The sequence below is a fragment of the Dama dama genome, chromosome 5, assembly GCF_033118175.1.
Source record: "Dama dama isolate Ldn47 chromosome 5, ASM3311817v1, whole genome shotgun sequence".
Taxonomy (NCBI): domain Eukaryota; kingdom Metazoa; phylum Chordata; class Mammalia; order Artiodactyla; family Cervidae; genus Dama; species Dama dama.
Window position 1 is genome coordinate 127,814,134 of NC_083685.1, and position 70,991 is coordinate 127,885,124.

Below are 70,991 nucleotides of genomic sequence, written 5' to 3' on the forward strand. Positions count from 1 at the left end.
AAAAGAAATTAACTAGTAACTATGGTAACTGACTTTCAACCCATGCATGTAGGACTTTGCATAACCCTTCCTCCTCATGGCTGGCTCCCCACTTTGGACTTCTTCTTGTGTCCATAGCCTCAGAGGGATTCTAGTTTGACACTGAAGGAATCTTGCTAAGCCTTCCTTAATATAAAGGAGTTTGGACATGAACTTGAATAGCCGTTGAGCTGATTTTCCAGCTGACAGGAGGTGGTTAATTGTCTGCTGTCTATAGGAGTCTTAAAAATCTGTCTGGCCATGTTAACAGTGACTTGAAATTTATGGCTTGAGACCACTGGGGGTGATAAGGAACTCAGAGCCCCGGCAACTCAGCACAATCATCCCTTAGGTGGAAAAGAAAAACAAGTGGGCACTTCTCAGAGTCCTGTAAACAGAGAAGATCTAATGTAAACATGGTCCAAATTCAGCATCCCTGCGGGGTATTATTTTCTTCAGTTCAGGGGTAGCATCTGCTTGTTCAAAAATATGTACAGCCAGTGGAGAGTGGGTGTAAGATGTGGAGGTTATGGAATGGTCTGTTCGTACGCTATATTGGTGAGAACGCTGCATCATTTTCAATAATCACCTTTTCTCTGATACGGTGTTTTATTCTAACGACTGACAGATAAGATGAAAGGAAGATATCCAACCCAAGGGGATCGCGCCTTGGGGCCTGCCAGCTCTTCCACCTCGTCCAACGCCCTCCCCGTGTGGCCTCTCACAGGCGTGTCCTCTGATAATGTCCTTACACGTAAACCCATCTCGGCATCTGTGTCTCGGAAGACTCAGGCTCACACACCTTGGGTTTTTGGTTATTTGCTTCTGTTTTCCTATCTGCAACCTCCAGGGTGCCGACCTGGGGACAGTTCTGTGAGACGGCTCTGGTTTTCACCCTCCAGGTCCGCTTCTCGCTTCAGCTCCACACGCACGTGCCTTGTAAGAGGTGCGGCCCGTGTGTGTCCGTTTCAGTGGCTCGGTTTTCAGGTGTCTTCGTGTCTCCTTTATCTTCACCGCTGACCCACCTTCACAGGCGACCTGGAGGTTCTTCCGAGTTTATACTGATGAGACCCAAGGCCTGGACCACACTCGCTGCAGTAGCTGCTAAGTGCCCTCACTGATGGAAAAACAAAACAAGCTACACATGCTATTGCTTTTGGTTTAAGATGGTTGCTTTTTGGGAGGTTTCAAATCAGATGTTATCAGAAAGCGGGACTACTGATTTTTTCATCCAAGCCCAAAGTCAGGGCTACCTAGACTTCAGCTTTCTTTTTTTTTTTTTATTTATTTTTATTAGTTGGAGGCTAATTACTTTACAATATTGTAGTGGTTTTTGTCATACATTGACATGAATTAGCCATGGATTTACATGTATTCCCCATCCCGATCCCCCCTCCCACCTCCCTCTCCACCTGCTCCCTCTGGGTCTTCCCAGTGCACCAGGCCCGAGCACTTTAGACTTCAGCTTTCTAATGAGGATTTCAGTGATTTTGGGAAGCAGGTACTAGTGAGAGGATAAAGGAATCTCCGCAAAGACAAAATAATTAGGAAATACTCTTCATTCTCTCATTCTACCCGAAGGCGCGAAGTATTCTTCCTCCCTCTCCTTTCCCCTCCTTGCTCCTGCCCTCCCTCTCTCCTATCCTTCCTTCTTTCTTTCTTTCATTCCTTTCTTCCTTCTTTCCTTTCACGGTTATTTATTGAGGGCTTACTGTGTGCCATGTACTTTGTGGTGAGTGGAACAATTTATTAATTGCTAAATGCCACAGGTGATTACCAAAAAAAAAGGCACAACTCTCATCTATGCTTGAAAACAATTGCTGTAAAAAAGACAAATCACATAAAACAGTTGGAAAGAAAGAAACGACAAAGTAAAATGCAATCAAATAACTTGGGTGCTATCTAGGTAGACTGGGAAAGGCATAGGCTATACCAGCTCAACGTCTTTGGAGCACATGATTCAGGTCTTCAAAGACTTAAATAAGGGGAAGTGGTAGGAGTATGTTCGAGACCAAGAACCACAGGGACATAGATCCACAGCAATGGCTCCAGACCAAGGCAACTGTTCTCCCACCCCAGGGGATATTTGCCAATACCTAGTGACTATTGGTGAACGACAAAACTATGACGCACCTTGATAGTGTATTCAAAAGCAAAGACATCACTTTGCTGACAAAGGTCCATACAGTCAAAGCTATTTCCAGTAGTCATGTGTGGATGTGAGTGCTGGACCATAAAGCAGGCTGGGCATGAAGAATTGATGCCTTCAGATTGTGGTGCTGGAGAAGACTCTTGAGAGTCCCTTGGACAGCAAGGAGATTAAACCAGTCCATCCTGAAGGAGATCAGCCCTGAATATTCACTGGAAAGACTGATGCTGAAGCTGAAGCTCCAATACTTTGGCCACCTGATGCAAAAAGCCAAATCACTGGAAAAGACGCTGATGCTGGGAAAGATTGAAAGTGGGAGAAGGGGACAACAGAGGATGAGATGGTTGGATGGCATCACCGATTCAATGGACATGAATTTGGGCAAAATCTGGGAAATAATGATGGACAGGGGAGCCTGGTGTGCCGCAGTCCATGGGGTTGCAAAGAATGGACATGACTGAGCGACTGAAGAGCAATAAAGGGGATCTGGGCTTCCGTGGTGGCAAAGCTTCGGAGAGAAATGTTGGTCCTCCCGCCACAGAGTGAAGAGAAAATAGTCCAAAAAGCCCCGTCTGGGACATCCCTGGTGGCTAAGGTTAAGAATCTGACTGCCAGTGCAGGAGACAGGTTTGATCCCCAATCCGGGAAGATCCCACATGCTGTGGAGCAACGAAGCCCATGCACCGCAACCATCGAGTGTGCATTCTCGAGCCCAGGAGCCGCAACCCCTGAGTCCAGGAGAAGCAGCTACTGAGCCCGCGGGCCCCAGAGCCCGTGCTCTGCACCAAGAGAAGCCACTGCAGTGAGACGCCCCGGCACCGCAACCAGAGAGGAGCCCCACTTGCTGTAACTAGAAAAAGCCGGAGCAGTAGCACAGACCCAGCACAGCCAGATGTTTTTAAAATATCAAGTCTCGTTTGGGTGCTTCAACGTGACCACATCCTCAAAGCCCTAGCTTTCTCCTCGGGACCTTGGGGACACTGGCTGGCTTGCATGGTGTCCTCCTTTGCAGGAACGACACCACTTCTTTCTCTCTTAAGGAGCAGGTTGGTCTTTCAATTCATTTCTAACTCTTCGTAAACCTGCTGGTGCCATTCCTCTTAGACTTTTCCGGAATTTGAGTGAATCTGCACTTTGGGCTTAAAGCACGAGGCCTGGTTTTGTTTGTCTCTTTCTGTTTTTGATGGAAAAGTTAAAAACAAAACTGCAAGTCTTCCTAGGAAGAAAAAGCAGTGGTTTTCAGGGGAAGATTTTGTTCCTATATCCAAGGCTGCTGTCATCCTTTTAAAAAAAATTATTTTAATTGGAGGATAATTACTTTGCAACATTGCAATGGTTTTTACCATATAGCAACACGAACTGGCCACAGGTATGCACGAGTGCCTCCCTCCTGAACCCCGCTCCGCCTCCCTCCTCACCCCATCACGCCAGGTTGTCAGAGCACCGGCTTTGAGTGCCCTGCGTCATATGTCAGCCCAACGGCTGTCTAGTTTACAGAAGGTGACGTGTGTGTCTCACTGTTCTCTTAAAGCCGTCTGCGGACACCTCCTCCTGTCCCACGGCTGCCTGTCATCTCAGGACCCCAGGGGGTGGTCGGTGGGGCCTGTGCACCGCTGGTTCCGGTTCCTCGTGGGCCGAGCGGGCTTTGTGGGGCCAGGCATGCTCTGTGTGTATATGCATGTGTGTCTGTCTCTGCTTCGCTTCTGGGAATGGGAAAACACACAAGAGAAAAACAGATGGGCCCCTGAGCTTCTCCTTGGCCTGGAAAAATGAAAGGCGGAGAAAATCGTCATAAAAAACGGAAACAGCTGTGGCGGGACCGCAGCAGCTTGGGGGGCGGGTCCTGGCCTGAGGGGCTCGCAGTCTGTTAAGACTCTGCTCCCAGGAGGGGCGGGCATCACCCCAAATCGCTGCCCACCCAGCGTCATCAGATGGTGGGACCCTCTGCCCCTTCTTCCAAGCCAGCCGGGAAGACAGAGCTGTAATAAGCTTTCAGTGTATCAGAGGAGAAGGTCTGCAAAGAAGCTCCTCACCCAGGCTGGTAGTTCCCTGGGCAGGGTGGCTGCTCCTTCTTCCATCTTGTATACATTCTCTTGATTTTGTGGAAACCTGTCTTTTGTCCGGGTCTTGGCATATCGGGTCAACCGCAGGTTGGCACACCGTCTCATTTTTGTCCAGGATTGATCAGGAGATGCACTGGATAAGCAGAAAAGACATTTAGTCATAATCACTGGCTGCTTGTCAAAAGCTACTGGATTCTTTCTCCAGAGGGACTTTCGGGCAGAAATCAGGAGGGAAAAAGTGGCACCGTGGTGGGGAGAGGGTAGCTATCATATCAGCCCAGACAGAGTTTCTGGGAAAGTGAGGAATTTGCCACCCTCACCGGCCCCCACCGTGGGTCATGAATGGGAATTATATTTTCAGTTAAGTCACTAAAGTTGTGACACATACAATATGTGTTACCACGTTGGCCACGTTGGATGATCGAAATGGAAGATGGTACTACCAATCAGGCTACTGATTTCATTTTTCTGGTAATCAATTTATTTATTAAAGAATCTTTTATTTTTTGTTTGGTATTTAAAGGCAATACATGTTCGGACGAAGACTTTAGAAGTTAGAGAACTCCTGACTCTAGCTCTCCCTGTCTCTTTTTTTTTCCTTCACTGAATTCCCAGGACTAAATTTAATCCAGGAATGTAACTCGCCATCATTTATTAAATTTACTTGTTGAATGGGGAGCTCTCCCTACCAGGTGTGGGGTCCCTTTGTGCAACTGGCTTCAGCAGCGAGCCTGTCAGGTGGTTAAGTGAGCAGGAGACATTTGTTGTCTCAGTGATTATGACCTCTTGAGCAGCGTGGCTGCGGAGACCAGAGAAAGACAGTGCTTTCCACACTCTGTGCCCAGGAGGACCGCTCAGATTAATCACTCTGGGTGCTGGCCCCCGGCTGGACAGCTGAGTTTCCTCTGGTTCCTTGATCCACAACAGCTCATGGCTGGTTTCTGATGCTGTGTTGAGTCAGTTTTCTCTCCTGCCACCTTCATTCTGCTGTCTGGCATGAGGGGGCAAGCTTGGTTTCAAGGGTTAGACATGTGCACTGAGGTTGAATTGAAATGACCAGATAACACAGTTAAAAAACCGGAGTCGAAAGAGTCTTGGTGGGAATAGGAGATCAAGGAGCAGGGCCACTGGGGAGACTTTAAAAATGCCATATCATTTTTTCTTTTTTTTTCAAATCCCAGAAAACAGCTGCAGGTGGAGAATAGGATAGATTTCAAGAATTCTCCATGGAGGCAGGGGTTCAGACAGGGGCCAGCTGGGTGATGAAATCAACTCAGAGGTCAGCTGTGTGTTCATGTTCAGTGATGGCTTCAGAAATTTCAGGGACTTTCAAAATTGGCTCTGCAGAGAGGCGGGTCTGTTGACTGGGAGATGGGGATAGAGACCTGACCATTCTGGGACTCAGGGGCCCCATAGCTTAAGGGGAAATGAGGTTCCAGGCTCCTTCCTCGCTCTCTGTTTCAGAGAACCCTAAGAAAGGAGTGTCTCTTGCTTCATGAATTTACAGAGACTAAGGATTTTCAGAAAAAGAGCAAACCTCACCCTTTCTATGCGCTTTAAGCTATAAAGAACGAAAGCCCCATAAACACGGCCTTGCTGTAAGATCCCTTATCTGCATCAGTGTGCATCAACTCTCCCCAGGCCAGAGAATTTGGGGTAATCTGAATAAGCACCACCTACAGGTTCAGATGTTTATTTGGGTTTTCACATTTCCCTCCCTTATCCCGAATTCATCCACCTCCCAAGTTGCCTGTAAGGGAGCTGAGAGTCTCAAACAGATGCTCCTGGATTCTCAGCCCCATTTGTCTCCAGCCAGACCTGGAAACTCAGGACAATCGGTCCCCTACCCTCCCCCTCCAGCGCTTGGCACGCCCTATATGGGTCTAGCTGAATTCATACGGTGCCGAGGCAGCTGCAAAAGTGAAAAGTCATAAGAAAAATGGATATTCAAACTCTTCCCATCCAGAGAAAGGAAATAAACATCTGGGTTCCAAAAGAGTGTAGGGGGTCATCAGATTTGATGTCACATGAATCCTGTAATGCAAAACACCGTGCAAGGGAATTACAGGGCGTGCAGGAAGAAAGGTCACTGGGAACGCACATTAAAAGCTTGAGATACCATTTCACACTCCCAAAAAGAGTCGTCAAAAATTTAAAATCTGACAACAAATGTTAGTGTTAGTGCAGAGGAACAGGACTGCTCATACACTGTTGTGGGAGTGTAAAATGATTTATGCATTTTGGAAAATGGTTTGGAAGTCTCTTATAAAGCTGAGCATTTATCTATCCTATGATCCAGCAGTGACATTTCTGGGAATTTGCCCAAGAGAGATTTATGTCAGTTTTATTCACAATAGTCCCAAACTTAAAAAAAAAAAAATCCAAATGTCCATCAGCAGAAAAATGGCTAAACACACAGTTGTGTATTTATACAGTGGAATACTACTCAGCAAGATAAAAGAATGAATTACTGACTACATGCAGAAAACATCGATGAAATTCACAGAAATTTTGGTGAGTCAAAGAAGCCAGATATAAATGGGTACATACCATATAATTCCATTTATATGAAGTTCAAGACCAGGCAAATCTAGTGTGTGGTGATAGAAATCAGACCAGTTGTTGCCTATGGGACATGAGGATTGACTGAAAGAGAAAATGGAAGAAATTTCTGGGGTGATGGTTATGTTGCATAATTTGATCAGGGTGGTCACTGTCCTACATTTATCAAACATTGTTGAGCTATATACCTACAATCCATGGCTTTGATAGCATGTAATTTAATTTTTTTTTTATTTTTTTTGCATACTCATAAGTGAGGTAAGGGGTGAAAGCTGCCAGTTGGAATAGCAGTGTAACTTTCTGAGTTAAGACAACTGCATGAATAAGGAGTCATAAAAGTGACCCAGGAGATAAAGAACCAGCTCTTACTGAGTGCATGGTCCACCAAGGGTAGCGGCTTTAACCATTGACAAGGACCCAAGACTGTGATGTCACCCAGAGAAAAGTCCCCTTTCTTTTCCTCTCCTCCTCTGCTGGTCCAATCCCCTTCGAACCTGCTGGGCAGATGGCCTGTGCAGAGAAGGGGAGGATGGGTAGGACCCATGTCCCTACTCCAGGTTTCCATCCTGAAACAATCATGAGTTGAGGAGGCAAGAAGATTGAGTATTAAGCCAGTTTAGGTATTTTTCAGGATGTAACATTTCAATGACTGTAATGAGACTATTTTTTCACTGCACAACCAGAGGACTTTTTATGTTCTGAGAATACTGGGAAAAGTCCTGCTCTCATCTCCCCAATTCCATCCACAGGGATTACTCAGGGCCACGGAAAGATCCCTGCTCCGGAGTGAAGTCCAAAGAGACAGTAGAGGCAAAAAAAAAAAAAAAAAAAGTTGCAGGTAGATCCACAACCCACACACAGTGGTTGCTCAGTATTATAGATGGCGTGTCTGTCCGAGTGCCCAGTGGGTATCTCTGAGCCTGTTACTGTATTCTGAGGTTGGTTAAATGGTACCATCTCTTACCTTGTCCCTGGAGACACAGTGCAGAGGTTATCCTTGAACACGACATAATATCCAGTAATAAGGAATTTGGATTTTATTCCAAGCGAATAGGTAGCTATCAGAAGGTTTTGAACTAGGGGTGGGGTGGGTCATAGGTCAGATTTTGCTTTAAAGGTATTCCCAGGGACTTCCCTGGTGGTCCAGTGGATGAGACTCTGCCTGCTAATGCAGGGGATATGGCTTCAATCCCTGGTCTGGGAAGCTTCCACGTGTCTCGGCGCAACTGAGCCCGTGCACCACATGCACGGGGCCCGCAAGCCTAGAGCCCCAGCTCCGCAATGAGAGAAGCTTGCAGTAAGCGCAGTGTGATAAGAAGCCTGCACAGGGCAACGGAGAACAGCCCGTCACTGCAACTAAAGAAAAAAATTAATAAGTAGAAGTTTAAAAAAAAGACATTCCCTGTAACATAATGTACAACAAAAGAATGCACTCTCCCTTCCTCGTTAAAAACTCTAGTTCAAATTCTGTTTTGAAAGCTGAAGTCTTGGTTGGGGGGCAGGGAAGGCAGGCTGTGGGGTGGGGGGAGTCAACAGTCATTGTCGATAATGTTTACTAGTTATGTGACCTTAGGTTAATTGATTAATCTCTCTGAGCCTCAGTTTCCTTGTTAATAAAACAGTAATAATAACACCTGTCTCTCAGGGTTATTAAGCGGATTAAATGAGATCATGTTTATAAAACATCTGTCACAGTGCCTGGCAAAGTCGGGGCTCAATGATGTAAATTCCTTTTCCTCTTTTTCCAACCATTGAATCTGTATATGTCACACTCCTGTCCAAATAGAGGTAAATGCAAAACCTGGCAACTAAGTTCAAAAAATCAATTGCATGACAGCAGGACAGGTGTCCTCCATAAACAACGGAGCGGCTTGGCTGCCACAATAACACATACGACTTTAAATTAATAGAAGCACAATTTCTAATGACAAGAGGGGTGAATCTATTTGTGGTCCGTATTAGTCAAACCATATTTGGAGTCCTGGAAATCATTCTGGGAGTGCTAAGTTGAGAGAAATGTTAGTAAGTGAAGTACATTCAAAGAAAAATGGCATGATATGAAAAGGCTTGGGAACCACATTGCATATAAAAGTTTTGGAAAATTTAACATGGTTAAAAAAAAATGAAAAGAAAGCTTGAAAGCTGTACAAATAGTTAAAGGTCTGTCATTTGGAAGAAAGACAAGATTTGCATCACGTTGGTGTAGAGGTGGGTCACCCTGGACCACTGAATGGAAAGTGAAGAGATAAGATTTTCCAGCTTGAAAGAGCTCCCTGATAGGAGAAATGAGCTGTCAATCAATGCAAGCCTTCTGGGAAAGATGGAGGAGTCAGTTCCTTGGCTGAGATGCTGATAAAGGACTTTGCAATCAGAGTCCAGCCAAACCAAGAAGCTTCTTATCATGCTTTCCAAATTTCCAATTCCATAAACCTGAGGGGTGCAGTAACCGTTTCTGGAGGGCAATAGACCCTCTTGGATTCCAGACACCATATTCTTCTCTTGACGTTTCTGGTGAAAAAGAGGATTGTGAGATACATGAATCTGTGTTTCATCCAGTAGAGAGATGAATACAGGGTTATTCTTGTTGGGCAGGAGGGGGTGGCTAAGATAGAGTGGGTCACCTCTATGCAAACTGTGTCAGAGTAAATTTCACACCACTGAAAAGTGGATGGAGATCAAGGGGCGGGGGGGAAGAGTTCAGGAAGTTCTCACCAAAATCCTTCCCAAATCTATCACCTATCTATACCTTGACCTTCTGCCATCCTAGACTAGGCGTCCTTCATCTCTCCCCCAACGGCTACAGTCACCTCCCAACTGGCCTAGTCAGTTGCATTTTTTAAAATCATAGCCCTCCAGGAGATGCTCCAAAAATGTTTATGGGAAGAATGATGAGTATAAATCTCCCTAAAGTAGAATACGGCAGCATGAAATTACGGTAACTGGATTACGTTCGGTATGTACGCTCAGTCGTGTCTGACTCTTGACAACCCCATAGTCTGCAGCCCTCCAGGCTCCTCTGTCCATGGGATACTCCAGGCAAGAATACTGGAGTGCGTTGCCATGCCCTTCTTCAGCAGATCTTCCCGACCCAGGGATTGAACCTATGTCTCCTGCATTGCAGGCAGATTCTTTACCACTGAGCCACCAGGGAAGCCCCAGGATGTTAGGGTAGAGATTCCCAATAACAAGTTCTGTGATATTGCCATCAGTTTATGGATAGGATTAAAGGCTGGTATTTTATTAAGCACCTACTGTGTATCAGGCGCTGCCAAGAACAGAAAGAAAAGCCTCTTGTTTGTAGCCTTCAATGTCATGGTTTATTGTCAACAGCTTTAGTCACAGGAAGACCTAGTTTTTATAAGGCCTTAAGCTTTTACAGTTTTTTTTTTTTTTTTTTTTTGAGGGGAGAGCTCTTTAAGAAAAGACTATAGGGACTTCCCTGGTGGTTCAGTGGTTAAAACTCTGTGCTTCCGCTGTAGGGGCAAAGAGTTCAATCCCTAGTCTAGGAACAAGGATCCCAATATGCCAAGGAGTGAGACCAGAAAAAAAAAAAAAGAATATAAACTTTAAAAATACAAGTTTAAGTATAGGGCCTTCAAAGGAGCCTGTGCAAGTGATGAGCCCTGAGGTTTAAGTTTCTTTAGTATAGTAGGAAGCCTGCCTCTGGTTACAGCAATTGTTCATCAGTTAATTTAATTTAAAAAGTGCCACTGGGGTGCCTCAAAAATGTTCACTTTGGAAATCAAGGGAAGAGGGGGATGGGATGGCAGTGAGGTGAGAAAGTAAACACACAGCTGAAACTAACCCGTAAGTTCCACTTTAGTAACAGTGCAAAAGAATGATTCAAAATGAGTTTTTTCAAAATCTCTTGTTTATCCCATTTTGCTAAAAAAAATCTCTTTTTGTTAAAAGAGTTGAGAGAGATTTTGAGTACAAATAAACAAATAACTCTGGGTCTACACAGGAGCCTTTTTTCTGATCTGGAGGACTCTGTTACTTTCCAATCAAGTTCTTGTTGTCAAGGTGATAAGCTCTGCATTTCTGGCTTTAGAATAAAAATTCCTTTAACCTATTCTGTGATCTGGTGATCTGGGGTTCTGACTCTGTCTGGAGGATGGAGGTGAGGCAATTTAGAAGAATTCTCTGCAGGCCAGCATCTGCTGTATTTGCTGGGTATCAGACCTGCTTGGGGATTTCTGAAAACCCTTCTGCCCTTCCCCTCTTCTAAGGCAGTAGGAATCCTGTACAGACTGGTTCATTCTGAGACACTCAAGTCTCAGGAGGCTCCCAGGCTAACAACCGCTCTAAAAACAGCCCCGATTCACAAGGGAGGGATTAGAAACATTCTTAACAAAAAGGGAAACTGAGGCACGAGGCAGTAAGCCACCTGCGCTTGGTCCACCTGGGGTATCGATGTCCCAACAGAATATCTGGCTCTGAGGAGGTCTGCTGAAGGTCACATACAGATGAGCACATTTCTAGGAGGGAGAAAGTATGAAGGCGTTAGTCACTCAGCAGTGTCTGCCTCTTTGCGGCCCCACCAGCCTCCTCTGTCCATGGGATTCTCCAGGCAAGAATACTGGAGTGGGTTGCCGTGCCTTCCTCCAGGGGATCTTCCCAACCCAGGGACTGAACCCGAGTCTCCTGCCTTACAGGCAGATTCTTTTACCATCTTAGCCATTAGAGAAGCCCCAATCTGACAAATAAGGGAAGTTTGGGGAAAAGAGGTGGTCGAGATGGGGTGGAAGGTGTTGATTTTAATTGACAACAGGATTAGGGCACTTCCGGGTGCACGGGAACTAATGAACACCACAGAGACTTTTGGAGAGATTCCGTGAGTGTTGGCAAGGGGAAAATAGAGATTTTTGTGCCCGCAGAGGAGAGAAGCTGGGCCCGAGCGAACGTGATGACGCTCTGGCACAAACAAGGATCAGTGTTTGTTGAAGGTATTTGCAACGGAGGAGAGTATAATGTTGCCTCGATTTGATAACTACCATTTTCCTGGTTGTCACGATCCTCGCTCAGTATGCAAGTCAGGACTCCAGTAAGCAAAAGCAGACAATGTGAGGTTATCCCCAATTCTGAACGCTGGTGAAGAGTGTCAAGAGATACCAGCCCAGAAGCAAACCCAGTTTGAGATGAGAAGGCAGACTTGCCTGCTCAGAGTCACTTCCCCAATCAGCTGGGCTGTGTGCTGGAGGGGGGAGGGGGGAGGGGGTGGGGGAGTGTCTCCGTGTGGGGGTGGGAGGGAAGGAGTGATTTCATCTGTTTAATGAAAAATGACCTGAACGTTTCTCTGATCTTGGAAACTCCCATGTAACGGAGGCCAAGGAAAACAGGATTAGGTCTTATTACTTCTACGATGGCTTTGCGTCTTCTCAGAAGGAGTTAAACTGGAGGGAACAGAGAAAGAAGGGAATCTCATTTCGTTGTGCCAACAGATACAGCTGGAGACTGAAGGAGACAGTTTCCCCTGGTCTCCTTCGGACAGTTTTATCTTGGCTTCCTTTGCCTTTTGAATGGACACCCTGTTTCTTCGCTGTGTTCATAATCACAGGGGGTTTGCACTATTGAATTCAGACAAGCAAGTCACCTCCTTTGGCATTGTTTTCTCACAAGCCACTGACTTCAGGGTTAATACCCCCCCTCTGACTTCTGCAAGGAAGAAGCATTTGCTCTGAAGCCATGAGGGTGTTAAAACCACAACCAACGTTTTGCCAGGAGGGCAAACGACTGATACGCGATTTTCTATGCAGCCCACTCCAGTACTCTTGCCTGGAAAATCCCATGGACGGAGGAGCCTGGTAGTCTATAATCCATGGGGCCGCAAAGAGTCGGACACGACTGAGCGACTCAACTTTTAAAACTTAAACTTATGTGACCTAAGGTGGTTGTTTATTCGCTAAGTCGTGTCTGACTCTTTTGCAACCCCATGGGCTATAGCTTGCCTGTCTCCTCTGCCCATGGGATTTCCCAGGCAAGAGCACTGGGGTGGGTTGTCATTTTCCAAGGGATCTTTCCAATCCAGGGAACCCCATCTTTCCCATGTCTTCAGCCAATATGTCTCCTATATTGGAAGGTGGATTCTTTTTTTTTCGGAAGGTGGATTCTTTACCACTGAGCCACCTGGGAAGTCCTAGGTGACCTTGTAGGGTGACACTTTTCAAGATTTTTCTGCTTTGATTTTTGGGGACACAGTCTTTAGCAGATTTTTAGGACTTCTAAAAGTATACATACCCCCCCAAACATTACAATGAACAGGATGCCACTATTTCTTTGGTGCCCCAATTCTTCAAATCATCCTTTTAACAGGACAACCAAATGACTAAGTCCATAGGCCATTTTCTTTTTAATGCAATGTATATTTATTGTAAACAATAATATACAAAAAAAAAAAAAAAAAAGGAAGGAAGAGAAAAAGGAAAGGTAAGTTTCACAGAGAAAACAAAAGGTTTGGGTGGGGGGACAAGCGGAACAAACAAAACACAAACACAAACCAAACCTTACCTAAAGACAAAATATGATTTAAATGCCAGGTTTCTTAAGTTACAGAAATATTTTTTTTAAAAAAAGATCTGCTTTTATACAGAAATGGAAAGATGCCATATTATAAGAGTGCTTTAAGATTTTATTCTACTGACTTCTAAAACTGTTAATATATCTTTTTTTAAATAAAAAAAAAGTTTGCTGTCTTTTTTAAAAAGCAATCCTCAAACTCTCCAGCCACAGAAGTAATTAGGAATTAAGATTTGTCAGTGGGCTGAGCCTCCTCCCCTGGTTCCTCTCTCTCTCCAAGAGACATGCAGGGGACGCTGATGACACACGCTTTGTATTGTTGGTGTCAGCACACACACAGACACAGTTTAGACAGCCCCGAGATCTGTGGCAGAAAACACTGCGAATGACTCAGTGATACACTACATCTGCAAACTCTCATGTGTACAAAAAGAGAAACACGTTTCCAGTTTGTTTTCAACAAAACAACAAAGAGGAAAGGAAAAAAAAAAAAGGACAAAAAAGGCATTTATACAAATCTAGGACAAGGAATCCAAAGAAACTTTTAATAAAAAAAAAAGATTAAAGAGATAAATAAAAAAAAAAAAACTGGTTACAGTTAAGGACATAATTTAACAACAGATGACCATACCCTTTGAGGACGGCTGCAATAACCTATTTTAAAGAAGGTAAATTTAAAAAATAAAAAAAAAAAAGAGGGAGATTTTTTTTGTTGTTGTTTTTCATTAAAACCTCTCCTTACAAAATAAATAATTTTAGCACGTGGAATGTCTTGAAGGTTAACTGCTGGTGTTCAGAGAGGCACAGGTGATAGTGTTAGTGAGAGGATTCTAGCATCTGTATTCCACATGGGGCCGGGGCAGGCGACCTGGGGGCAGTGTGCTGGGGCACTTATTGGCTGCTGAAGCAGTCCCCAGACAGATTTCGTCTCCTTTGCTTGCCTTCTGCTGCTTAAGATTGTGGCGAACAAGCAAATACAGGAAGAAATGCACTCAAAGAGGGGGCAAGAATTTTCCAGCAGCATGGTTTTAAGGCTTTAAGGTGGCTTTTTTTTTTTCTTGCTTAAAAAACATATATATGATAAAGCTTACCAGATGCTCACGCAATAGTCTCTAGACTATTGTTTACTTCTGTCTTTGCAAAATAAGGCCTTGATTTTTCTTTCTAAGGCAACTTTTCCTTGAATTGGAAAGCCTGAGGAGTTAAGCAAAGCTCACCCTCCCCAAACTGCCCAGTAACACAAATCTGCGGCTTCTGCAGGTTAATATAACACACATCCTTTTTTTTTTTTCTTCTTTTTTTTTTTTTTTGCTGTTTTTTCGTTCCTTTGTTTGTTTGTAAGAGAAAGCAAATCTGTACAAAAATACTCTGGCTGCAAGAAAAGCTAGGGCACGCTGTTCAAACTAGTTTTAGCTGTTGGAAAAATAAGAGCATTTAATTCTTTTTATCTAAAAATATGTATAAATCCCCTCAAAATGGTAATGAATCATACACAGTACATACTAAAAAATATTTAAAATAGAGAATATTCCTCACAGAGGACTTTCTTTTTCTTTAATTACTGCTAAAAAATAATTACGAAGTCCAAACAGGCAGAGAGAACTGAGCAAAGTTGGTCACACGAGAGAATCTCCATCGTCCTCCACGCCCGCTTTGAAGGTTTCCAGTCCAGTTCCGGCGTCGGTTCCGCCGGTCCATTCTAGCCAAGAGTGAGCTGGCCACCGGTCTAACGACAAGGCGGTGATGCGTCTGGATAGCTCAACGTTTAGTGTCTTGGGATCTGCGTCCGAGTCGCCTTCAGCGTTAACGTGTCTTTAAAAAAAAAAACAAAAAAAGAGAGAGAGAGAGAGAGAGAAGAAAAAAAAAAAAAAAATGTCCAAAGGGTCGCGCGTTTGTTTCTTCGGTTCTTTCTGCGATCATCACGGCCAGCCTCGCGGCCCCCGCCCCGGGCGAGCTCTTCTCAGGGTCTGGTGAGCTGTGTGTACACCGGCTGTTCCCAGTGCTGCGGGCTGTGGGTCTGGGGGATGGAGGGCACCCCCGAGGTGTCGGCGATGGGCGTGTACATGGGCCGCTGCGCCGGGCTCATGTAGCTGAAGGTGGAGTAGAGGCCGGAGCCCTGGCCCGCCGCGTGGCTGTAGTAGGCGCCCGAGCTCTGGGGGTCGCTGTAGTCGTACTGCGCGCGCGTGATGGGCGGGTAGGCGGGGCCGTAGTGCGGGAGGCTGAAGGGGCTGTAGGCGACCTGCTGCGGCGAGTGCTGCTGCGCCTCGCTGTAGTGGCTCGGGCTCAGCTGCTCCGTCTTGATGTGCGTTCGCTGCGCCGCGCCCGGCTCGCTGCCCAGCGCGCCCAGCGCGTGCGCCGGCGGCGGCGGCTGCTGCGGGGGCGCCTGCGGCGGGGCGGGCTGCGGCGGGGCGGCTTGCGGCGGCGGCGGCGGCGGCTGCGGGGGCGCCTGCGGCGGGGCCGGCTGCGGCGGGGGCGGCGGCGGCTGCTGCGGGGGCGGCGGCGGCGCCTGCTGCTTGGACATCCACACGTGGCCCGCGCCCGCCGGGCTGGCCGCCGTGCTGCTCACGCCGTAGCTGCCCGTGTAGGTGACCTGGCCGTGCGTGGCCGGCACCCCCGGGTGCCCGTTGGGCGGCAGGTACTGGTCGAACTCGTGGACGTCGAAGGTCTCCATGTTGGAGATGACGTCGCTGCTCAGCTCGCCGATGTCCACGTCGCGGAAGTCGATGGGGGGCTGCCGGCCCCCCTCTGGCAGGGGGCGCCCCTCCCGCTTCAGGTCGGCCTTGCCTGGCTGCACGTCAGTTTTGGGGGTAGTGGGGGGCGTCGGTGGACCCTGGGATTGCCCTGCGGGACGGAGAGAGAGGAAGCACAGGGCCATCAACCACGGCTGCGCGGAGGCTCTGGTCCCGGGGTGGGGGTGGGGGGCGCACCTACCCACCCTCCCTCCCCGCATCCGCGAGGTAGGCGCGCTGCGCCCGAGATAAGGCGCAGAATGATTAACCCGCCGGTACACACTCGGCAGCCCCCTTTTATCAGGGGAGGAGGGTCCAAGGCCCCGGAGGGTCCGGAAGACCACATTGCTACTTGTAGAAAAGCCCTGTGTGTGCTTTTGGGGCGGGGGAGCAAAGAGAAAAAGGGGAGAAGGCCGGTAAAGCTGTAAAGGCATTTTGCCTTGCAATAAAAATTAATCTGTTAGGATGCAAGGATTAGGGGGTGTGTTGTGTGTGTCCAGGGACTTCGTGGGGCCCTGGGGTCCTGCGCAGGGAGGGGAGGAGAACTGGGCGAATGGGCGCAGGGCTTAGTTTGTCTCCCTCCTCGGGGAGCGCCTGGTCCCTAAGCAGAACCTCCCGGGTGTCTGGGGGGCGGGGGGCGGGCTGCCCGGGGGGGGGGTCTGGCGGCTCGGCCCGGGGGCGGGGGGAGGCTCACCCGAGTGCTCGCCGGGGGAGTGCACCTCACTCATGCCAGAGGAGGAGTGCGGCGAGTCGGCCTGCAGCGCCTTGAAGATGGCGTTGGGCGAGATGTGCGTCTGCTCCGGGGCCTCCTCGGCCTCCGCCTGGCCGTTCTTCACCGACTTCCTCCGGCGCGGCTGGTACTTGTAGTCCGGGTGATCCTTCTTGTGCTGCACGCGTAGCCGCTCCGCCTCCTCCACGAACGGCCGCTTCTCGCTCTCGTTCAGCAGTCTGGGGGCGGCGCGGGGAGAAAGAGAGAGGGGCTTGAGCTAGCAGGTCGGCGAGACCCGGAGGCGACCCCCACCCCGCGGCATCCTAACAGTGACCCCCGCCTCCCTGCCTGCCAGCCGAGACTGCAGCTCACCGCTTTTCTTTGAAAAAACAAAAACCGCAAAACTTCGTCCTCTTGGTGCGACCTGAGCGGTCCCTCCCCGCCCCGCCCCGCCCTCTCCCCTTCTCTTCTATTTTGGAAACCCTGCGGATGAAAATAGCTCCCGCTCTCCGGGCCTTTGCTACTGGATATTTACCCGCCCCGCTTCCGTCCGCAACACCCTCTGAACATTTTCTAAAAAACCACTTAATCTGCAAGAAGCTGCTCCTGGAACCCCACCCCACCCCCGCCCGCTAACACACACAGGGCACCCACCTATTTCCAGCAGCTTCCAACCCCATCCCCCACCCCGTACGCTTCCTGCCAGGGGACCCTCAGGCCTTGGTTTGCCACCCCCCGTCCCCCCGCATACCATCCCGGTGGGCGAAGGGCGAGCGCAGGTCGAGGGAGGGGGCGGCACACTTCTATTGCCACCGCAGCCCCCACTTGGGATTGGCCTTCACAGTGGGCGGCAGGAGATGAGGCTGGCAGCCGGTCCCACCGCGTCCCCTGCGAGTGTCCTCCCCTCCTCTGCGACCTGCCCCCCCCCCCGCCCCACCTACCCCTCCCCCATTTCCCCAAGAGCAATCCAAGAACTCGGTCAAACTCTCAGCCAAGTGACACCTCGTCCCCGCACCCCACTCCGCCAACCCTCCCCGCCTCTCGCCCCCCCGCCCCCGCCCCAAGCCTGCGGAGGGACCGGCGACCCCCTCCCGCGGGGAGGCGGGGCGCGGAGAGACCGTCCGGGCCAGCGCCCCCCGCCGCCGCGGAGCCCACCCCGCCGCGCCCGCCCGCACTACCTCCAGAGCTTGCCCAGCGTCTTGCTGAGCTCGGCGTTGTGCAGGTGCGGGTACTGGTCGGCCAGCTTCCTGCGCGCCGCCTGCGCCCACACCATGAAGGCGTTCATGGGCCGCTTGACGTGCGGCTTGTTCTTGCTCGAGCCGTTGACGCGCACCGGCATGGGCACCAGCGTCCAGTCGTAGCCCTTCAGCACCTGGCTGACGGCCTCGCGGATGCACACGGGGAACTTGTCCTCCTCGCTCTCCTTCTTCAGGTCCGGCTCGCCCTTGGGGAACGTGTTCTCCTGGGGCCGCGTGTTCTCGGTGTCGGAGCCGGAGCCCGAAGGGCAGGGCGAGCCCGCCGAGTCCTCGGACATGGTGGGGCTAGGGGCGGCGGACAGGCCCTTCTCCTGCTCGTCGGTCATCTTCATGAAGGGGTCCAGGAGATTCATACGCAGGCCCGGGGCAGGGGGCGGGTGGCCGGGAAAGGCGAGAAGCCGCGGCGGCTCGGGCACTCGAGGCGCGGGCTCCTCTCCCCTCGGCGGCCCGGGCGCGGGGCGAGCAGCTCCCGGGGAGCCTGGCGCGTCACTCGGCCGCAGGGACGAGCGTTTAGGAAGGCGCGCGGGGGCCAGCCCGCAGCTGCCCGCTCCAAGTGGGGGAAGGCGAACTGGAGAGGAGGAGGGGAAGAGAGAGCAGAAAGCGGGGGCGATTGCACCCCTTCTCTCCTCCCTCCTGCAAAGAAAAGTTCCTGGAGTGAAACTGGCAAGTCTCGGCGCCACTGAAGTTCCAGGTCAGTTTCAATCTCCGCTCTGCGCTCTCCAACTCCCAGTCCAGCGGCTCTTTAATAAATACAAGGGCCAATCACAGCGCGGCATTTGAGGGGTTGGCAGGCAGCTGATTGGGCCCGATTTGGGGGGGGGGGGGAGGACTGTGGCGCTGGGCAGGGTGACGAGAGGAGAGGGGAGGAGCGGGGAGGCGATGCAGCCTCTGGTCCCGCGGGGGTTTGGGGGGGGGGTGCACCGGGGAAGGCGGGGGACCCGGGACTTCCAAGTGTGTAAGTTTGCCGTCCTCTCTTAATATCAGAATTCGGTGCCGTCTCTGCGCGAATCTTTGTGTGTGTGTGTGTGTGTGTGTGTGTACTAGGATTTGTCCCCACCCACAAGCATTTCTGTTCAGTTTTCTCCGCGGTCCCGGGGACTTAACTGGGTTTGCAGTATTCGAAAAGCTATCGTTCCTGCTCCTTCCTTAACTCCTAGCCCAGTTTCCGCGCCTGGAGCCTGCCTCCTCCGAAAGTGCTTAGAAATTGTCTTTTGAAGCAAATGTTTTGGTGACTCAACGTCCGCCGTTCCTCTGTAATAATTCGTATAAATAGACGAACATGCTCTGGTTCGCCGGGGCCCGTGCGGCTGGTCGGGACTCGGCTGCGCTCGGTGCAAAGAGAATCAATGAAAACCACAGCGAAGTGCCCCGCGCGCGCCGGCGGCCGCGGCGACGCCGGAGCCCCGCGCAGTCGCGGGAGCCGGCCCGCGCCTCTTAGACCTTGAACTCTGACTTAGTTCTTCTCCAGCCCCCCTGTCCCCCCAGCCCGCACCCCGCCGCGCGGCTCAGTGACAGGGCGACCGTCCCGAGGTTCTGCCTTTCACCTCTGGCCGAATCAGAACTTGAGCAGAGTTACCCGTGGAGAGAGTTCGCTTACTGCTCTGGCTTTCAGAAACCGAACTTGGCGAACGTGGTTGTGCTGGGCCTGGAGGCCGAGGCCCGTCACTGGGTTTGAAAAAGCCAAAACAAATGGGTTCCACCGCAGACAAAACACTCCATTTTGGTGGAGTCCTGCTTCTTGCCTGCTTTCACCTCCCCCCCCCCCCCCCCCCTACAAAAACACCTGGAGCGGCGAAGCGCCTGTGGTCCTGACTTTAGTCGGATCCTCTGACTTGCAGACATTCGGAAGTCCTGGTCAGGGCTGTGGGGGTGTCGCTGATGTGTTTCAAGTGTGATTTGAGCACAACTTTTGTGTTTACACGAACTGCTTAGCTGGCTCTGTGTTTTGAGAGGGAAGAAAAATCTTAGTCGCCTGCAGGTTCCGTGTGTTGAGAATCACAAACGCACAACAGAACGGCGGAAAACTCACTTCTAAATACCTGCCCCCTTCTCCTTCTGGCTCTCGCCAGTGTTCGCCTCCGAATTAAATTATTGTTACGGTGAATCATCCCTCTTCATAGCAAAGACTTCTTATTTCTAATTTGCAAACTGTGGACACTAGTACAAGATTTCAAAGAATGTTTTCCTTGGAGAATTTTTTTTTTCCCTGACATTTCCATTTCTTCTGAAGAACTGGACATTTGTTACAGGAAATGGAACTCTTCAGAAGGTAGCCAGTTACAAAACTGTGAAACAGTATTTACTTTTTAAACGATTGTAACTTACAAGTGGACATGTCTGGTACTCTATAGCTTGTTTACCCCTTTAAGAGACAAGGTACAACAGCCTTGTATTCCTGGCCGCGTGAATACGCTGGGAAAGCATAAGAACAACTCCGTCCTTTCTTAGGAGAAAAAGTCCCGCTTAGTCGGGACTGATATCTGGGTCCTAGGGAGGGGGGAGTTGTTAGTACAATCTCAAGACACCTGACCCAAGAGGGGACTCAGAGACCAGAACTTCGGGTAGAAGCTTTAGCCGGGCCGTCTGTATTTAATTGCATTGTATTGTAATTCCCATGTTTACTGGCATGAAGGCAGTGAAGACGACTGTGACTTTTTTTGGGTAATATTTCACTAAATATTTGTCAAGATAAATACTTACGTTTAAACATATATTTTAATGTGATAATGTAATAGGAGCTATGTAATGCATAGAATTTAAAATTGTAAGCTATAGATCTGTATCCCCTTCTGTTTGTTCCATACCAATATTTTTGTATCTTTTTTGAAAGCTTAGGATAAACAGTTGGTTTTAAAAACGGGCTGCAATTTTTAGCTGCATCCAGAGAGGGCGCCAAAAGCCCAGAAACTGTCTTAACTCTCAGAAACTGCAGGGAAACTGAGATGGTGGTGGTAGGGGGTGGTGTGTTTCACTCAGTCAAGGCTGCCCCGCTGCAGAGATTTCTCTCCGCAGGAATTCCTATCCGATATGTCCTCCCATGCAGGTCCACCTCTGGGCAGCCCAGCGAGGGGAACTGGGAGATGTGTCTTCTATAGTCAGGCATTTGAGATGCCTGACGTTTCTGTTCTGCCCAGAACGGGAACACTGAAACCGCAAGGACCCCCAGCTCCAAGGTGCCAAGCGTCTCGGAGTGCCAGGACCAGGCCGATTCTGGCGCGTGGGCATCATGGATCAGTTAGTGGGGAGGGCGGTTTCGCATCTCTGCAGGAGGCTCCGGTGGGTGCCCACCCCCCACCCCACCCGCCTCCATGCGGGGACTTGGTTCGCTGGGGGTGGGGGGGTGACTCTCTCCGGGTCGCAGGTTGACCTTTCTGAGCTGCCCAAGGAAGAAGGCTCGTAGCCCCCACCAGAGCCCCTGAGTCAGAGAGAACCCGAGGGAAAGAAACCCGTTCACAATATTCCGGTTGCAGATGGAGAAACTGAGGCTGTCGATCCAGTTTGAGCTAGAGCGTTCTGCCTGGGGGTGGGGGTCGGGGGCTGAAGGAGACCGGGGGCCGCAGACGGAGCAGAAGGGGCGAGCGCTGGGCCGCACTGCCCCCAATACAAGGCGCGCATTCGGGTCCCGCCCGCGAGGGAGGCAACGCCGCGAGGTCTGCGGCCGGGAGCCGACACTCCCGGTGCGAGCGGATCCCTCGGGAAACCGAGGTCTGGGATACGCCCCACCTCCCGCTCTCTCGGCGTCCGTGGCCGGCGCCGGGCTCAATTTCCCCAGCCCGGGCGGCCGTTCCCCCTCCGCGTCTACGCGGGAGCCAGGCAGGAGCCCAGCGTAGCTGGCGTGGAGCGCATTCCGTGCGCCTGGGCGCGGGGAGGGGGGGGCTCTGTCTCCGGTGGGGGTGGGCCGTGTGGACGGAGGGGGCTACCTTTTGCCTGCGCGGTGGGGGAGGGGGGACTAAGGACCGCGACCTCCCTCTCTAAAATTCCTTGGCCAAAGTGGAGTCCAAACCATTTTCTGCAGGCAGGCAGGTCCTGGGTGGGGGGAAAATAAAACTAACTGGTGGGGATGCGAACGGCAGCTTCTCCCGCGTCTCTCTGCCCAGGGCAGTGTTTTCTGCAGAAGTGCCGGGGACGAGGGATGCCCCTGCCCTCCGCCAGCATCCCTGGCCGGGTTCCCTTGAGGTGAAAGAGCCCAGCCCCTGGCGGGACCCTCAGGCCCTGGCGCCCTCCCTGGGCGGCCTGCGGATCCTCGTTTTTAGCACTGTTTCACCGGGGCCCGAGCCGGCTTGCCGGTCTCCCCAGTTCGCGAGGGACACCAGTTCTCTTTGCAAAGGAGCCGCAGGTAAGCTTGTCTCAGGACGAGCGCCGGGCTGCGCGGCCCCAGCAGGAGGGAAAAGGGAAGTCCCAGACGGTTTCGTCGGGGCGCAGTGAATATCTGTGGGCAGGCCAGAGAAAGTGACCTTTGCACCTCGCAGGCCTCCAGAGCTACCGGCCGCACGTCCCAAAACGCCCGCGCTTGTGTGTTAGTCGCTGTGCGTTTCTCCCCAAACGGGCGCCCTGCTCGGGGAGGTGATCCGATCTGTGTCGCCAAGATTGGAGCATCCCGGAGCCCCTAAAACTGCAGGCCGAGAAGGGGGCTTTTCAGTCCCCCCCCCTTTTCCAAAAGAAAGCGGGGTGCGGTGAACGGGAAGTGTCGCGGGAAGGGAGGAACCCGTCCCCCTGCTCCGGGTGACGCGACCCGCCCTGGGGGCAGCGGCGGCTGCAAACGCGCTCGGCGCCCAGGGGGCGCGGGGACCGAGCCAAAGCGAGACAGACTGGGCGAGCTGGCTACTCCGGGGCTGGCTGAGAGTCCGAGGGGGAGAGGAGGGGAGAGCTGGCAGTGGGGACGTCCGGGCCGTGGCCCCAGAGGGACTTTGCTTCCAAAGGGAGTGTGCTGGCTCGCTTTTTTTAACCTTCCTTTTTCGAAAATATCTGTTTTTAGTCAAGGTACCAGGGAGAAGGGCATTGTGTGGATTCCTTCCAGGCTTCTCTAGGATGGCCCACGGGAAACTTCGTAGGACTGTGTGTGTGTGTTCGTCCCTCCACAATTTCCCTCTTAAAAAAAAATCTCTCGGGCATTTTCAGCTGAAAGTGCTTTTGCCTTGCTGATTTAAAAATACAAATAAAACCACCGCTGGAGGAAGTGGTTCCTCCTTTGCCCTGGACTCCGCAGGGGTCAGGGCGCTCCCTTCACTCCAAGCATTTCCCCTGTAGGTCACAGAGTCCCACCTGCCTCCCCTGGGGTCCCCTTTCAGTTTAGGGTGTCTTTAGTTCCGGGGAGAGAACTGACAGAAAACAGCTGAGATTCTCAGTAGTTTTGAACAATTTCCCAAAGGGAACTGGAGCTGTAGAATGAGGGCTTCATCTCACTCTGCAGGGCCTCTACCCAGCTGCTCCTTCCGAGATGTCCTCGTAGTAGCTGGGACATCAGATTAGTTCAGATCTGCATGAATGGGGCAAGGGGAGGGGGGCTGTCTCCATCCAACCTAGGAAAAGGGCGAAATGGTATTATTACACAATTCTGAAGGTGACTGCCAGAATTTAAGACAAATGATCTTGTGTCTTTCTCGCAATCCTTTTCTATCTCAGCAGGACCGGATGCCCGGGGCACATCACATCGCCCTGGTTTCTGGAACCTGTAGGTTCCAGGGGGCCCAGGCTTCTTCTGATGCGATGCTGATGCAGAGTGGCGTGAGCCGGGCTCTCTGGCAGCCGATCAAGCTGGGTCGCCAGCCCTCTGGTCTAGCTCAGGCGGCTGCCGGAGCGCCTTCCACCCCAGGGCCCCGGGAAGGCCAAAGCCATGAAGTCAGTCCCCAGCTTTCGGATTATCCTGGAGTGACATATTGACGCTGGTGGTTCTCCGTGGGCGCTGTGACGTCGCGAAAACTGCAGAGGGTGGGCGGACGGAGAGCCCCCTGCTTAAACAGCCCCGGGGTGTCGTCAAGTGGGGGCCACAGGGAACCTGGCGATGCTCTCGGCTTCCTGCCTTGTCATTGTTTATTTCAGATTAATTTCTTGGTTTGCGCGCTGTCTGCAAGCAAGCAGGCAGAGGAGGCCGGCAGCATTATGACCACATTGCCTCTGGGGGTTTGGTTCAAGGGAGAGGCAAGGGCTGTCTCTCTGTCCTCTCTTTCCCAGCTTCCAATAGGCAGATGAGGCATTTTGAGAAAGCACTTTCATTCTTTCCCCCCCACTTCTCTCTACGACATTTTTCTCCCAAGGCCCTCTCACTCGTGTAAAAGGAATAAATAAACTCTTAAATCCCCCCCACTTTTTTTTTAATGAATGTGAAATTTGACCTGCCTTAGATGAGAGGAACAGGTTTTCTTTTGGTTTTTGTTGTTTTCTTTCTTTTTTGTGTGTGTGTGCCCCTCCTTTACATTATTGAGACCCAGAAAAATCTCACGGTGTCAGTGACTCTGTCTTTAGGACAACATGTGTTTACATATAATGGGCAAGTGCAGGTTGTTTCTGTCACAGTGAGTCAGGCTGGAACCTGCTGCTCCCCCAAGTTCTAGGTCGGAGGAAACATGAGAGAAGGCCCGACAGCCTGGACAAGGCAGGAGTGGTTGCAGAAACTAGTTTCCTGCTGGTGCCCCTAAAGCTCACAAAGCTGTCGGCTTCGTTGGCAGAAGAGGGCTGTCTTTTTGGCCTCATCCCCTTCCACATCCACACGCAAGGCAGTGACATACAGCAGTTTCCTGGATAACTTAGGGGCAGGCTCGCTAGAGATGCGAACATTGAGGTACTTACTATTCTTCAAAAGGGACCAGTAGACTCAGAAAGCCCTACCTGAAGGGACCTTTTCCTTACATGCTCACTTTCTGGGAGTGGAGGAGGCATCCCCTGCCTGGCAGTTTGTCCTCAGGAGCTAGAAGAAAAGTGGGGTCTGATCGCGAGAAGATTCTGGCTCCGAGAGGAGAGGGAGGCGGGGTGGGTGGGCTTGGCTCAGATGCTCTACGCTGGCATTCAACCTCTGCCTCCAGGGTCTGCTCTCCTGCCCAGCCTTGCTGCCCCCAGAGGCCTGACCTGTGAGGAAGCCCTGAACCCAGCTTTTGTCTGAACCTCAACTGTACTAATGGAGGAGGAAATGGCACCCCACTCCAGTGTCCTTGCCTGGAGCATCCCATGGGCAGAGGAGCCTGGTGGGCTACGGTCCACGGGGTCACACAGAGTCGAACACGACAGAAGCGACTTTGCACGCACCCCCACCCAGCCGTACTACACGCGTAAGGGGTCCTGGGCAGCTGACCGGGTGCTGCTCGTTCCGCACATGGCTGAGGTGTGGGTGATTCTGGGAGGCTGTGCAGGGATGAGGTCAACAGACCTGAGTGTTGTCTCCAGGCCTACAGCAGGTGGGGCGCAGTTCTGGGGGCAGGACGCACAGCATGGGGTGGGGGACAGCCTGTCCCCTCCATCACCCTTCATTCCCTGTCCTCCCACCTGTCGTCTCAGTCCCAGCCAGCCCACCTTTAACCATCTTCAGCTACCCGCATCCATCAGTTCAGCAGACGTGGCTTGAAGTTCCTACTGTGTGCCTGATCGTCCAAAGGGGACAAGACTGAGACCCTGGCTGTTAGCGTCTCTTGATCTGGCTTCCATCAGGATCAGCCTCTCAATTCTATCCATTCCCTGCTGCTTTGCCCTCTGGGTTCGCTACCTTCTGAGACCTTCTCTCTCAGCCTCTGCCCTGGATTCCCTTCTTCTTGTCCTGAAAGAACACGTGGGGCACAGGGAACTGAGTCCCCTCCTTGCTGCTCCATCCATGTGCCGAGGGGAAGACAAGGGAGAAGGGAGAGGTGTCCCGAGCTCCCGTCTCTTTCCGCAGAGCCCACCTCCGGCTCCTGTCCCCACCGATGCTGTGGTCTCCTGCGCCTGGGCCACCCCCACCCCACCCACTTTCTTGGTCCAAGCCCAGAAATGCCTTGTAGTGTGTGGTACACTTCACTCTCTCTTTGGGGGACATCTGCCAGCCAGCACAGTGGTGATGACAATTTCCAGATGATTTTCCAGGAGCAGAGAAATCTTCTGGGGGAGGAGAGGGTGGCATGGGCCAAACGCTGAGTGGGCTGAATGTTGTGGTTCCGGAGAGGCCCAGGGAGGTGGAGTTCAGTGAGGCTCCAAGTTTTCTTTTTCCCCTTTAGATTCTGCCTAAAGCAAAAGTCACTAATTGCTTTCTATTTTCCTGGCACCGAGGAGGCTTTCTTGATTCTGACTCCCCTCCAGGAACTGAGGTCTGGGGAAAGCGGGGTTTCAGAGCAATATGTGTGGGGGGTGGGATTTGTCTCCAAGCTCATTCCCTCAGCCCTGTGAGGCCTGAGAACCACAGCAGCCAAGTCTTAGGCTGGTATCAGTCAAGAGGACCAGACGGGTTAGGCAGAGGGTGACATGAACTGTCGCCTGCATCTCCCTTTGTTCTCAGGTGGCCCCGGCCCACTCCTGCAAAGGGCACTTTGATTTTCAGTCAAACAAACCAGGAAGTGATGGCAAGGTTGCTTCTGAGGCTTAAGAATGGGTTCAGAGGAAAGACTAGATTCTCTCTCTTTTTTAAAAAAGATTTTTTTTTTTTATGTTGACCATTTTTAAAGTCTTTATTGAATTTGTTACAGTATTGCTTCTGGGTTTTTTTTTTATGTTTTGTTTTGGTTTTTTTATTGGCTGCACGGCGTGTGGGATCTGGGGCTTCCCAGGTGGTGGCTTGCCAAGGCAGGAGGTGCAAGAGACTCGGGTTCGATTCCTGGGTCGGGAAGATTCCCTGGGGGAGGAAATGGCAACCCACTCCAGCATTCTTGCTTGGAAGGTTCTGTGGACAGAGGAGCCTGGAGGGCTATACAGTCAGTGGAGTTGCAAAGAATCACACGATTGAGCAAGCACGCACATGCAGATCTTAGCTCCCCAACCAGGGGTTGAACCCACAGCCCCTGCCCTGGCGGGTGAAGTCTCGACCACTGGCCCTCTAGGCAAGTCCCTAGATTCTCTTTTGATTCTGAAACAAATCCAAACAATACTTCCTAGGAATTTCCTTAGAAAGGATTGTTCATGTGTCTTCACTTGCTGATTCTTGAGAGTGGTCCTGACTCCTCAAGTCTCGTCCATGTTGTTTGGCTGTTTCTCAGTGACTCGTGTGTTGAACTGACCCAGCCTTCCTGGGTTGATGTATCGGCTTATTCGTTATCTTCATGAGTTTCTTTTCTCAGGGAAGGGGAGCCTTCCTTCCAGCCCTTTCTGGCAGCACGCCTCTGCCTTTTCAGGGAAGGGTATCTCTCTCAGATGAAAGCTGCCCTCATCTACTGCTGTCTTGGGGAAAATGTGAGCCTTATTCAGACTATGGAGTGAATGACACTTAGTGAATGTACACTTAGCATATTCTTAGTCTCAGAGGTAGCCAGACTTTAATAGGAGATAAAGATCCAGGCTATATACTAACCCCTCGGTGAAGACTTGATGTCTTCCCAGGAATGGATATTTGCTCTTATCTCTGTTTTAATAATATCTTGTTCCTGTCTCTTGGTGTTCTCATTTGTCCTTTGTGTGGATATGCGAACCATTAAACTAGGATCTCCTTGAGGACAAGTACACAGCGTAATCCTCTTTGGATCTTCAGTCTGTATGCCATAAAGACTCTGCCGAATAAACCTTCATTTAGAGAATGAAGGACCAAAATATAGCCACAGCAATGAATGTCTAATGGTAGATTCCAGCTCGGGCCATGGCAGGACACCTTGGTTTCCTGGGTGAGATATCTTTATGTGTGTCAAAACATGTCCCCTAGACATCTGTCTGTGTCACTTTCAAGGAAGTCTATTCTTGTTCTGGAATCCTCTCTTAAATTTCCTACCCTCTGACTTAGGAAAGGGTGTTAGAGACATGCCTTTGGAGAATTTTTGGAGTGATGGATGTTAAACTTTTAGATTGCAATCTTTATACATTTCAGGCCTGGATTTACAGGTTCTGAGAAAACAATCAAACCACAAACTGAAATCATTATTAACAGATCAGAAGCCTCTAACCCCCCCTGAACTTTGCTACCCAAATATACAAGGATAATAAATATTTTTCTCTTCCTGGTTTGCTTGCTTGCATTTCTAAGCTCAAGGCACAGCCTTTTCACGGATGAGCCTCAGTGTGGCTGCCGGGCAGGGGGCTTGTCCAGAGCAGAGCAGACAATTATGACCTGGCTTTCCTCTGCAGGTCTCCTAAGAAAGGCATTTTCTTTCCTCTGCAAACGTCGCTGCTGTTTGTTTGGAGAAGGAGAGCTGAGGATCTGGAATTAGGGGTGTCATGTGGGTTGCACGTGTGGCTGGAGCTACCTGAAATCTGTAAGCTAATCACTCCCAGACGCCCTGGGGACTGCAGTCCCCAGAGCCCCAGCAGCACAAATCTTTCCCCTACTCCTCTTTGGGGGTGGGGGGAATTTAAAGGGCAAGAGAGAATGCAAGTGTGTGTACGTAGATGTATGGTGTCTAGGAACTTGGGTTTCTCTTGCAGTGATGTTTGGACCCAACACTCTACTTTCTCCCCAAACAAAGGCACTTGAAAAACAGAATCTCCCATCTCCACCCCTGCCCCTAATTCCAAACTGTGATTTCTTTGGAGGAAGAAGGAGAGAGAGAGAGGACAAGGAGCAACAGGAGGAGGAGAGAAACCTAAGCTTCGGGGAGCTTAGGCCCTGGCTCCTGGGTGGGGTGGGCGGAGTTAATTCCAGCAGGTATTTATTTAGTTAGTAAATGTCAAAGTGCCACAACTTTTTGCTTCCCCTGGGTGAAACTTGTTGCTAGGTGGGCAGGGCGATGCAGTCAGGGGTCAGAGGATGGACAGTCTCTTCCGGCCAGTGGGAGGCCACCCCGTGTAGAACATAGGGGGACCCTGATGGGAGATGGGCCAAGTGTGTTTGGGGCCTGGATAGTCCCTGCTCAGTCCATGACAAGTGTCCACGTCCATCCTCACAGGGGTCTCTTTCACCCGACCCCCAAACCAGCAACTCTGGGGACTCACCCAGCCCAGCTTCACAGGTTCCCTCCAGAAGCCTGTTCACAAACGCAGAATCACTGTGTACAGGAATCCTGGGGGTACACGCTTTATCCTCTCTGTCTCTGTTTCTTCCAGGTGTACACACACATGCATACACACACACACATACACACACACACACATGCTCACACACACACACATGCTCACACACACGCACACACATGCACACATACATGCACACACGCACACGAGCACACACACACATTATTCTGAAGCAGATGCTCTTGTGCCTTCTCACCTATTACTGAAAAAATAATTTCACCACTAATGAATATTCCCTGCCGCTGCTTCCTGCTTCTGCTTTTGAAGTGCCCCTTACATCCACTCATCAGCTCTATTCCCTGGATGTGTCTGGGAGGCGGGGAGGGGGAGAAATTACCCTCTCTGCTCTTTCATGGGCAGAAACAGAAGCCCCGCAAAGAGCCTGTGCCTCGCTTAAGGCCTCACGGTAAACGGGAGAGGCAGATCGCTGGATCCTGCCTTGCCAGCTGCCCGTGTGCCTCCCCGGCACGCCGGGCACACGCAGAACCCCACACACTGCTGTCTCCACGGAACTGTGGCTCCAAGGCCGGCGGGCAGGCTGGCCCAGGCAGCCCACTCCCCCGCGCCCTCCCTGTTCTCTGGGAGCTCTCCCTGGGCCCTGGCTCTCTTCTCAGGTCACGCGGAGAAGAGCTGGGCGTCCGCTCTTCTGAGAAGCGCATCTCTGCTCTTATCTTCCCCCTTGTCCCCTAATCGGGGCTCGGCCGCCTTTGTCTCCGAGGAGCAGAGAACACAGCGTGACTTGAGCCTGGTGGGCCTTCCCTCCCCTTTGTCTCCTTCGCATGAGAACGTCTCTGGATTGGCAGCAGCGGCACCTTGGCTGACTTCATTTCACAGCCGTCCTTTTCACTCTGACGTGTATTGGGGTTTCTTTCTTCTCTGGGTTGGGTGGCGGCCGTTTTACACCTTGACTCAGGCTTGTCCAGGTTTTCAGAATCGTCTTATTCCACTGAGCAGACGCGGGGGGCACCGTCCCTCTCATCCCAGAGCAGTCCTCATCGTTCTGGAGGAGCAGGGCCCGTGGCATCGTCCTGTCCCCTTTCTTTCTTTTTTGCTCCATCGGGTCATGGTTTTTTTGGGCTATATGGCATGTAGACTCTTAGATCTACCACCGAGGCTCAAACCTCTGTCTCCTGCAGCAGAAACAGGGATTCTCGAACACTGGATGGCCCAGGAGTTCCCTCCATTAGGTCATTTATTAATAAGAGGAGGTGTTACAGAGCCCTTACCGTGTGCTTGGCAATCTGTTATGGGCAGGATGGATAAATCACCCATATCACCCCAAGAAAACCTTCTGCGGTGTTTCTTCCTTCTCCCATTTAACAGATGAGAAAGCTGAGGCTGAGAGTGGTTAATTCACTTGTCCAGACTTTTACAGCTCTAGGGTCAAGTGGTAAAAACCCATACTTACAGCAACAGTAAAACAAGAAAAGAAAAAAAAAACACCAACCCTGGGATTCTTACTATGTAAAAACCATTTATGGTGACTTCCCTGGTAGTCCAGTGGTTAGGACTCCATGCTCCCATGCACACGGCCTGGATCCCATCCCTGGTCAGGGAACTGGATCCCGTCAGCTGAGACTCGGTGCAGTCAAAATAAATAATAAAAATAAATAAATTTTCTCAATAACTCATTTACTGTGAAGACCAGGTGGGCTATGCCATCATCGCCTCTCTTCTCCAGTGGGGGACATCTTACCCAGTGCCTCATTTCTTTTTAGACTTGCCTTATTTCCTTTAGGCTCTGTGTTTTGCTAGGCAATCCAGATTTGGGAATGAAGGTTCCGAAGCAAGGCTGTCGGTGGAGGAGAATGGTTTGGAGCGAAGAGGGGCCGCTGGGATTTCTGCATGTCACTGTCTTTTCTTGCGTTTTGCATAAAACATGGCTATTTTGATAACCCGCTGGTCTATCTCACTTCCCTCTGGTACTCTCTCTCTGCGGAGAACTCATCTTTTGGGGGGGGGTGGAAATCAAGATTAGAATCCTCTGGTTCAAACTTGGTCTGTATGCAGACACGTTTCGTTTGAACAATAGACACTGGTGTTTAAGACTCGGTTGTGTACAACATGTGGGGAAAAGGTTGTGATGCTGGTTTAAGGAAGGAGGAAGCTGATGCTGACTCTCAGAAGCGTGAGGTGGATAGATGCTTTAGAAACTTGGAGCGGAGATTCCCTGAGCATCTTGTTGTCCTTCCCACTGTTCTCTAACTGTTCTCCTGAGCAGCCAGATTAGAAATCAACTGGGCTCAGCCTTCATTTCTGGCAGTTTGTCATTGTTTAGCCACTAAGTCGTGTCTGACTCTTTGCGACCCCATGGACCGCAGCACGCCAGGCTCCTCTGTCCTCCACTGTCTCCCAGAGTTTGCTCAGATTCATGTCCATTGAGTCGGTGATGCTATCTAACCAATTATAGGCAACTGTTTCTGTATGATTGGTTGGGGAAAAATGAGAAGGTGGGTAAAGTGATTGCCCAGGACTGTCTCCAGAGAGGATACAGAACGGGGGCAGAAGACTTTGAGAGAACGACAAAGCTCAGTTAGTTTAGTTGCACATTTTATTGATGTTTCCTGAGCTCAGATCATTCTCAGGGGAGCCAGGGAATCTTTAGTGGGGACAAGAACAATGACAAACTCAATGTTCCAACAGCGACACACAGCCCTTTAAAAAATCAGTGCATGTTCAGTCCATGAACACTTCCCAAGTGTCTAAAGAGAGGTCTAGCCCAGTGCTACAGAGGTTCCCAAACGGACCCACTCAAGGGCAACTTCAAATCTTCACCCGTCGTGGAGGCTGTGCTGACTTCTCAGCTGACGCCCTTGCCCGTCCAGCTTTTCACAAAGAAATGCCACTTTGGGGACCTGATTTTTTTTTTTTTTTTAAAGCAACACATCTGTGCCACATACTTGGACACTGCCCTCTGCCTTTCTCTGCCTGGGTCGGACACTCGTCAGAGTCTTTTTCTAAGTCTGTGGCCACGAAGGTTTCCATGGATGGTATAAAGTGCTTTGTGTATTGGAAACTGTGAATCAAAAGGTAGAGGGACTACAAAAAAAAAAAAAGAAAGAAAGAAAAGCTAACCCTCAAGCTCACCCAAATCCTAAACCTCAGACTCTTGGAAGGAACCAGTGGTATAAAACATAAAACAGTCCCAGACTGCAAACACAGCATCAGCAGGCAGCCCTTTCTGAGGAGACTGGAGGTGCTGCCACTCTGGAGGCTTGGCATCCACACCAAGGCATGGAGAGCCTTTTTCTAAGTTTCTGAAAGCAAGGCACCTTCTTCCTGCCTGCCACCGCGCCCCCCGCAACACCCTCAAACCTCACTGCCTCCCAGGAGGCTGGCCCTCTTCCCTGGGGTCTCCTGGCTGACCCCCCCACCCCGAGATCTGACGCCAGCTTCCCCTTGATGGCACTCACTTCTGCTGCCAGCTCTTACCTGGGGCGGCAGGAGCCCTAGCTTGCCGATGCCCGCCATTGCTGAAAGAAGGTATTGTTATTTTCCCCACACTGCCCAGGTTAGGAACAAAGGCGGACCCTGGATCTTCTCTGAGCAGGAGAGAATGGAATTAGCATTCCTTCAAAATGGCTTGTTATTATAGCAGATTTCTGCTAACAATTACCTGGCAGTATAGAAAGAGGTCTGACTTCTTTAGGCTCCTGGCGGGTTTTCCCTTCTCTCTCTCTCTCTCTCTCTTTTTTTTTTTTCCTGTGGAGCCTTAAAAAAAATGTGCAGACTTGCAGCTTGGACTTTAGCAGGCCCAGTGTATTTCTGTCCATGACATCTAGGGAGATCTTACTGGACAAACCATTATTTCATACGGATGTGTGTGCGTGTCTGTGTGTCTGTGTGTCCGTGCATGCGCGTTCTTTGAGAAAACAAAATGGGGGTAATTTCTTTCCTTTTATGATCATGTTTTCTCTTCTTAAGAACTAAATTGTAGGGAAAAAATGTAAGGAGTTGCTGAATTTTAGAAAACAGAGAGAATGGAAGGGATGGTTTGCTTTCACAAGCGAATTTAGTTGTTTTTTTTTTTTTAATCTGATTTGAGCAAATGCCTTGAAGGTAATCGCTGCTCAACAGATATTTACTGAAAAGAGTTGCACCTGCTCTGCTTGATGCGTTTAAGTGAAAGCAGTCCCGATTGTGCACTGGAACTGCTGAGGGAGGAGTAGAAATTTTGTTGATGATTTGGGAAATAGGAGAGTTCTGAAGATTCAGAGGCAACAACGCTTAATCAGGTGGTCAGCCCAGGTGGTTACACCTCACAACTAAGTCTGGGGACTTCCCTGGCGGTCCAGTGGTTAAGACTTCGCCTTCCAACGCGGGGTGTGCGGGTTCAACCCCTGGTCAGGAAGCTAGGATCCCACATGCGTTGCAGCCAAACAACCCAAAAACATTAAAAAAAAAAAACCCTAATTTTTACCAACACAATGCCACCTCCGTATAGCTTTCAGTTAATAATCCTAGATCCAAGACCACGGTGACCACTGTGTTTCTGTAAATACGTGGTGTGACCTTCTGAGAAACACTTAGCTTCTCGAGGAGGCTGTTTTCTCCTGTTAAAGGAGAGCTTGTCTGAGTTTCCATAGATATTTTTTATTTCTTTTTTTATTTGTTTTTAATTGGAGGAAGTTTGCGTCATCGTGTTGTATTGGTTTCTGCCGTCCAACAACGCAAGTCAGCCAGACTGATACACCTGTCCCCTCTCTCTCTAGCCTCCTGCATCTCACCCTCCAAGTCATCTCAGCGCGCGGAGCTGAGCTCCCCGTGTTAAACGGTGACTTCTCAGCAGCTGCCTGTTTACACACGGGAGTAAGCTGCTTCCACTTGAGCTTACTGGGGATTTTGACTTCTGAGGTAAGAGCTGGGTTTAAAAAGCTGGTCCAAACCAAACAGCTGGCATTATTAGCATTGTTATCCCATTAGATCTGTTTGCGTGATAGAGGAGCTGGGGGTGGAATTGGTGGGTGATCCAAATGCCTAGTGAGAGGTAAGATGCTCTGTAAATATCTCTTGTAACCCAACAGACCTCCGGAGCTCAGCGGGCAACTAAGCAGAAAATTCCCGGAATACCAGGAGATTGGGTTGTTTGGGAATGGATGGAAGCTCCCTTGAGACTTAAGCCTTATGGTAGCCTTTTCAGAGGCTGTGTGTGTGTGTGTGTGTGTGTGTGTCTGTGTGGAGAGGTCAAGTCCATACAAGACTCTTTGTAACATGAGCTTCATCCCAAATGATCAGACTCCGTTTTGATGAGGATGGGTTTGATCGCACATAGAAGGTTGCGTTTTTTTGTTTCAACCCAAACCAGAGGGTCAGGCTCATGGCTCACCTCCTTGTTCCCACCTTCCTGACTCCCTTGGCCTGCCCCACACACCAATTTTCATTTTCAACACTTAGCGCCTGACTTAGTGATCTAACTTCACTGACTCAGAAAACCGGAAAGGTCAGTCTGACTAACACCTCACCCAGCGTCCCGGGATTAGCATCCAAGACAAACAGATCCGAGATGGGCTGCAGGCTCCCGAGAGACATTCCCACGTGTGAGAAAGCCCGGGAGAGACGGACGGCATTTCTCAAGCTCGTTGACGTCACTCGAGTTCACCATCCAGGGCTTCACCTTCTGGAGCCTGGGGTGGGGGGGGGTTGGGATCCTGGCAGAAGGGCTATGCTGGTGTGTTTAAACAACAACACCAAAAGAGGGTGGGAGAAGAGCTCTTTCTGCTAATCAAGGGAGAAACCAAACAAAACGAAGGAAGTCCAAGAAAAATACAACGCTATTGTTTTGGGGGCATAAGAGGCTGGCTCCGAGGTTTCATTGAGTAATCGAAGTCACACCCTTTCTCTGTGGGACCGGAGGAATGTTGGCTGCTTCTCTGGAGGCAGGTGGGAGGTGGGTAGACAGGTCTATGGAGATGAGACGTTCTCAGAGCCAGGCCTCTCTGAACATCCCCGTGGCCTTGTCGCTGGGAGGCTGGGGACACACAGAAGCTGGAATGTGGTGCTGAACTGCGGCCAGCGGGAAGAGACCACGAGTGAGGGGTGGGGAGAAGGGGAGCAGAAAAAGGTCGCCAAGCAAACTGGGAAGCAGGGAGGGAGATGACCTGGCTCTTTTTTTTTTCGTCCTCATCTGAACAGGGGTTCCTGTGTCCTCAAGAGCCCCTTGGCTCCCTCTCACGAAACCGTAGGGCGGTGACCCAGGCAGGGGTGGCGTGTCTGGGTCTGGGGTGCGACGGGAAGCAGGAAGCACCAGTCATTTCACAAGAAGGCTTGACGGTGGGGAGAGAGCCAGCGGACGCTGGCAGACCCCCAAGGTGGGGTCGGAAAGTCTGGCCCGGCCTGCAGAACATTTGGCTCCAGGTCGTTCTGTGGGTAGGTTAGAAAACACGGCCGTCCACAAGGCTCTCCTGCCAGCCCACCTGAAATCATCTCTTCCTCTTGCCCAGCCTTGATTGCGTCTCTGCGATGACATGTCAGCTGCTGGCGGTGAGCGTCCGTGGCCCCAGGAAGGATGACTGTGACCAGATGTCTTGGCATGAGCGTCCCTTCCCAAAGCAAGTCCTGAAACAGAGCTCCCATGAATGCATGCAGGCTCCGGAGGGACACTGCCACTGAGCTTCATCCCTCCTCCTCCCCCCATCCACTCCTTCCCCTCCTCTTTAGATCATTGCAGGAGTCCAGTGGGTGCACATGCACTTCTGGAGTTGCTTGTGACTCTGCTTTTGGAGCGTTTCGCTGTCGGGTCGGTTAGTGGACCTTTCTGCTCTGAACGCGTGCATCTGACCCAAGGCTCTTGGTCTCTCTCATGGGCTGGATATCTCTTATCCAAACTCTAACTTATCTTCTTCAACTATGAATGGCAAAGACTCAAAAGATGATTCCTGCCCCCCACCCTTTTATTTTTCTTTGGATGCGAAATGTATCAGATTCATCCACAGGGTCCTGTCTGGGTATATCTGAAACTGCTTCTCTTTGAGAAAGACAGTGTCATGAGGGTGTTTTCAATTGTTTACGAAAAGCTTGTTCTGCAAGGATTTGTTTCAGTTCTTGAGTCTCTGGACTTGTGCAAATGGGCGTTATTCCTTATCTAATCCACTGCAGTACTCTTTAAAAAAAACAACAGCATTTCATTTTGTGTTGGGGTACAGCTGATGAACAATGTCCTCATAGTTTCAGGTGAACAGCAAAGGGACTCAGCGGTACATGTACATGTATCCGTTCTTCCCCCAATTGCCCCCCCTACCGGCTGCCACATAGCATTGAGTAGAGTTCCCTGTGGTATACAGTAGGTAGGTCCTTGTTGGGTATCCATTTTAAATAGCTGTCATTGTTGATCAGTTGCCCAGTCATGTCTGGCTCTTTGTGACCCCATGGACTGCAGCACGCCAGGCTTCCCTGTCCTTTGCCATCTCCTAGAGCTTGCTCAAACTCATGTCCAATGAGTCAGTGATGCCGTCCAACCATCTCGTCGTCTGTCGTCTGTATATGTCCATCCAAAACGCCCTGTCTCTTGCTTACATCCTCACCCCTGCACACACAATCATATGCTTGTTCTCTAAGTCCGTGAGTCTGTTTCTGTTCTGTAGGTTCACTGTATCATTTTTTTTTTTAGATCCCACCTATGAGGGATGCCATACTTCTCCTTCTCTTGCACAGCAGTACTCTTGACTCAGAAATCATAAATTCTTTCTGTTTTTCTGTTTGATCAACTTGCTCTGTGACTCTTTTTTTCTTTAGAGATTTTTTTGATATGGACCATTTTTAAAGTCTCTATTGAATTTGTTATGCTGTTGCTTCTGTTTTGTGTTTTGGTTTATTGACCATGAGGCATGTGGGACTCTTAGCTCCTGCACTGGGATGGAACCCTCATCCTCTGCATCGGAAGCCCCAGGGAAGTCCCAGCTCCATGATCTTAGAAAAGCTGTATTACATCTCTGGGCTTCAGTTGTATCCCTCACTCACAGGTGGTTCTTCATCAAAAGTTAGCATCTACTCACTCTTCTTTTGCTTCTCCCAAGGCCAGAAGACTGACCTTAGTGATCTCTGGCATGCTCCTTCATGGGGGAGTTGGGTTAGGGTTGTGTTCAGAGATGCTTAGAAGGAGGAGAAGGGTTGGGAATTGTCAAGAACTTTTTTGGCCTGATAGATGGCAGTCCATTAATCCATGCTTAAGGCAACCCATACCTCATCCTAGAAACAGAGATTCACTAATCATCTCTGGGGCAGGAGCCCCAGAACTCCTAGGGTTTCAAATTTATATGGCAACCACCACGGAAAATATCTCTGGGCTGAACAGATGAGGGATGAGCTGGTCTGCAAATATTTCCACGATGTAAATAGTCATGTTTACAGAAGGGCATATGGACAAAGTTTAGACTTGATAGATTTCCATCATTTAAAAAAAAAAGAAAAAAGATGATCCAGCCAACAAAAGATATACCTTCCCCAGCGCTGGTGTCTGAATTCTATTTGTCTGATACAGCGTGGCATCCCCTAACTGCCGCGTCTGAACATCCTCCAGTTCCTATCACAACTGTACTGTCGAGTTTTCTGAATTTAACATCCGAGCACTGAGGGCAAAGCTGTGCAGAGAGGTCTGTGCCGCTAGACAGAAAGCAGCTCTCCGAGGAGCCCTCCGTTTGGGGGTGGCCTCCTTCGTGTTCAGGCTCTAGTAATGGCCTTAGCTCTTTAACGAAAGGAATATAGGAATCCAGAGGCTTCCCAGGTGGCTTAGTGGTAAAGAATCCGCCTGCCAATGCAGAAGATCTGATTTCGACCCCTGGGTCTGGAAGATCTCTTGGAGAAAAAAATGGCAACTCCCTCCAGTATTCTTGTCTGGGAAATCCCATGGATAGAGGAGTCTGGGGTCCACGGAGCCTACAGTCCATGGGGTCAAAAAGAGTCAGACATAACTGAGCAACTAAATAAAACCATAAATAGGAATCCAGGGCAGCGAGAAGCACTTATTGTTGGCAGTGTTCTGAACCATAATTGGATACTGATCGGACACCCTTTCTAAAAAGATGACTACTGCTCATACTAATCCTTGAATTATTCATTGAAAAGCCACAGTGAGTAAACACACTGGACTGCACACACCATGCTCATGACGGCTCCTTGCACACAGGCCCCCCGAAGTGGAGGACCTGCGTGTCCAGCCTCCTTCTCTACTATGGGGGGAACATTAGGACTCCTGTCCTCCTCTCCTCACGAGGCCACTGTGAGGATCTGAGCTAGCGGATGTCATGTGGGGGAGTTCCCGGTGTCTAATAAATGCTCGGCAAGGTTAATTGGGTGAGCTTTCTGCTTATCATAAATTGAAGGTGAGCTGATGTTCAGAGCAACAAAATAACACATCTGAGGAAATTTTTGAGAGTCCCTTGGACAGTAAGGAGATCAAACCAGTCCATCCTAAAGGAAATCAACCCTGAATATTCATTGGAAGGACTGATGCTGAAGCTGAAGCTCCAATACTTTGGCCACCCGATGCGAAGAACTGGCTCATTGGAAAAGATCCTGATGCTGGGAAAGATTGAGGGCGGGAGGAGAAGGGGATGACAGAGGATGAGATGGCTGGATGGCATCACTGACTTGATGGGCATGAATTGGAGCAAACTCAGGGAGATAGTGGTGGACAGGGAAGCCTGGCGTGCTGCAGTCCATGGGGTTGCAAAGAGTCAGACACAGCTAAGTGACTGAACAATAACAGCTTCACAGAGCTGGTAAGAGGAAGTGCTGAGATCCAAACCCAGACCTGTGTGCAGCCTGGGTTCTTCTCCTTCCTAAAAGAGGATGGCCAGAAACCCTGGGGAACAACTTGAATAACCATGGAGCACTGGTTGCCCACGTCATAGGCTTCCCATAACAAGTCTCTTGAAAAAAGTGGCTTGGAGAAAAGAACAGGAATATAAGAGCTGCATAGGAGAAGGGTCATAATTTAAAAATGCTCCTCGTGGGTTGTTACTGGGTGACTCTTTCCAATTTTCTGGATATTTGAAATGTTCATAATGTAGTTTCCTGGTGGCTCAGACAATAAAAAATCCACTTGCAATGCAGGAGACCTGGCTCTGACCCCTGGGTCAGGAAGATCTCCTAGAGAAGGAAATGGCAACCTGATGCAGTATTCTTGCCTGGAGAATCCCACAGAGGAGCCTGGTGGGCTACAGTCCATGGGGTCGCAAAGAGTCTGACATGACTGAGTGATTAACACTGGCACTAATGGAATGTAGGGAAGAAATCAGGCACAGTGGAAGCAAGGTGTGGTTTATGCAGAAGGCAGCGTAAGACTGTAAAGTTAGCGTTTTCTAGCAGCAAGGAGGACCAGCAGTGGCCTGGAGCTCTGAACCTGTTTTCTGGGGATTCAGCTCCTGAGAGTCACTTGGTGTGACTTAGAAGACATCTGCCCGAGGTGGAAGATAGGTTCTAAGGAATAAAAAAACCTCTTTTCCCAGAAGCTTGCTGCTCTCCACATTAAGTAATACAGAGTTATGTGCCTGCTGTGAGGTTGGCAGGAGCCTGGATGTGATGTGTTGATAACACACGAGTCTTGCGTGCCAGCTGTTTCCATCCTGGAGCCCCCCTCCCTCAGTCTGGAGCAAGTAATTGGCTGCACCGTCTCTGTCAGAGCAGGGGAGAGTCGGTATTTTACGGACGTTCCTGTTTATTTTGCTGTCTAACTACATTGGCCATTGTGGGTTTGGGCAAAGCAGAGCCCTGTAAAGAGATGGAGAAAGCAACCTTTGATAGAGTGCAAGTGCGTTCGCTTATGTATCTCCCTTGTCAGATGAAATCCTTGTCCATGCAGGAGGATCCACCCATGGTGAGGAAGGAGACTGGAACTCTTTTTTTTAATTTTAAATTTTGTATTGGAGTACAGCCGATAAACGATGTTGTGATCATTTCAGATGACCAGCAAAGGAGCCCAGCCACACGTACACATGTGTCTGATCTCCCCCAAATTCCCCTCCCATCCAGGCTGCCACATAACACTGAGCAGCGCTCCCTGAGGAACTTGAGGAACAAGGAAAAAGAGGTCCTTGCTGGTTCTCCATTTTAAATAAAGCCGAGTGTACACGTCCATCCCCGACTCCCGAACTGTCCCTTCCGCTCCATCTTCCCTCTGCTGGCAACCATAAGTTGGTTCTTGAACTCTGAGAGTCTCCTTCTGTTTTGTACGTAAGTTCCTTTGTATCATTTCTTTTTAGAGTTCACATATAAGGGATATCTTTTGAGGCTTTGTCTCACTGCCTGAAGTATTTTTATTTTTTATGCCAATGCTCATTTAAATATTTAACTGAGTTTTATGCCCCTAAGTTATCTATTGGCATCAGAGAACGGGCAACTGGAACTCTGTCCTTGAAGGAATAGCGGAAAGATGCATTCCGATCTCCCACTTGCAGGCCATCAAACCTGAGTGGGAAAAGAGAGCAGGCCTTCTCAAGAAGCCTCAACCATCCCAGCACAGAGGGAGCTCAAGGAGCCTCAGGTCAGGGCAGGTTCCCACAAGGCAGACACATGTTTGCAAAACAAGCAGCGGGAGGAAGATGCTCCGTCTGCAGAGACATCTCGGGGTTGCGACAGGCTTGGAAGCGGTGGTGGGAGCTGGGGCTGGGAGGCAGACCTCGGCTCACCGCCTGGGATGCTGCGTGCCCAGCAAGGAGGGACCGACTGGTTGAGATAATTGTCCCGTGTTTATATTTGAAAAGGGATACCACACTTCCAGGATAATTCCCTCCAGCCTCCTCTCAGGCTAAGATTTCCAACTGGTCTCGAATCTTGAAGAGAAATCAGGGGCTGATTACCTGGCTGACTGGGCCGCAATCACACCTTTCAATACTAATTATCTGCTCCTTGAGTTCAATGACATTGAGCGTCCAGGCTCTGGCTGGGGCCAGCCTGGCTTAGTGGTTTGCATCACTGGCTTAAGACAATGATTTGAACGGACAAAGTACCCGCACGATGCCTTGATAAGCAGGAAATGAACGCTTGTTTGCAAATAAGATTGGGAAATGTGATCGGCTTCTTGTTCTGCATCCATCTTTGGGTAACTAGCCTGATAATACTCAAGTTGAAGTAATACGTTAGTAGACACCAAGAAAGGGAGCGTTTTTAAATGACCTTCCCCCGCAACTTTCTGTATCTGAAGCCGAGGCAGAAGTAAAAGGGATGTTCTTTTAGGTGCTTTGTGTCTGCCTGAGGTTATTCTAGCTTCAGAGTTTCTTTGTGGGGATTCAGGGAAATGAGTGACCATTTGATGTGAAACTGTTTCAGGGTTCGATTTATTCACAGTTGTGTCTTTTCCCGGCCTCTTCCTCCAGGAAGTGGCCTTCTTCTCTGAATAGAATAGAAGGTTACTTCAACATCAGAACTCTTTAGTGTGATGTGAACAGCTTTGGCGTAGGATCATTTGAGGGATATATTACTTAGAAAGTGAAATGTACTTACTACAAGTGTCTAGAAGCTCATGGAGGTTTAGGATGTGGGTTGGGTGAAGGGAGAGAGCTTAGGGCCGGTTATCCATTGGAACTGCCTACATCGGTGTCCATTTTAATGTATCATTTCTCGTGAAGGAGTATGGGGGACAGGGGGTCAGTGTTCACAGTCTTTAGTCTTTGGGGGACGTTACTTTCAATTCTTGACCTCTTGATCGTAAGTGACAGAAGGCTAGTAGTGGTAAGAACGGAACTGGCTTCTCCTAAAAGATGCTGACACCACTAATCCCAAGTACCCCAGAATCTGACCTTATTTGGAAATAGGGTCATTGAGATGTAATTCGTTAAGGTGAGGTCATGATGAAGAGTGGCCTGAGATCCTATAGGATCGGAATCCTTTTAAAAAGGGACGATCTGGACGCATGTGGAAGTAAGTTACAGGGGGCACCGTGAGAAGGTGGAGGGTTGGGTCCGTGAGTCTGTCAGCCAGGGAACACCGGAGGCTCCAGACGCGGAGAGTGACATAGACTAGCAGGGCCTTTCTTGTTGCATTCAGAGGGGCCGTGGTCCTACTGAGACCATGAACTTGGACTTTCAGCCTCTGGAACTATGAGACGGTACGTTTCTGTTGTTTTAATCCACCCAGTTTGTGGCACTTCATTTGGGCAGCCCAAGGAAACAGATGCACCCAGCTTCTACAGATCCAGATACTTGGACGGGAACAGCAGCGTCAGCCTCCCCAAGGCAAAGAACAAAGAACATCCTTTGATTTTCCAGCTTGGGAAGTGGGAGGTTCTTGGTCTGGGATGACTGACGTCTCCGGAGTGCCCAGCATATCTTGGGGATGTTTGAGTTTCAGGGAACTGAAACAACTCAAAGCCAGCCTCAGGCCACGTTGCTATCAGGGGTCAGGATACAGTCGCGATCGCCATATGGAAGGATGGCCTTCCACTCTGAATCTCTTCTTCACCCTCGTGACTCCCTTCACCCTGGAAGCACAGCCAAGAGAAAAAGATTCAGCATCGGGGCTCACTTTCTAATCAAGGATGGTTAAAGACGCAGAGGGTTTTAATGGACTTTTTTTCACCTGCTAGGCCAGTCCTACCACCCTTTGAAATAGAGCAGAGTGTTCCCTTCCGCATTCCCGCTCTGCAGCTGCCCCCAAAGCTAACTGGGATGCAGGGGGAAGTGGAGACTGTCTAGGCAGAAAATAGTGAGAGTATTTCACTTTCATCTCCCGGTTACTATCCTGAGAATCCGTAAGGTGCTGATGTGTTCCTTTTATAGATGTATCATTTTATTTATGTGTGTATAAAATAAACCGTGCTGGGTCTTTGTCGTTGCAAAGGCTTTTCCCTCTCTGCGGCGCGCAGGGGCTCCTCTCCAGTCGGGATGTGCCGGTTTCTCCTTGTGGTGCCTTCTCTTATCGTGGAACGTAGGCTCCAGGCCACAGGCTCAGTGATTTTGGCCCACAGGTTTAGTTGCTCCAGGGCATGTGGGATCTTCCCGGAACAGGGATCGAACCTGCGTCTCCTGCATTGGCAGGAGGATTCTTTCCCACTGAGCCCTGATGTTTTTCTTAGTTTATTTAGCGTCTACGCTGTGATGGGAAAGAGGTTTCTGTTCCCCCGGCCCTTGCTTTTTTTTTTTTTTTTTTGCCATCTCAGTGTTTAAAACCATTGAACCACAGAACTTGAAGGACCCTCAGAGATCAATATTAGAGCTTCTTTTTTTTTTAAACTTGAGAAGCTGAGTTCCAAAGAGGGAGTCAAACTTGCCCAAGGTTCTCGTGTCTCTAAGTGGACTTCAGATCCTCGTATTCTGGACCTTTCTCTCCGTTTCACACCATGTCTCTCTGTTGTTGTTGTTTAGTTACTAAGTCACGTCCAACTCTCTTGTGACCCCATGGATTATAGTCTGCCAGGCTCTTGTGTCCATGGTATTGCCCAGACAAGAATCCTGGAGTGGGTAGCCATTCCCTTCTCAAGGGGATCTTCTTGACCTAGGGATTGAACTCGTGACTCCTGCGTTGGCAGGCGGATTCTTGACCACTGGGCCACCAGGGAAGTCCACGTTTTGTCTCTCTTCCTTCCTTTTTTCTGGAAGGTTCGAGACTTGCCTAGTGATTTGACAAGTCCTCAGTATCCCCGCTTCTGCGACCCTCTGTAGTCTCTCCACCAGGTCATATGCGGTTATTCTCTTTCCCTGTGCAGCCCGCCCTCTCTTCCTGGACTACTTTGATGGTAGGGAAAGAAGCACTAATATCTCCTGGACACCTGATCTTTGCCATGCATCATGCTGCGTGCCTCACCTGTGTTAGCAAGTGAGGGGACTATGGCTCAAAGAGGTGACCGTCATGCCCCAGATTTCACAGGAGCTGTTAAATAGGAGAGCTTGAGTCCACGGTTCTCTGGGGAGGTTCCTCCTTCAGCTGGAGAAAGGGGACCACACCCGTGGGACCGTGCTTGGGTGTAGCTCTCACCAGCAGAGGGAGGGTGAAAATGGTACCTTCCTGCTACATTGCCGCTCTCTGCAACATTCTTCCAGCTCAACTGTTTGTTGTTTCAAGTCAACAAGGGCACTTTGATTCAATAGGAGTGATGCCTGCTATCTGTAAATGAGATGACTTACTTTTTTCCTGCTCTGAACCTTCCCAACATAAATAGAAGGCTCTATGGTCATGGTGCACACAGCCTCCTCCGTGGCACGCTCATAGGTCTAGCATCATAGTCAAAGCAAATCAACAAATATTTGGTGGGTACCCACGATGCCCAGGGTGAAAGGCGTGATGTGTGAGCTCCTCTATTTGAGTTGGTTCCTAGCCTCGAGAGGGATGACTCAGGAGCCACTTAGCAAGTCAACATGCCCAAAATAAGGATGTTCTATGAGGGAAGGAGCCACTTGCCACCCCATGGTTCACCTCCAAGCCTTTCCTGTCACGTCTCTCCATTCCGAGCCTGGTCCTGTTGCCATGGCCACGGCCACATCCTGCTCACTCAGCTTGGTGCCATGGCCGAGGTTGTGCCCCACCTCCTCCTAAAACAGCCTGAATGATGTAGTGGAAAGACTGCGCACCTGGGCTCCTCACTCCCTCACCCTCCTCTGCTACAGGGGCCAGGTGGGGAAAATATCACAGGTACCTCATGCTCAGCGTCTGTAAATGAGGGGTTCCCCCAAAGGAAGTGAAAATAGGACATTGAAAGGACACGTGCAGCCTTATTCATAACAGCCAAGACAGGAAACCAATCTCGGAGCCCGTCACCCATCAAGTCGGTAACTGAACAGATGCAGCAGAGGTGTGATTATACTTCCCTGGTGGCTCAGATGGCAAATAACCTGCGTACAATGCGGGAGACCCAGGTTCAGTCCCTGGGTCAGGAAGATCCCCTGGAGAAGGGAATGGTACCCATATATTGGTGTGTACAATATATGAGCTTCCCTTGTAGCTGAGCTTCAGTCTCGAAGCTCAGTTGGTAAAGAGTCTGCCTGCAGTGCAGGAGACCTGGGTTTGATTCCTGGGTCGGGAAGATCCCCTGGAGAAGGAAATGGCAGCCCACTCCAGTATCCTTACCTGGAGAATCCCATGGACAGAGGAGCCTGGCGGGCTAAGAGTCAGGCATGACTGAGCGACTAAGCACGTGTGTGCATACACACATACACACACACACACACACACACACACACACACACACACACACAATGGAATATCATTCAGCCATGAGAAAGAAGAAAACCCTGCCATTTGTGGCTACATGGTTGGACCTCAAAGACATTATGCTAAGTGAGATAAGCTAGGCAGAGAAGGACCCATCCTGTTTGATATCACTTACATGTTATATCTAAAGAAGCCAAACTGAAACATATACATTACCATATGCAAAACAGATAGCCAGTGGTAATTTGCTGTGTGATGCGGGGAGCTCAGATTACAAGTTCTGTGATAACCTAGATGGGTGGGATGGGGTGAGAGGTGGGAGGGAGTTTCAAGACGGAGGGGACATAAATATATATACCTGTGACTGATTCATGTTGACATATGGCAGAAACCAACACAATATTGGAAAGCAATTATCATCCAATTAAAACGAAATAGTTTTGAAAAACAATAAAGAAGCCAAATTTGCAAACGCAGAGTAAAGGGGTGGTTTACTGAGGCCTGGGAGGTGGGGTGATAAGAGAGATGGTTTTTAAGGTTGCCAATTTGTAACTAGCAGATAAATTAAGTCCTGGAGATGTGATGCAGGGCATAGTGAGTATACATGACAACATTGTATTGTAAGCACCAGACTGGCTTGAGACCAGATCTTAATTATTCCCAACATGAAAAAGAAATGATAATTATGTGCTGTGACAGAGTGCTATGGCTACAACGGCAGTCCTGATACCACATATAAATGTGTCAGATCAGCATGTTCCACCTCTTAGATTTACACAGTGTTATTGTCAGATATATTTCACTTAAATAACAGTTGCGTGCACATGCGTACGTAGCAGCCCCTTTCACAGAACAAAGACATCTAGAGGTCATCTTGTATTCTTACCTGCAGGACACATAAGAAGATACAGAATGGATTACATGTAACCAGGGCTGGATTTTATAAGAAAAAATAATTAGCTGACAAATGAGGGCAACAACACAGAAGCGTCTTTTTTGCAAAAATAAATAAATACAATAGAAAGTTTTCTGTGAAACTCTAATAAACAGCTTTACACACACAACTGGGAATCAACAATGAGTTTATTGTTCCTAGTAGATAAAAATTAAACTTGCATAAGGGTTGGGCTAAGTGGTCCTGTACTACAGACTTTGTTGCCTTGAATATAACAGTACAATTTGTCATTTACTCTGCTCCAGGCTAACATGAGCAAAATCTATTTGAAAGTATCTTGTTTGTAAACATTTGTCAGATTCTTTTTTTTTCTTTTTGTATTAAAATTCAACTATGGATGTATATGAAACTAAATGGAGATAATTTTTCTCCCCCTCAAAAGCACACTTGTAATAAGGGGATTCTATTTAATAATAAACTTCTTCCAGTTCTAAAACTTTATAATTGTTCTGTGCTAATCTCTATTCCATCACTCTCTTCAAGACTTTAACCAAAACTCTTTTCTTTTAATTTTTTCCTAATGAATTCTAGATCAAAGCATTTATCTAAAATCATTTCATTATACTATTTTAAGCATTTTTCATAGGCTCTTAGAGCAGTTTATTTTTTATTTTTTATTTTTTTGAAGATTAAATGGAAGTTTATTAAAAGTTCTTAGCATAGTGATCTATCTTTCTTGGCTCAATTTTTTTTTTTATTATTATTATTATTATTTTTTTCCAGTGGGTTTTGTCATACATTGATATGAATCAGCCATGGATTTACATGTACTCCCAATCCCGATCCCCCCTCCCACCTCCCTCTCCACCCGATTCCTCCGGGTCTTCCCAGTGCACCAGGCCGGAGCACTTGTCTCGTGCATCCCTCCTGGGCTGGTGATCTGTTTCACCATAGATAGTATACATGCTGTTCTTTTGAAATATCCCACCCTCACATTCTCCCACAAAGTTCAAAAGTCTGTTCTGTATTTCTGTGTCTCTTTTTCTGTTCTGCATATAGGGTTATCGTTATCACCTTTCTAAATTCCATATACATGTGTCAGTATGCTGTAATGTTCTTTATCTTTCTGGCTTACTTCACTCTGTATAAGGGGCTCCAGCTTCATCCATCTCATTAGGACTGGTTCAAATGAATTCTTTTTAATGGCTGAGTAATATTCCATGGTGTATATGTACCACAGCTTCCTTATCCATTCATCTGCTGATGGGCATCTAGGTTGCTTCCATGTCCTGGCTATTATAAACAGTGCTGCGATGAACATTGGGGTGCACGTGTCTCTTTCAGATCTGGTTTCCTCAGTGTGTATGCCCAGAAGTGGGATTGCTGGGTCATATGGCAGTTCTATGTCCAGTTTTTAAGGAATCTCCACACTGTTTTCCATAGCGTTAGAGCAGTTTAATAAGTATATATTTTGGGTTCTGAGCAAGACTATTGGCTCTTGAGTGTAGAATTGCATCATTCATTTATTTATAATCTCAGGTATTTGACGAACTATATTATATAAATAGAATTTCCCCCCTATTTAATTTTATTGAAGTATAGTTGATTTACAATGCTGGTAATTCCTGTTATACAGCAAAGTTGATTTGGCTATACATATGTATACATTCTTTTTTAAATATTCTTTTCCATCATGGCTTATCACAGGATTTTTTTTTTAAGAGGAGGATAATCGCTTTACAATGTTGTGTTATTTTTGCTGTACAATAACATGAGTCAGCTGTAAGTACACATATATTAATTGTAAATTCTGAGTATTAGCTCTTCACTGATAATATTACTTCATCCAGACTATTAAATTGGGATATTTTTATAAACACACTCCATACTTACGCAGGTAGAGAAGGTTTTCAGGCTGACATGGGGGAAAATGTTATACAACTGGTATAGAGCCCAGCTCTATACCAAAGATAGAATGCACACCAAAGAGCTGGTCATTTCTTTGTTTGTTTGTTTGGCATTAAAATCATTAGTTCCCTTGACCTTTTGGGCTACATATCTTTCTGCCACTGATATTTATCATTCGCATGAGCTCAGTGGGAGATAAAATGGCCCTCAGGAGCGGAGATTCTGGGTTCTGGTGGCCATTATTGATTTCTGTCTTGAACTCATTAAGCCTGGACAAAGCAAGGACATTTATTATGATTTAAACAGATATTGATTGAGTCCTCATCGGAGCCCAGGTACTGCACTGACCTGGCTGAGAGCAACTCCCCACGGCCTTCAAGTTTGAACAGGAAGAAAGAGCAAATAAGGCGTATTAGAGACTGGGACAAATATCTGAGGGAAGCAAACGGGTGCCCGAGACAGAGAATCATTGAGGTGGGGGTGGGCGATGCCCTTCCCTGCACGGGGTAGCCGGGGAAGGGCTCTTTGAGAAGACGGGGCTTAAGCCGAAGCCTGCGGCCTTAGAGACGCCGTCCCTGAGAGTAGGGGCCGCGGGAGGAGCCCGCCAGGCCGGGACAGGCGTCCCCGCAAAGGCCCTGGGGTGGGGAAGCCTCGGGTGTGCTGAAAGAACGCCGAGGAGCTTGCACAGGCGGCGCCTGTGGCGGGGAGAGGAGGTCGCCTTCCCGGGCCCACCCGGCTGGAAAGTGGGGGAAGCCAAGCCTGCGCCCGGCTTCATGGCGTGCGTCTCGGAGAGGAAGCCGGAATGGATCACCTGTCAGGGCTGGGAGACCTGGGCTTGGCCAACAGGATGTGGAGCGTGTGTGTTTTCTGTTTGCTCTTGAAGTCTGCTTGCCTGCAAATACATGCCTAGCTGCCTTGCCCCTCTCGCGGGGAAGCCAAGGCCAGCACTCCATCGCTCATGAGCGACCCTGAACAAACAAACCCCGATCCTCCACGCAGCACTCCTGCCAGCCGGTCAGGCCCGCGCTGGCCACGCAGCCCGGAGCTCAGGAACAATCTGGTCCTGAGGAAGGGAGGGAAGAAAAACAATTTCGAATTCCAGGCGCCGAGGGCCTCTGACAGACGGCCGTTGTCAGGGGCAGGAAAGCGAAACCGTGGCAGGGAGCTCGGTGGCGCCGCCGGGAAGGGCGGGGGATGTTGAGTTTAGGGGCTGCTGCCCAGGGGCGTGTGGCCGTGAGGATGGGATGGGGAACAGTTTACTCCTGGGAGCTGGGGCAGCTCGCCTTAAAGGACTCCGCTTGCTCACTTCACATCATGAGAAGAGGGGCTTCCCTGGAGATCAAGCGGTTAAGACTTCAAGCTTCCACTGCAGGGGGTGTGGGTTTGATCCCTGGCTGGGGAACTGAGATCCCACGTGCTGAGCAGTGTGGCCAAAAGATTTTAAAAAATTAAAATGAAGTTATGAGAAGAGTGATACCTGTCCTGCCTCCCTTGGCTTGGACATAGGAATGAGGGCAGCTTTAGGAAAAGGCAACACGACTCGTTGGAAAAGACCCTGATGCTGGGAAAGACTGAGGGCAGGAAGAGAAGGGGGTAACAGGGGACGAGATGGCTGGATGGCATCAGCGATTTGATGGGCATGAGTTTGAGCAAACTCTGGGAGATGGTGAAGGACAGGGAAGACTGGCGTGCTGCAGTCCGTGAAGTCACAGAGTCAGACACGACTGAGCGACTGAACCACACACACACTTTTTGGAACTGCAAAAGGGGGATGCCTCTGTCTTTAGTTATATAGTTGGCCAGACCCTGCAGAATGCCCTGTGTGAAGTCTTGACTTTGCTCTTCCCAGAGGTCAGTCTTACCAGCTCCTCTTTGTCTGGTCTGGGTGTAGGCGGAAAGAGAGGTGTGCTTTTCCCATTCTCTGATTCAGTTGTCCATTTCACTCAGCTCATTAACTACACATTTCTAGAGGCTCAGCTGTGAAGACTCACGAGTCAGAATAAGCAATCCTAGGTCAGGACTGTGCCAGGAAGCGGAGCCAGAAAATTCCTTCCTTGCTGCTTCACAGGGGTCAGGTCTTCAGAAGGTGAAAGACTCCTGTTTGCAGGGTGGACTTTTGTCACCTGCATGGAGCTTGGGAAACTTCACAGCTCCAGTTCGAGCTGGCCTGTCAGAAGTCAGAGCAAACAGTGGAGGCCAATGACTAGACTGTGTCCCACACCCTCCCCATGAGACTCAGAGTCCACTGTCAGCTGTGTGTCTGGGACAGCGGGAATCTGAGAGTGACTATTTTGACATTCCTGTTTGAGGGGACAGTTCATAACTACCCACCACCACCTTCTGGCCAAAAGAAGAGGAACAGTGAACAATGTTAGTTGCTCAGTCGTGTCCGACTCTTTGCGACCCCAGGGACTGCAGCTCACCAGGCTCCTCCGTCCATGGGATTCTCCAGGCAAGAAGACTGGAGTGGGTTGCCATTCTCTTCTCCAGGGGATTTTCCCAACCCCGGGATAGAACCCTGGGCTCCTGCATTGCAAGTGGATTCTTTAGCATATGAGCCACCAGGGAAACCCCCAAAATGAAGAGGAGGAAGGAATAAAGATGGCAGAATATGTTGTGTTGCCTCTAATTTTATTAAATGGCTTCACAGTCCCAGCGGCATATTTGAAAGCTGGTCACTAAAAGATGGGGGCTTCCCGGATGGCTCAGTCGGTAAAGAATCCGCCTGCGATGCAAGAGAGCAGGGTTCAATCCCTGAGCTGGGAAGATCCTCTAGAGAAGGGAATGGCAACCCTCTGCAGTATTCTTGCCTGGAGAATTTCAAGGACAGAGGAGTCTGGCTGGCTACGGTCCATAGGGTCACAAAGAGTTAGACATGACTGAGGGACTAATATTCAGTTTCACTAAAAGATAGATCATGATTACAAGTTTCTCTTTAATTTTCTCACTTTGAATTTATTTCAAGATCTAAATCTTACCTGTGTTAAAAGTTATGGTGAACTTAGGGTAAGAGGAATGTAGTGTGGTTAAGCAAACTTATGAAGTTCCAGTTTTGTAGCAACAAATTTACTAGATAACTCTGAGCTCCAATTCTCTTACAAACATAATGGAGAAATAATTGAAAATGTGGAGGCATTGTGAATATCATGAATGATATACTTACACCAAAGTCTTAAAAGCCAGTCCTCTGTTTGGAAGGACATGAAGGCAGACAGACATTTTTATTCTTGGTGTTTTGGCCTTCTTTGTCCTTCCCTTGGATAGTTGTATCATTACTAAAATTTATGAAAACACTTGGAGATTATGTGTGAGGCTCTGTGTCCAGGTATGGGAGAGCCCCAGTGGTTACCCCCAGGAAGGGGGATGAATTGCAAGAAAGAGATAACCTGTCTTACATCATGGTGTCTGCCTGAATCTTAGTAGACACAGAACAGTGAGGCATGTCCACTCTCCCAGAGAACTGTATTTAGGAGACTAGTCTTTTCTTAGTTTGTCTAATAGTCATACTTCCTGAAAGAAAGGATTCGCATGGGCTTATATGCCATCATCGTACTTAGACAATCTCTTGGGGCAGAACTGGGAAACAATGTCCTCCAGAGACAATTAGACTTCATGTCCAGGACCTATGTGGCTGCCTTTGACTTACTGACCATTCCCTGGAGTGATCAGATATGGTTAGAGAGGAGGGTTGGTTTACCCACACAGCATAGAAGGAAGCAACAGTTAGAACTGGACATGGAACAACAGACTGGTTCCAAATAGGAAAAGGAGTACGTCAAGGCTGTATATTGTCACCCTGCTTATTTAACTTATATGCAGAGGACATCATGAGAAACGCTGGGCTGGAAGAAGCACAAGATGGAATCAAGATTGCCGGGAGAAATATCAATAACCTCAGATATGCAGATGACACCACCCTTATGGCAGAGAATGAAGAAGAACTAAAGAGCCTCTTTATGAAAGTGAAAGAGGAGAATGAAAAACTTGGCTTAAAGCTCAACATTCAGAAAACTAAGATCATGGCATCTGGTCCCATCACCTCATGGGAAATAGATGGGGAAATAGTGGAAACAGTGGCTGACTTTATTTTTCTGGGCTCCAAAATCACTGCGGATGGTGACTGCAGCCATGAAATTAAAAGACACTTACTCCTTGGAAGGAAAGTTATGACCAACCTAAACAGCATATTGAAAAGCAGAGACATTACATTGTCAACAAAGGTCCATCTAGTCGAGACTATGGTTTTTCCAGTGGTGATGTATGGATGTGAGAGTTGGACTGTGAAGAAAGCTGAGCGCTGAAGAACTGTTGCTTCTGAACTGTGTTGGAGAAGACTCTTGAGAGTCCCTTGGACTGCAAGGAGATCCAACCAGTCCATCCTAAAGGAAATCAGTCCTGGGTGTTCATTGGTCTGACTGATGTTGAAGCAGAAACTCCAATACTTTGGCCACTTGATGCAAAGAGCTGACTCGTTTGAAAAGACCTTGATGCTGGGAAAGATTGAGGGCAGGAGGAGAAGGGGACAACAGAGGATGAGATAGTTGGATGGCATCACTGACTCAATGGAGATGAGTTTGGGTAAACTCTGGGAGTTGGTGATGGACAGGGAGGCCTGGCGTGCTGTGGTTCACAGGGTCACAAAGGGTCGGACAGGACTGAGCGACTGAACTGAACTGAACTGAACATGGCAGGACCTACATCATATCATGACAGGTAGCTTGGACATCTGATGACTCAGGGCTCCTCCTGAAATCACCCCTCATACAGTTCTCATCTTGTCCTCAGTCTTGGACTGCCAGTCAATGGCATGCCATTTGCCAATGCATTTTCTTCTCATGATCACATTTGATCTTTACAGGTATATCTAAAAGACCTTTCTTTGAGTAGCATTGGCATATATGCAATACTGTGTGTAAAGCAGAGAGCTAGTGGGAAGTTGATGTATAACACAGGGCGCTCAGCCCAGTGCTCTGTGATCACCTCGAGGGGTGTGATGGGGGGACTGGGAAGCAGGGTCAAGAGGGAGGGGGTGTATGGCTGACTGGAGAAGGAAATGGCAACCCACTCCAGTATTCTTGCCTGGAAGATCCCATGGAGGGAGGAGCCTGGCAGGCTACAGTCCATGGGGTTGCAAAGAGTCGGACACGACTGAGTCACTTCACTTTATGGCTGATTCACGTTGTTGTGCAGCAGAGACCAACACAATAGCAACTCTAACGTAACGATAACAGCAGCAGTAAAGCAACTACACTCTAACTAAAACATAAATTAAAGAATTAAAAAAATAAAAGACTTCTTTTTACCAGATGTGTATGGGCAAGCCTGTAGCTCTACCAGGTAGAAGCCCATGGGAAAAGGAAGTCTGAAGATCAGCTTGAGAACCACTGGTCTCCTTGTCAATGGGGATTTTGTCCAGCATCCTCAGGGAACCTCTACATTTGCTAAAACATGAGTCTTGGTCCTGCTGTTGTATGGATCTCGTTCTTCTCTTGAATGGCATTTCCTTTGAAGGTTATGCATGTTCTGTAAGCATCACAATGAAAGTGAAAGTTGCTCAATCGTGTCCGACTCTTTGCAACCCTATGTTCTATACAGTCCATGGGATTCTCCAGGCCAGAAGACTGGAGTGGGTAGCCTTTCCCTTCTCCAGGGGATCTTCCCAACCCAGGGATCGAACCCAGGTCTCCCGCATTGCAGGCGGATTCTTTACCAGCTGAGCCACCAGGGAAGCCCAAGAATACTGGAGTGGGTAGCCTATCCCTTCTCTAGGGGATCTTCCCAACCCAGAAATCGAACCAGGGTCTCCTGCATTGCAGGCAGACTCTTTACCACCTAAGCTATCAGGGAAGCCCGTCATAAAGCATCATAATACCGCGAGGCACACTGCATCTACCATTCTTCTCACGCTAGTTTTATGTCTTGCTTGTCCACTCCTTGCAGATCCAGGACTAAGAAGAGGTGCACGGCTGACATCTGACAGCGACGTCTCCTTGACATTCCGTGTCCCTGGTGCTCCACAGCCTCGCCCAAGCTCTGGCTCTACATGACACTGTTTCTATTAATTTTTCAAATAACAAAATGAATGTTGATTAGTCCCTGTTGAGTGTTCCCTGTGTAGGAAATATAACTTACATGTACTCGCTTATTTTTCCCTGCACAAAACCCTATGAAGTATCATCATTCCTGTTTTATATACAAGGAAACCAAAAACATGGAGATGCTAAAATAAATATCCCAAGATGTCTCATCTAGGAAATGCCAGATCCAGGAGTTGGACCTGCCGGGGTGATCTGATTCTCAACTATTGGTGCCTACATTTCAATCGGATACTTCTTCAAAGGCAATTCTGTCCATATGACTCATAAAAAAAGTTCACAGCTGGTTTTCCTACCAGCTACATCAGAGACTCCCTAGCTTCAGCCTAATCACAGCCCATGGAATCTGAAACTATGAGTCAGCAGAGGTCAAGAATTTTCAGGGTAGCTGTCCAACGGGAGAATTTCAAATATCAAGCTCCAAGACTGCTCATTCTCAGAGTGGTCTTTTTAAAATTTCATGCAGTTAAAACGTTGTTATTTGCGTGCTGGGCCTGCTGGGTCTTGGTTGCCGTGAGGACTTTCTCCAGCCGTGGTGTCTGTTGCGGCTGCAGGCGTCCCTTCGCAGTGGCTTCTCTCGCAGCAGAGCATGGGCTCTAGAGAGCAGATGTCAGTGGTTGTGGCACACGGGCTCAGCTGCCTTAGGGCATGTGGTATCTCCCTGGCCCAGGTATTGGACCTGTGTTCTCTGCATTGGCAGGTGGACTCTTAACCACCGGACCTGCAGGGAAACCCTCAGCAAGGCCTTTTAAGTGACTGATTCATTGATCAATTCATTCCACAGATATTTATCCAGCCCCTGTATCTCTTGTGTGCTGAATACAGTTCTAGATGCCGAAAATAGAGCTATGATTAAATTAATCAATGACTCAGTTCTCATAGAGCATACATTCTAGCAGGGCAGATAGATCATGAAGAAACAGATATATATAATGGATAAGATGCCAGGAATTAAAATCTAGATCTAGAGGGTGTGGTGTGTTAGGTGGTGTGTGTGTGTGGGGGGGGGGGGGATAAGTCCCTTCAGTCGTGTCCGACTCTTTGCAACCTATGGACTATCGGCCACCGGGCTCCTCTGTCCATGGGATTCTCCGGGCAAGAGTACTGGAGTGGGTTGCCATGCCCTCCTCCAGGGCATCTTCCTGACCCAGGGATCGAACCTGTGTCTGCTGTGACTCCTGCATTGCAGGCAGGTTCTTTACTGCTGAGCCTCCAGGGGATCCCAGGGTTGGGTGGTAGAGGGTCACCAGGGCCTCTCTGTCTCAGAAAGTGGCATTTGAGCAGAAGCTTGAGTGACGTGTAGGAGAGAGGCAGATACACGCCTCACACGGTAGAAGTGCTGAAGTCGTTTTGTAAAATAAATTCTTCCTACTGCACCTTCGACTTTACATAAAAACACAGAGAGGGTCGCCAATGGGTTGACGAAAACATCACTCACCGCAGCAAGGCTGGGTGAACTATTTTAATCTCCTTGCCTAGCAACAGGGAGTAGGCAGGGTTGATGGTTCATGAAACGACCGGCTCCATGGACATCAGTTTCTGACTGGGGATCTGACGTCATTTTCTGACTGCTGAGTGATTCCCCGCCTGTTCTTCTGAACTGAATTAGAATCGGGCAGGCTCCATTTCGCGGTTTTGTTCTGCAGTCTCTGGTGAGCCAGAATATCAGCCAGTTTTCACTGGTGTTGATTCACTCGAAGGAAAAAGTTGTGGCAGAAACCGCCGGTCGTGTGTGAAATGAAACTGTTCTTGGTTGATTGCTGCAGGCTCGGTTTCCATCTGTCTTTCCCGGAGGCCATGTTTTTCGGTCTCTGACTTTGAACATCGCAGGAGACAGTAGCGCTCCTATAGGGCATGTGTAACCCCCGCTACGGCTGGGTGAGGACAGAAGCTGCAAAGACCATCTTAAATGTAACTTATGGGGCAGGACAATAGGTCAGGCAGGGCCTGGCCTCTTCCTCCATGAAGATCTTGAACAGGATGATTGCATTTGCTTGCAGACAGAGGCTGGCTTGGGCAGTATCTTTCGACATCCTCTGGCCTGGGACTAGGAGGAAGGTGATACCAAAAATGTGGTCTGTGCTCTGCATTTGTGTCTCTATTTCTGCTTTGCAAATAGGATCACCTTTATAATTTTTCTGGACTTCCCTGCTGGCTCAGACAGTAAAGAATCTGCCTGCAAAGTGGGAAACCTGGGTTCAATCCTTGGGTTGGGAAGATCCAATGGAGGAGGGAGTGGCTACTCACTCCGGTATTCTTGCCTGGACAATCCCATGGACAGAGGAGCCCGGTGGGCCACAGTCCACGGGGATGCAGAGTCGGCATGACTGAGCGACTACTCCATTCTCTTTCTTTGTATCATTTTTCTAGATTCCATATGTTAATTTATGTTAATTCCATATGTTAATTTCATATGTTAATTTATGACAGTTTTTTTCTTTCTTATTTCACTCTATATGACACTCTCTAGGCCCATCTACTTCTCTACGAATGACCCAATTTCATTCCTTTTTTATGGCTGAGTGATATTCCACTGTATATATGTACCAGGGCATCCCTGGTGGCTTAGCAGTAAAGAATCCGCCTGTCAATGTAGGAGGTGTGGGTTCAGTCCCTGAGTTGGGAAGTTCCCCCGGAGAGGGAAATGACAACCCACTCCAGTATTCTCACCTGGAAAACGCTGTGAACAGAGGAGCCTGGCAGGCTACAGTCCATGAGGTCACGAGAGAGGCAGACACGACTTAATGACTAAACCACAGCAACATGTATGTACCACAGCGGGGAAAGGAGGGGCGGCGGGACCTGGGAGGTTGGGATTGACCCAGAGACACTGTTGATGCCGTGTATAGAACAGACGACTCATGAGGGCAGGCCGTGCAGCACAGGGGTCTCTGCTCTGTGGGGACGTGAGTGGGAAGGGGAGGCAAAAGGGAGGGGTGCCCGGCTCTGCCTGGCTGGTTCCTCTCGCTGCACAAAAGGCACTTCTGCAAGACTGTGGAGCAACTACAAACACACGTGATCTGGGGACGCCTGATTGGACCAAGGTGGAGGCTCCCGGGACGTCTTTGGTCGGAGGTAATATTTTAACTCTGTTCGGAGCCAGATTTTGAGTTTTGGCAAAAACATGTTTCACATCTCAAAACATCTCTTCCTGCTCTACCCTGATTGTTGCTAGTTGAAAACTCTCAGCACCTCAGCTCTGCCTACCCCTCCCTTGACTTCCCACCCTCCCTGACAACCGCAAACTGCCAAGAGGGCCGTGCCCAGAACAGACAATTGTAGGAAGGTGGGAGAAAGCAGGGACAGACAGAAGGGAAGGAAGAAAGAAGAAACCCCCCATCCATCCGGTTCTGGTCTTTAGGTCCTGCTCCACGGGACATGCAAGGAGCAGGCGTTAGAAGAGTCCAGTTCAAATCTCGACCCTCCACTGTAGGCACCGTGTGACCTCAGACAAGTGTCTGCGCCTCTCTGAGCTTTGGGTTTTTCTCATTTGCAGAGGAAAATGTGAGGATTCATTTCAGTGGAACAACTTTAGCCAAACGATGCTGTTAAACTACTTAGCAAGCTGCCTAACACATAATAAACAGGCAGCTTGAGAGTTATTGTATTATGACTCGATTGAGACGTGGAGACCCCCCGTGTCAGGGGCGTCTTCAGGGGGCGGCGCTGCCTGGCCAGGGCTAGAATTGCAGCTGTGAATACCAGGTCCACACAACCTTTGTCTTTCCATAGCTAAGAGGTTTGAACATCCCCAAAGCTTCTTACGATACAAGAACTTCAGACAGGTTCAGCGGCCAGCAAAGCCGCCAGAAGATGTGATGGTTAGTTCTGCGTGTCGGCTTGGCGAAGCTGCAGTGCTGAGCTGCTTAATCAGACGCTCATCTAAATATTGCTGAGGAGGTATCGTGTAGGTGTGTTTAACACTCACGACCTGTTGGCTTTAAGGAAGGGAGCTTGCCTCAGTAATGTGGGTGGATCTCATTCAGGTCGTCAAAGGGGACTTTGGAGCGAAAATTCTCTCCCAGAGAAGACGAAAGTCTGCTTCCAGAAGGCAGAATTCATCCACACCCGAGCTTCTAGTTTGCTGCCCTGCCCTATGCATTCCGGGCTTTCTAGTCCTCATAATTACAGGAGCGAATCCCTGAAACAAATGTCTTCATATATATCTGAAGTACTGAGTTATCTAGTTGTGTCCAACTCTTTGTGACCCCATGGACTGTAGCCCGCCAGGCTCCTCTGTCCATGGGATTCTCCAGGCAAGAATACTGGAGTGGGCTGTCATTTTCTACTCCAATATATATCAGTAAATGTGTATAAATACATATTTCTGTATATGTACTTGGGCTTCCCTTGTGGCTCAGCTGGTAAAGAACCACCAGCAATGAGGGAAGACCTGGGTTCAATCCCTGCATTGGGAAGGTACCCTGGAGAAGGGAAAGGCTACCCACTTCAGGATTCTGGCCTGGAGAACTCCATGGACTGTATGTCCATGGGGTCACAAAGAGTCAGGCACAAGTGAATGACTTTACATATCTATGTATATATATATGCTGAGTCACGTCAGTCATGTCTGATTCTTTGCAAACCCTATGGACTGTAGCCAGCCAGGCTCCTCTGTCCATAGGATCTTCCAGGCAAGAATACTGGAGTGGGTTGCCATTTCCTTCTCCAGGGGATCTTCCTGACCCAGGGAACAAACCTGTGCCTCCTGCATTAGCAGGCAGATTCTTTAGCATTGAGCCACCTGAATATCTCTTATATATAATACATAAAACATATGTTTAACTATATACAATATATATTAAGTATGTACAGAAATATGTAAACATAAATAAGGAATATAATATATAATATAATAATAAATATATACAACACATACATATATTTACACATGTATTACAGTATATAGAATAATCTATAATAAATACAGATGATATACACATAAACACACACACATGTATATATAATGTCCTATTCCTTCTATTTCTCTGGAACACTGACTGACATAAAAACCCCTGACTTCAACAAGTCTGTAGACAGTTTTTAGCAGGACTCTTTTTCCGGCTAGTCTATTATAGGAATCCAGACGTGAGTTCTTAATGAAAACAGCCAAAGGGAGGAAGGCAGAAGCTTCTGGCTCGGTGGGGACCGGTGTGGGGAAGGATTTCCTAATCTTAACCTGAAAAGGGAATTTCAGGGAGGGATGGATACGTCCCAAACCCCAGGCCGGTGTTCCGTCCCCGAAAGGCTCCGCAGAAGTAAACAGTCCGGGTGGGGCGCGCGGCGGCGCCGCTCCATCGCTGCGCGAAGCGGGCTCTTCCCCCGGGCTCGGTCATGGTGGTTTGTTTAAAATTAGTCCCTGTTTGGCCTGTGGGGAAGAGGGAATTGCAGAGTCTGGGTTTAACTCTGAGCCTTCGCGTTTCAGGTTCCGGGGCCAGATCGCTGGTCTATTTTAAAAGTGGAGAGACCTTCGGCCCAGGACTGCCCGGTGACCGGACCTCCACCCTCACGACTGGCACTGGCTAGAAGCCTCAGCTGGGTGGGAGGTCGTCACCTGGTCCAATCTTCTGTCCCAAATAGAGCTCCCTGCCTCCCACGCTGAGATGCCTCCAAGCTGCTGGGAGAGTTGTCCGTTTCAGGAATGAAGTGTCATCAGCTGTCCCACTGCAGAACAAAGCCGTCACCTGCCATGAACACACACTATCGTTTTATTTCATCTTTAAGGGGAAACTCACACCTCCTCAAGCAGGTCACCTTGGAACAAGCTGCTGGATGGATAATTTTGGAGGAAGGAAGGTTGAGATACTAATTGCATACGTTTGTGCTCAGTCGAGTCAGACCCTTTCGTGACCCCAGTGGACTGTAGCCCACCAGGCTTCTCTGTGCATGGAATTTTCCAAAGAAAAATTTTGGAACGAATTGCCATTTCCTTCTCCAGGGGATCTTCCTGACCCAGGGATCAAACCTGCATCTCTTGCATCTCCTGCTTTGACAGGAAGATTCTTTACCACTGAGCTATGTGGTGGGAAATTATAATAAAAGAGTTCCACACACCTGTCATATAGATAATTGATTTCTGTTCCAAATACAGATAACTATGTCATCTGTGATTCAGTTACGAAAGTTTCTATGGCTTGTGTTCAAATAGATTTGAGCAATGAAAGAAATATTGTGTCTAGGCATCAGTTGGTTACCACAATGGGTCGGTAGCCATTTCCTACTGTATCTTCCCAATAGGACCCCAATTTGGCTGAAGTTTAGGGAAACCATGTGTCAGGGAGGGTGGACTAGGAGGATGATAAGGGAGACAGCTTCATGGATCTTAACCAATCATGGGATTCTTAAATTTCCCTATGCTAGTGATTGACTTAGAGGTGGGCATTCTAAACTAGGCATATGAAGGGTGACGGCAATCTGCTGGAGGTTCTGGGAAAATAGTGTACGAAAAGATTCGTCAGAAGATTCATTCTTTTTGCTGCAAAGGTTGTCGTGTAAGTCTTGACCTAAATAAGTAAATAAATAATAAAAAATATATTTTTTTAAAAAAGTAATGCTTGAAGCTGCTATCAGTTGCAATTATTAGGGAAAGCCAAAACCCTCTGAAAGAGACCAGTTATTGAGTGACTGACTTAAATTAACCCCTTCTGGAGACACCCTGCCCCATTACCTTCTGATGTGTCCTTACCATTTAAACTGCTTTTAATGAGGAGTTTTGTTCCTTGCAGCTAAAACCAATCCATTGATACATGGTGCCCTATTAAGTAAGAAGAAAAATAAACATGGGTGAGATTTAGTCTTTATATCTTTTTTTTTTTTTTGGTCACTGGTGAAAGGTAAAGTAGTGGACAGAAAACTTGTGGCACTTTTTAAACAAACTTATTTATTTTCGGTCTCCCTGGGCTTCCCGGCTGTGCGACCCTTTCTCCTGTGTCGGCCAGCGGGCACGGCGCTCTAGTGTCGGGCACAAGCTTCTCTCGTGGCGGCTCCTCTCACTGCAGCTCACGGGCTCTGGAGCACAGGTGCAGTGGCTATGCTGACGGGCTTAGCTGGTCATGTGCGGTCTCCCTGGACAAGGGATGGAACCTGTGTCTCCTGTCCTGGCTGGTGGATTCTTAACCACAGAACTACCAGAGAAGTCCTGACTGCACTTCTTGTAGCTCTAGTAGCCCTCACCTAAGAAGAAAGCAATTTGGAAAGCATGTGTACACGCACGTGTGTGTGCCCACACAAACACGACCCTTTCTTGAGGTTGGTATGCTGGAGTTTCCAGGCATTGATTGTTTTACCACGTTTTATAAATAAAAACTGATGAAGGATCCCGGATAGCCCAGAGCCAGGATCTGTACAGCTCCTTGCTCCAATAGTTAGTTCATAAAGTAAAGCATCTAAATAATACTAACTAATATTTAGTTAGTTAGTAAAGCATCTGTGTGCAATGCAGGAGACCTGGGTTCGATCCCTGGGTCAGGAAGATTCCCCTGGAGAAGGAAATGGCAAGCCGCTCCAGTACCCTTGCCTGGAAAATCCAATGGACAGAGGAGCCTGGTAGGCTGTGCAGTCCATGGGGTCGCAAAGAGTCAGACAGGACTGAGTGACTTCAAAGTTTTGCTATGTGTAGGGCTTCGCAGGTGGCACAGCGGTAAGAATCTGCCTGCCAATGCAGGAGACGCAAGAGACGTGGGTTCGATCCCTGAGTCAGGGAGATCCCTTGGAGGAGGAAATGACAACTTACTGCAGTATTCTTCCCTGGGTAATCTGATGGACAGAGGAGCCTGGCGGGCCACAGTCCATGAGGTCACAAAGAGCTGGACACAACAGAGCACGCATGCACACACACACACACAATGCTGTGTATAAGGGGGGATGCGTAAGTGGACGGGGAAGAAGGCAGGGGGTACTGCGACCAGCTAGGGTAAAAAATGACCAGGGGGAGTGCAAGGCTCATCCTTATTGGGGTTCACCTCTAGCCACGTCACCTCCCCAGCTCAGAAGTCGCCTTTGCTAAAACTGCTTTACACACAGAAACTTCCAGGTGCAGAGAAGTCAGAACCTGCTCACAGGAACGGAATGGTCCCAGTTCCTAATGCGCCCAGAGACTTCACTAACGCACATTACCTCTGGTTCATCTGCTCTTCTGCACAGGGAAATGCACACACGCCCAGCCCTCTGAAGATCTCTGGCCTCTTTATGAGCTTGAGTAGGAAAGAGGTCAAGTCTGCTGGGTCTGCTCTGCTTGAAACTATGAGCTGGTCACAAGAAAAATGGTTTTCATTTCAACTAGCCCGGCCATCTGGACGGCTCGGGCCCTAAGATCCGAATGGAAGGAACTGCATTTGGAAGAGATTAATTTACTTTTGTAGTTTAGCAAGGGGGTCACAGGGGTCCCTCTCAGGACCTTGCCAACACCAGAGCAGCCACTGATGGAGATCCTAACTGGGTGTGACGGGTCTGCACGTCCTGCTTCCGGGTTGCTACAGGAACACACTTTCTGAAAATTTCCCCCTGATTGCAAACCCTCCCCTGACCATCCAGCCATGAGAGCCCGGAGTCCCCACACTGTCTGCAGAAGGCGGGTTATCACAGACCTTCCTGGTCCAGATGTCACTGAGTGATTCCTCAAGGACAAGGGTGTGCATGAACAACAGTGTCAAGAAGGGACCCAGAGGGTTCAGGTGCCACTTCTGCGTTGGGGTTGGCATTTCTCTTTTCTTAAAACGTCTAGTATTTATTTATTTGCTTAGTTTTGGCTGCGCCGAGCCGTTGTTGCTGGGCAGGCTTCTCTCTAGAGGCAGTGAGTGGGAGCTACCCTCTGGGGCCCGTGGGCTTCGCCAGTTGTGGCCCCCGGGCCCTAGAGCACAAGCTCAGTAGTTGTGGCACGCAGACGCAGTAGCTCCTCGGCGCGTGGGATCGTCCCAGACCAGGGATCGAACTCGTGTCTCCTGCCTTGGTGTGTGCGCTGTCGCATCCATTTTGTCCTTCTCTGCAACCCCATGGACTGTAGCCTGTCAGGCTCCTCTGTCCATGGGGATTCTCCAGGCGAGAGCACTGGAGTGGGTTGCCCTGCCCTCCTCCAGGGGATCTTCCTGACCCAGGGGTCGAACCTGCATCTCTGATGTCTCCTGCATTGACAAGGGGGTTCTTTACCGTTAGACCACCGGGGAAGCCCTGGGGTTGGCCTTTCTATTGAAGGCAATACCAGAGAGTTAGGAACCATCACAAACAAACCCCCTCTCAATGGACTAGGGACCAGAAAATAAGAAGCTTGTGATGGAGACGAGTCCATCCTGGAGGAGATGGCAAAACCAAGTGCCTCCTACTTTCTACGGCTCGCGTTCTGCTTCTGTCCTGGGGGGCCCCTAGGGTGGTCACAGTCCATACTGATGATCTTCCCTCTTCCTTGGGGTAGCTGGGGAGTCTGAAGAGACTTTTCACATCTTTCTTCAAAACCAAGACAGCCTAAAAAGTGTCAAACGTATCACTATTTTTTAAAGTCAATTTTTCTCAGAAGGAAAATTTAAAATACATGAATAATAAACAACAAGATCCTACTGTATAGCACAGGGAACCATATTCAATATCTTGTGATAAACCATAGTGGAAAAGTATATGAAAAAGAATACATATGTATATACGTGTATATAAAACTGAGTCATCTTGCGGCACAGAAGAAATTAGCAGAACCTTGTAAATCAACTATACTTCAATAAAATTGACACATATACACTGTTGATACTACGTATAAAATAATTAATGAGAGCATCCCCTATAGCACAGGGAACTCTACTTAACGCACTGTGGTGGCCTGAATGGGGAGGAAGTCCAAAAGGGAAGCGATGTATGTGCCTGAATGGGGAAGAAGTCCGAAAGGGAGGAGATGTATGTGTACGCATGGCTGATTCACTTTGTTGTACAGCAGAAATTAACACAACATTGTAAAGTAATAAAAATTAATAAAAAAATATATGAACAACACAATTTGGTTGAGTCTCTGAAAATAACTCTCAGAAAACTAAGCCATCACCATCGAATAGCTCACGTGACCAATAAGCTTGTGTCCTTGGTCCTCTGGCTTCCTGTTTCCGTCCCATCTGGTCTGGGGCATCTTTATGCCTTAGAGACAAGTTCGCCTAAACTCCCTGCTCTGATTAAAGTTCCATGTGACAGGCATTTTTTTTTTTTGTTTTGTTTCAAATATATATATTCCTCGGCATCTGTCCTCTGAGGACAGGGTTAGGGTTTCGAGGCAAAACCGTGTTCTTTGCCTGTTGATCCAGCATTTGTAACTAACATATTTTTATCTTGGCTTCTCACTTTCACTGCTGTCTGGATCACTCTCCAAAAAAATATGTCCCCTTCTTCTGAGCATTTTCTATCTTGAGTCTACAGGGACTTGGATTAAGCGTTGTAGTAAAGTCCCATCCCCCGTGACTATATTCCACAGAACACCAATACCCTGTAAACTGGTATTTCACGTTTCACCTAATAGTACACCTCCCAGGACTCACATTCTCAGGAAAGCACTTTGGGAAACGCTGAAGTGAGGCAATATTCTGGGAAACACAGAGGCAGCGTTGCCTTGGAGAAGGTTTTGGAGAAGGTTTTGGAGAAGGTTTTGGAGAAGGTTTTGAAGAGAAGTGACCTTTTATCTGGATCCTGAAGTTAGAACTCAGCCAGAAACTCAGCTAGAGAAAGAAGCTAAAGGCACGCTGCTCTGGACTGAGCTAAAATGTGGACAACTCAAAGGACTTGGCGTGTTTGGGGAGCTCTGGAATATGCATCAGGGAGGGGATCTGTGTGTGAGAGGTGGAGAAGAGAGGAGGAACGTTTGGAACCAGAGCTTGACCTGTCTTTAATACTGTGTTGATTTCTTTGGCGTGTCCCTCCAGGTCACTTTCCCCCTCGTCCTCCATGTTCTTGGGAGGACATCAATGGGTTCCTTCGGCCCCTGGCTTCTGGTTGGATTCACCCCATGGAGAGACTTGGTAGGAGACTGGGAAAAGGGAAAAGAGGGAAGTCCGAGTTTTTGCTCCCCTGACTCCCTCCATGAGAATGGAGGGGTGTCCACCTTGGGATGGATGTTTTTCCCAATGGAAAGTCATGGGCCCTCTAAATCTGGTCAACTCGACATGTCATTTAAAGATCAGGTGGCTACTGCTTCTCCTCATCATTTGGGGTCTAGAAATTCAAACCCTGGGTTTCTGTACTGTCTCTGGTGAGTCTCCTATAACCACACCTTTGTAAATGTTGCTGTGTAGACAAAGCCTTCTAAAATTGCCCTTTTTCAAATGTGCCATCTACTTCCTGCTAATGCAGGAGACGAAGCTTCTATCCCTGGGTTGGGAAGATCCCCTGGAGAAGGAAATGGCAACCCATTCCAGTACTCTTGCCTGGAGAATCCCATGGACGGAGGAGCCTGGTGGGATACAGTCCACAGGGTCACAAAGAGTCAGACATGACTGAGCTACTAGACAACAAAAACAACTTCCTGTTGTGCATAAATATGATGCTAATGACTCAGCATATAGCATAGACAAAAGAGAACAATGGGAATTTTTAGTCAGGGTATGGTATTACCTCGCTTATGTTAACAAGGAACCATTAATTGTCCCAGAGTCAGATCCCATTTATCTTGTTAAGAAAGAAGTGTGTATATCATATATCACAACTTTGTTTTCTAAATATTTGGATAACTGCATTTCAATATAATTTATTTTTTATAACAGTGTATATTTCAAGCTATGCCTTTAAACATACAATTCTTAGAAAAAAGTCTTCAATAAATTTCCAAAGGAGTTCATGGTACACAAATTGTTAAGAACCTCTGCTCATTCATAGACATTCATTCAAGAAAATCTAGCAATGGATAGATCTCAGGGACATCTCTTTCTAGAAAAAAAAAACCAAAAACAAACAAAAAAAAAAACAACAACCCAGTTACTAGAAAGCCTGAATAGTTTCTGTATGCAGAGCTTCTGGACTGAAGCTCTTTAGTTCAATGTGTTAACTATATCTAACTTATCTTAAATATTTGATCTAATTCTAATTTTTTTTCTAATTCTTTGTGTGTTTCCTAAAAGTATTTCCTATTTACTGTTTGTTTCTCAAATGTTAAGAGAGAAACTTGTCATTGGTGACCTAATTTTAATTTTCATTAGGTAAACTTAGAAGAGGCTTCCCAGGTGGCACATGCAGTAGATGCAGGAGACACAGGTTCCATCCCTGGGTCAGGAAGATGCCCTGGAGGAGGAAATGGCAACCCGCTCCAGTGTTCTTGCCGGGGAAATCCCATGGACAGAGGAGCCTGGCGGGCTGCAGCCCGTGGGGTTGCAGAGAGTCGGACACCACTGAGTGACTGAGCAGGCACAAACTCACGAGCAGTAACCCACAACTCGGTGTCTCACTTCTGAAACATCCAATGAGAAGCTGCCAACTTCTTCACGGTTGTTTATTTTGGTCCCAATACACTGTCCATGTTCTGGTTGAATATCTTGCCAAATTCCCTCCAATTTATTGCAAAACCAGTTGGCAGAACAATGAGGAAATACGGTTGGGCCAATTTTGGGGCAACTGATGGTACCGCCTTTTCCCCCCACCCTCACATTCCACTAATCCCCCAAGTTTCTTCCAGATCTCACCGTTCTTGACAAGAATAGAACACCTTGGCATGCCGTAAACGTGGGAGAAATATGGTCTTCACCCCACTCTTCCACCCCCTTCTGCTTCCTATCTTGCCTCAAAACCCACATCCTCCGATTTCTACTCTTCCCAGTACAGAGAAGGGTCAACCTAGCATTGCAACATCCAGAGTGAGTCTCATTTGGGAAACGGGTGATTGTTATCTTACCAACAAAGGAAGAGGGGATTTCACCCTCTTTCCATCAAGGGCAGTCTTTCACAAAGCAGGGAACCCGGCTGACTCCCTGCGTGGCTGACGGACGTGGGAGGAGTTGTCTTGCAGAGCCTACTGAGATCAGAACTAGGAAGTGTCTTCAGAGCCTGTCGACATGCAAAGCTGTTTTGTAAGACGATGATGCCTTTCTAACATAGACCTTAATGCTCTTTCATATAGACTCCCTGTATGTCTCATTGCACTTCCAGGACAAAGCAAGGAGCTGAGATTCTTTGCTTCCATTTCTGGGCTTCCCTGGTGGCTCAGTCGGTAAAGAATCCACCTGCAATGCGGGAGATGCAGGTTTGATCCCTGAATTGGGATCCCCTGGAGAAGGACATGGCAACCCATTCCAGTATTCTTCCCTGAAGAATCCCATGGACAGAGGAGTCTGGTGGGCCATGGTCCCCAGGACAGCCCAGAGTCAGACATGCCTGGAGCAGCTTGGCACGCACACACCTTAGCATCATACGGGCTTCCGAGGTGGCACAGTGGTAAAGAATCTGCCTGCCAGTGCAGGAGTCGTGGAAGACAAGAGTTAGATCTCTGGTTCAGGAAGATCCCCCAGAGTAGGAAATGGCAGTCTACTCCCATATTCTTGCCTGGAAAATCCCATGGACAGAGGAGCCTGGTGGGCTACAGTCCGTGGGGTCACAGAGAGCTGGAGATGACTGACTAAGCACACACACACACCTTAGCATCCTAAGTGATGTAGTAGGAGTCTTAGAGCCGAGAAACAATAGCTTACTACCTCACCCAGGTATGTAGGACATGTTCAGGTTACCAGAGGGTGCCCCAGTCACCCGAAGGGACGTTTGGTATCAGGAAGTGGCTGATTTGACATCAAGTCTCCAGGTCAGGCAGACCTTGGAGTCACTGGGACTTCAGACTTCCTAGGCCCTCTCTCTGGTTTGTGCAGTTCTGTTCCCTGGGGCAGAGAGCAGAGGTGGTGTGGGAAGAAGGGGACTGCGGCAGCCAGAGCCGTGGGTGGTGGTTCCAGTGCCCCTTGTCCAGCCAGGCAGGCACCGGAGACTAGACAGCAGATGGGCTAGCCTGCAGCTGGGAGTTAGGTGGGGAGATCTATGGTTTGTCCAGTAGCCATGTAGGGATGTGACAGTTGGACCATAAAGAAGGCTGAACCCTGAAGAACTGATGCTTTCAAACTGCGGTGCTGGAGAAAGTCCCGTGGACCACAAGGAGATCCAACCGGTCCATCCTAAAGGAGATCAACCCTGAACATTCATCGGAAGGACTGAAGCTGAAGCTGAAGCTGAAGCTCCAATACTTTGGCCACCTGAGGTGAAGAGCCTGCTCATTGGAAAAGACCCTGATGCTGGGAAAGATTGAAGGCAGGAGGAGAAGGGGACAACAGAGGATGAGATGGTTGGATGGCATCATCGACTCAGTGGACATGAGTTTGCGCAAACTCGGGGAGATTGCAAAGGGCAGGGAAGCCTGGAGCGCTGCAGTTCATGAGGTCACAAAGAGTCAGACAGGACTGAGCGACTGAATGTAACATAGCATAAAACTGACAGAATGTCTGAAGGACCGCTCCAGTATCATTTCCATGTAGCGCCATCTGCGTATTGGTCTAGAGAAATGCTCACACCCATTTATGGCTCCGGTTTCTGGAACTGTAAGGACAGAGAGGTTCTTAATAATATAAATCTACAGATGCATGAGCTCATCAGATGATTATGGAGTGTCTACTCTATGCTACCCACCATGGAGGGTCTGAGGATACAAAGATGAACCAGGTAAAGAAGAATCTGCCTCCAGGGGACTCAGGTATTAATAAGTGGGTGCTGTAGAGCATTCAGTTCAGTTCAGTTCAGTCGCTCAGTCTTGTCCGACTCCTTGCGACCCCATGAATCACAGCACACCAGGCCTCCCTGTCCATCACCAACTCCCAGAGTTTACTCAAACTCATGTCCATTAGAACCACTTAAAAATTTTTTTTTTTCTGGCAGAGTGGAAACAAAGTTGAGGGATTGGTAACTTAACTAGGATGCATCAGGGACACACATCTCTAAGTGCTGACATAAGGATTGGAGCTCCGAGGACATCAAGGGGCTGGGGGGAGAGGAAGCAACATGACCACAAGCCCAGAGGGATAAAGCAGCCTGGTGCAGAGGAGAAATCGGGAAGCAGAGCAGAGAAACTCAGGGTCTTCATCAGAGCAGAAGTTTCAACCTCCTTCTCTGCCCACACGTCCTACTCAGGAAGCAGCCTGACCGACTCGGGTTTCCCCTGTTTCCCTCCTTCCTCCTCTGTTCTCTGATATTAGCAGTCATCGTCACGATCCTGGACAGCAACCAAAGGAAGAGGCAAACACAGCTTTAAACCCTGTGGGGAGAGTCAGTTCTTGGTTAACTGAGAGCAGAGAGCTCCATGAATAGTTTCAGTTTACTCATGAAGGGCAGGACCAAGGACCTGCCTTTATTTCAAGGACCAGTTCATATTTCCTTGTGTGTTTCCAAGGCAGAGAGGGCCTGTGGGGACCCTTGGCGTCGTTGTCACACGTGAGAGAGAGGGAGGGACCCACAGCATCTCGATAGGAGAGGCAGAGCGTGAGATGTGGGTCCTCCAGGTGACCTCGCGGCTGGAGTCCACTGTTTCCAGGAAACGGCCTGTGATTGAAGCCACAGGAGCAGTATCCTCTCAGCCCCCCACCCCCAGAGAACTTCTGGCTTCCACCTGACCAACCTTGACCCCCGGTGTGCAAATACTGGTCAGTGTGGGAAAGGCCTAGGGCATCGATTGCTTCCTCCTCGTCACCCCACCGCCCGCCCCGCACCCCCGGTGTCCGTGCTCCCGGAATGGGCCCTGCTTGTTTGGTTGGAGGAGGTCAGAGCCCTGATGAAGAATGAGAGGAATTCGATAAGTGGCAGCGGGGGGCTGTGTGGGGAGGGGGAAGGTCCGGAATGCGGGGAGGAGGGAGCACCAGCCCGCCACCTTGCCTTGTGCCTCCCCCCCGACCCCGTCTGTCTGGGGCTTTGAGAGTGGCAGAAGGTCTGTCATTCTAAGTGTTTGGTGTTTCAAAAAATGATCTATGGAATATGGGGTCTTTTTCCCAAAAAGAAAATATATTTTTAAAAAATATTTTTGAGAGTATTGTTGTACCTCAAGGAGCTGGAACCAATGATGCAGGGTTGACTGTAATTAGTTAGAGGCTCCTGTTTGCTCCAGTTGTTTTTCTCCCCCCATATCGCTGTGAACCCCGTCATTCCATCTGAAGCTGTGAAGAACCCACTGAAGCCTGTGCTGGATTCCAGTCCTGATGTGCCTTTACATAGCTTGTGACTGTCTCCACCTCGCTATTACAAGTCAACTGTACTTCAATAAACAAACAAAAAAAATTAAACAAAAAGAAAGAAAAGAAGGCCCTGAAGAGTACAAATGATGGAGGGAAGTGAGATGGGCTATGAACAGCAGTGTTGAAAACTGCATACTTTCATGGTCTCTCCTTGGATGGCCGCTGGGTTTGGGGTATATATAACACGAGTACTTTTTCAGATTCTTTTCCCTTAAAGGTTGTTATGAAATACTGAGTAGACTTCTCTGTGCTATACCTTAGGTCCTTGTTGGTAATCTATTTTCTACAAAGTCCTGTGCGTATGTTAATCCCAACCTCCTAACAGATCCCTCTCCCTTGATCTCTTTGCTTCTGGACACGTTTCCCTCTCCTCTGAGCAGTATTCTGGCTGATCTAGATCCTTACCTCTATGGGAGAACACGGTCGAACTGGTTATCTCGTGGTCGAATGTCAGCAACTCACTCTGCTCAAATTAGCAACTCTGTTAGCCTTTGGAAATGGAATTCTTGAAGAAAAACTACAACTTAGTACACTTTTCCAATAGGGGAGCCCTAGGCGTGATGATATCAGAGGGAAGAAAGTATTTTTGGCTATGGGCCGCTTTCATTTCTCTTCAAATTGTTGTGTATATGCAGTCACCTACTCTAAATAGCTGGGCTTCCCTGGTGGCTCAGTGGGAAAGAATCTGCCTGGAATGCAG

The 70,991-nt window shown here is 48.8% G+C and overlaps 1 protein-coding gene and 1 long non-coding RNA gene across 2 annotated transcripts; one reads left to right on the top strand and one right to left on the bottom strand.

Moving 5' to 3' along the window:
* Window positions 1–14,343: 14,343 nt before the first annotated feature.
* SOX9 (SRY-box transcription factor 9) lies at window positions 14,344–18,731 on the bottom strand. Its single transcript, XM_061144988.1, has 3 exons — window positions 17,925–18,731; window positions 16,732–16,985; window positions 14,344–16,149 (listed from the first exon to the last, which is right to left on the bottom strand). The coding sequence occupies exons 1-3, from the start codon at window positions 18,353–18,355 to the stop codon at window positions 15,269–15,271; spliced, it is 1,566 nt and encodes a 521-aa protein (XP_061000971.1). The 5' UTR covers window positions 18,356–18,731; the 3' UTR covers window positions 14,344–15,268.
* A 188-nt stretch (window positions 18,732–18,919) lies between these two features.
* Window positions 18,920–54,571, top strand: LOC133057882 (uncharacterized). Its single transcript, XR_009693117.1, has 3 exons — window positions 18,920–18,957; window positions 33,821–33,962; window positions 53,932–54,571. It is a non-coding gene; the product is annotated as an uncharacterized LOC133057882 (long non-coding RNA).
* Window positions 54,572–70,991: the final 16,420 nt, after the last annotated feature.

What these genes read in the sequence shown, in the direction of transcription:
- SOX9 (XM_061144988.1), bottom strand. Translation starts at nt 18,355, where the DNA reads ATGAATCTCCTGGACCCCTTCATGAAGATGACCGACGAGCAGGAGAAG. An exon ending in ACGCTGGGCAAGCTCTGGAG is followed by an intron (nt 16,986 to 17,924) that starts GTAGTGCGGGCG and finishes CGCCGCCCCCAG; the next exon opens with ACTGCTGAACGAGAGCGAGA. An exon ending in CTCCCCCGGCGAGCACTCGG is followed by an intron (nt 16,150 to 16,731) that starts GTGAGCCTCCCC and finishes TCCGTCCCGCAG; the next exon opens with GGCAATCCCAGGGTCCACCG.